At 42.1% G+C, this 60,948-nt stretch overlaps 1 long non-coding RNA gene across 2 annotated transcripts; it reads left to right on the forward strand.

Moving 5' to 3' along the window:
- The first annotated feature begins 28,647 nt into the window (after positions 1-28,647).
- LOC146894618 (uncharacterized) lies at positions 28,648-57,983 on the forward strand. Of its 2 annotated transcripts, XR_015737618.1 has the most exons (3): positions 28,648-28,866; positions 29,251-29,372; positions 57,173-57,983. It is a non-coding gene; the product is annotated as an uncharacterized LOC146894618 (long non-coding RNA). The 2 variants fall into 2 exon arrangements; XR_015001542.2 differs by having other exon boundaries at positions 28,648-29,372.
- The last annotated feature ends 2,965 nt before the right edge of the window (positions 57,984-60,948 follow it).

A 60,948-nucleotide genomic window follows, 5' to 3' on the forward strand; every position in this document is an offset into this window, starting at 1 on the left:
TTGGGAGATCATTTCTTCCATAACTTCTGTTTGTAATTCACTGACAAAGTCATTCTCTAGGGGAAATTCCTGCCTCTATAGTCCTCTAAAGCAGGAATTATAGGCCAGTAGTTTTTACATTTATCAACTTTTTAGTAGAGTATGCTTACTTTTCTTACAATGTGGAAAATAAACATTTTAAATTTTTGATTGTTTCTTCTTCCTGCAGTCTATTTTATTTCTTAATTTTTATTAAAATGTACCTTTGTTGAGATACAACTGAATAAATCCATTGGCTTAAGTCTCTAGATACAGAAGCCAGAAGATTGTAAATTTAAGACTAGCATAGGCTGTATATATCCAGCCTACCTCATGAAAGAAGCAGGTGTCTATTCCAGGTGTTTATTCCTGAAGACTGGAAATCTCCCTGGGGCAAAACTGCTCTAGAAGAGCATTAAGTGTTTGATGATGATCTGTATGAAGCAGTGGTGTGGGGTGCAGCCCCTCTGGACTGGATTGTTAATGTCCCTCCCATGATGCAACTGCAGCTCTGTTAGCTGCAGTCTTGGGAAACAGACCAAAGAGAAACGGCACAGCTACTTCTGGATGTTTATGACGGCATTTCCTCCTGGCTTCACTGAGAGCACTCACGCCCCGGGCTCCCTAGGACTAGCTGAGGGCATTCAGTTCTGGTGAGCGGGCTCTTAAGTGGATCACAGAATTCCCCCACCTCCCCTTTTCTGGTCACAGCCGTTTCAGGGCCTAAGATTGAATCTGATAATTCAGAGAGCTACCTGATGGAGGTTTGGCTACACATGAATGAAAGGGATGCTTATGTTACCTGTTTTTAAGTTGTTTGTGAGTTTGCTGCCTCAAAAAAAGCTAGCCCTTTCTTATCTTTTTTGAAACAATAGTTTGGCTAGAACCATACATCGGATGAAGATGGGACACTGGTATAGGAGGGTCTTCTTTATATGTGTTGCTTTCATTGATCAAATAAAGAAACTGCCTTGGCTTTTTGATAGGGCAGAATTTAGATAGGTGGAGTAGACCAAACAGAATGCTGGGAGAAAGAAAGCAGAGTCAGACAGACACCATGGCTCTCCTCTCCAAGATGGATGCTGGTTAGACTTGGTTAGGCATGCCAGTAAGCCACAGTCAAGTGGCAATACACATTAATGGAGATGGGTTAATCTCATATGTGAGAGTGAGCCAATAAAAGGCTAGATATAATGGGCCAAGCAGTGTTTAAATGAATACAGTTTCCATGTAATTATTTTGGGTAAAGCTAGCTAGGAGCCAGGTGGCGGGAAGTGGCCCACTGCTCCTTTTACAACAGGACATAGAGTTTCCTCAAAAGGAATCCATGCCCCTACTGTCAGTCTTCTTAGACAATTGTTGATTTTAGGATTTTAAAAATAATAACTAAAGAATTTGATGAACCATTTGAGAGAGAAAGCATTTTCCTTATATCCGGTGTGTCAAGAGGATAGGATAGGGAGATTCCTAGGGTGCATTTGTTGCTGGGAGGCATGTGGAGGGTGGTGGGTATGGCACTGGTACAGAGTGTTCATCTTGCCAGGAAAGGCGGGAAGAACTGAAAGCCTCTGGTGAAGACATGCACCCTGTCCACGTCACCCAGAAGCCTCAGTGCTATCTTCGGCTTCTGCTCCTCTGTGCTCTTCGATAGGCTGTTTCAAGGTACAACGTGGTTTCTGCCGCACTAAGAATGATTCAAGAAAGACCTGCCCTCTCTCCCAGCACATCAGTAAAGAAGAGACTGGTGTCCCTGCCCCCAAGCTCACTAGTGAAGGACAGGAAGTGAGACGAGGGGCTTGCAGGGAGCCCCATGATTGATTTGATGTCACTGTTCCTGTCTGACACTGATGACAGCGGAGATGTTTAGCATCTGAAACGTTCTCTATTGCCAGCCCACCTTCCCGATCTCAGTGAGCTGAAGCTGCAGTTTGGAAATTCTCCACGGGGTTATTCAATGAGAAGCATGTCATTCTCTCCACCTTACTCTAACCAGTACCTGTGCTGTCACCATAAAACAAATAAAAGAAAAAATGTGACTTGAGGCTACAAGCAGCTTCCAGGGGTTTTGGATAAGATGAGTCATTTTGTATTTGTGCTGCGTGCCTAACCCAGGTGGGCTGTACTCTCTGCTTAAAGTCACCCTCTTTCTTGCATCCAGGCTGCAGCGGCAGCCACCGTCTGAAGTGTAGCCAGTAACTGTGGCTAAGGGAAAGAGAACACGCCACAAACTTCCTTCAAGTTTCCACTCCCCAGGAGGCATGCATATGACTTTCATTTCCCAAGGATAAGCCCCACACATGGAGAAAGAAAGGAATGTCCCCATGTGGCCTGTTGGTTTCCACACAGTCACACGCTTCCCACAGGACCTACAGTCCTTTGAAGAAGAGAATATTGTTTCATTGAATAAGCCATCATCAAACTTAAAATATCCGAAGAGCTATTAACTTTTGTAATTGCCCTAAAGAAAGCTCGAGCAGAGGTAAAGAAGATGAGAAGAATGAATATCTTGCATATCATCATGGAACCTTCATCTGGCGATGGATGAAGATAGAGACAGAGACCCACAATGGAGCACTGGACTGAGCTCCCAAGGTCCAAATGAGGAGCAGAAGGAGGGAGAACATGAGCAAGGAAGTCAGGACCGCGAGGGGTGCACCCACCCACTGAGATGGTGGGGCTGTTCTAATGGGAGCTCACCAAGGCCAGCAGGACTGGGACTGATGGAGCATGTGATCAAACCGGACTCTCTGAATGTGGCTGACAATGAGGGCTGACTGAGAAGCCAAGGACAATGGCACTGGGTTTTGATACTACTGCATGTACTGGCTTTGTGGGAGCCTAGTCTGTTTGGATGCACACCTTCCTAGACCTGGATGGAGGGAGGAGGACCTTGGACTTCCCACAGAAACAGGGTTCCCAAGAACCCTGACTGCTCTTTGGACTGGAGAGGGAGGGGAGGGAGAGTGAGGGGAGGGGGAGGGAAATGGGAGGAGGTGGAAATTTTCAATAAAAAAAAAAGATGAGAAGAGACAGACAGAAGAGGCATATGTGGTGAATAGGTAATGAGGAGACAGAAGGAATTTCCCCCATGAAACAGAGAAAGATGAAAAAGAAAAAGAGACTCCAGCCTGGGTGTGCCTATGAGTTTTCTGTCCCTCTCATTCCCTATCGGGGCTCATAGGTGTGGATCAGCAATCCTCAACCTTCCTACATTGCGACCCTTTAGTACAGTTTCTCAAGTTTGTGGTAACCTCCAACCACAAAAATATCTTTGTTGCTACTTCAGAACTTATTTTGCTGCTGTTTATGAATCATAATGTAAATATCATGGTTTTCCGATGGTCAATGGTTGACCCCTGTGAAAGTGATGTTTGCCCACAAAGGGTTTGTGTCCCACAAGTTGAGAACCACCACTCTAGATCCTGAGAAGCTCACTGGACAGAGAAAAAACCCAGGGTTAAAATAAGATGCAGTAGCCTGGACAGGAGAAGAGAAGTGAACCCTGTAAGGAAGGTAACAGTGAAGGTCACCCATGGATAGTCCAAAATTCAACAATGTTGGTACCTCAGAAAGCTGCCCAGCTAAGGGAAACTGTTTAGAGTCATTGAGATGCTGATTTCCCCCTTACCATCCTGTCCCAGTCTCAGGGGGTTTGCAAGGATCATCCTTTGAGATGTGTGTGTGTGGCCCCGGATAGACCATTTACTTACCTTTGGGAAGTGGGTAACTCAGGATAAATACCAGGGTCCTTTGCAGCAGGGAATGAGCATTGGTCTGCATTGTCACGAGGTCCGCTGGCCAAGCCCTGGCTCCGGCCTATTTCCAATCATTTCTAAACGTGCTCACTCTGACCACCTCCAGAGAGCCCCTCCCTGGACAATATTCTGGGATTGCATTGGTATTAGAGCAGGAATCAGGGTAGCTAAGGAAGGTGTGAGTTCCAGCTAGGTGTCTGTCTATGGAGAATATACCTCAGCTGAGTAAATTAGTAAGACTTCACTCAGAGCAAACCCGGGAGGAATTCCACAAATTAGTTGTAAGAAGAAAGGAAAGAAAATCTTGATGATGTCACAAATCTGGTACTAAATGCATTGTGTTTTATAACAAGAGTGTTTTCCATGCTGCATTTCCTGTGAGGACTAACAGACAGCACCATCAAATGCCAGACTGTCATTTCACATTAAAACCATAAAATTGCCTAATTGCCAGACAGCGTCTCTGTAGTGTAGCTGGGAGGGTGCAAGCTGTTTGTGAAGGCCTTGCTTAGATCGTGAGGTAGCAGTGGGCATGCTCACACTGTACCCCTGTGCACCAGCTTTCCGTATCACTAGTGGGCTGTTTTCAAATGCTGTGTGGGACGAGGAGAGTATTTCTGAAAGAGAATGGACCCGTGTTGCTAGGTTCTTCTTCAGCCTGATTATGCTCAGCCTGTGACTTCCGCCATGGGCAGCAGGACTTCAGCTTGACGGGCACTAACAGGCACCACAATGGATGTGACAGTCTCAGATGATCCCTTGCTCCATCGCTGGCATTCCATGACCTCAGAGGAGTCACTTTGTCCTTCAGAAACTCATTTTGTTCATCTATAAATGGGAGTAATCCTATTTTTAATAGATGTGTGAAAATTTTTTCTTGGCACTCTAGAATCCTACTAAGATACAAAATAGAAAAAAAAAGATTGCAAAAATGAGTCAAGGTTTTCCAAGGTCCGGAAAGATGGCTCAGTGGTTAAACACTTACTGCCCGGTTTAATTCCCAGCACCTACATGATGTCATAGCCATCTGTGACTCCAGTTCCAGGGATCTGATGTCCTCTTTTGACCTCCATGGGTTCATGGAGGTGCACAGACCCATACTCAGCACACACACACATCCACATAAGATAAGCAATAAGTAATTAAATAACACTATATTAACATCATTTTATTCTTATTATTATCTAAATCAAATTTATTAATTTAACTTTATTTTAATATTAATGTTTAAATGATACATAGGAACTGTACTTATGTGTGGGATGTCCTATGTTTTGAAGTGTGTACAAGCTGTGCAGTGACCGAAGAACAACAAGCTTATCTCCTCAAACCTTTATCGCTTGGTCCTCGTGAGTACATTCAAAATCCACATTTTATTTACCTTCCAGAATGGCTAGCATTGAAAAGGCAAAAAATGAAAGTAAATGAATATCAAAGGCCAGCAAAGGTGTCAGAACAAGACCAAAAGAATGACCCATGTCCCGAGTCAGTGAGCTCCCACTAGCTTGGGTCAGTTGTCTTTGTCAGCTGTCTCTGTGGGTTTCCCTATCGTGATCTTGACTCTCTTGTTCATATAATCCCTCCTCCCCCTCTTTGACTGAACTCGGCCCAATGCTTAGCTGTGGATCTCTTCTTCTGCTTCCATCAGTTACTGGATGAAGGCTCTATGATGTTAATTAGGGTGGTCATCAATCTGAATAAAGGGGAAGGCCAGTTCAGGCACCCTCTCCATTATTGCTAGGAATCTTAGCTGGGGTCATCATTGTGGCTTCCTGGGAGATTCCCTAGCACCAGACAATTCTCTAACGCTACAATGACTCCCTCCATCAAGATATCTCTCTCCTTGCTCCCTCTCTTTGTCCCTCTCCCAACTCAATCATCCTGTTCCCTCACGCTCTCTTCCCTTCCCTCTCCCCTTCATCTCCCTCTGATGTGGGTAGTCCTTCTGTATATGTTGCTTTTGTTGGTTAATGAATTTTAAAAAAACTGCTTTGGCCTGTGATAGTGCAGAGTAGAGATAGGCGGGAAAACTAAACTGAATGCTGGGAGAAAGTAAGCAGAGTCAGGGAGAAGCCATGTCTCTGTCACCAGGACAGACACCTCTGCTGGAGCCCACTGAAACTTTGCCGGTAGGTACAACCTTGTGGTGATGCACAGATTAATAGAAATGGATTAATTTAAGATGCTAAGAATACACTAGAGTCATTGTCCAAATAGTATTGCAAATAAGATAGTTTCTGAGTGATAATTTTGGTTTTGGGTAGCCGGAAATGAACAAATGAACTTCTCCAACAGCCCTCCCAAGTTAGTGAGAGCTCACTGACTCTGGACTGATAGCTGGGGAACCTGCATAGGACCAAACTAGAACCTCTGAGTGTGGTGATAATTCTGAAGCTTGGGCAGTCTATGGGGCAGTGGGACCAGGATTTATCTCCAGTGCATGAACTGGCTTTTTGGAGCCCATTCCCTATGGAGGGTTACCTTACTTAACTGAGATACAGGAGGGAGGCACTTGGTCCTACCTCAATCTTATATGCCAGATTTTGTAGACTCCCCGTGGGAGGCCCTATGCTTTCTGGAAAGTGGATGGGGGATTGGATGTGGGGGAAGGTATCGAAGTGGGAGGAGGGTAGGAAGGGGGAACTGTGGTTGGTATGTAAAATGAAAAAAAAAATCCTTTTAAATAAAAAATATTAGAAAACAAATAAATGAAAATAAAAAGAATGAGCAGTGATGAGCAATGCCTTAGGGACCTGTGAGAGAGACTCCAGGGGAAAAGGCGGAGGGCCTTTCCTCTCAGGTGCATTTTGTTTCCTGTATTGTTCTTGCATGCGATTTCGTGCCTCATGTGACAAACATTTACACTCAATTTCTAAGATTTGTTTATTCTTGTTGGAGGCAGAGCATAGCTATAGAATCCAACCTAGTGAACGGATATGCTGAGTGCTATCCTCAGTGTACCTGAGTCTGGATATGGCCTTCTGCCTTGCTTTCCTGCTTTCCCAGACAGAATCTACAATATTATCTCAGGCATTGGGTTTAAATTGGTCTGTCCCGAGAAAGGTCTGGGAAAGGGCCACTCTGTTAATATTTAGTATGTGCTTACTTATTTCCATGTTTTCCTGATCATGTTTTTCAGAACTCAGACAAGGTTCCTAGGATCCCGGTTTTCTTTGTGGCAGTTGTGTATAAAAGTGCACTGAAACTGAAGTAAGCCTTAGACTCTAGTCTTCCCCATTCTTTAAGGTCTTCAAACCTCAGGTCTCGAAGACCGTAAGTTGGCAAAAGTCGAGAGCAATATAAGTTGGGAGAATCATGAAGCACAGTACGGAGCCTCCTTAAAAAACATTAGTAACTTTTGCCATTTGGTCTCAGTATCCCGTATCCCACAAAGTAAGTGAAAGCAGTGTCAGAGAGAAGCTTCCACTTCCATGTTAGAGCGCTGTTGAGGACAGCTAATGTGAAATAAAGCCAGGTATCTAACAACCATTGAATGGATAAAGAACATGTGGGATGCACACCTTCTATATTCTCAGCTATTGAAAATGAAGTCCTTATCATCTGCAGAGATAAGGATGAAACCGAAGGACATTATACTGAAATAAATGTCAGCACAGAATGACAGATACCCTAGGTCCTCTCATACCTGAAAGCTAAAAGAAATTTGACCTTAACAAGAAACAGCAATTACTAGAAACCGAGAGTTGAGTGAAGAGTGCAGTAGGGGGAGATTGGACAGTGGACACCAAACACACTAAGATGGCAGGACTGAGCTGTAGTGTTCCACAGCGCAGTAGAATGACTGAACTCCACAAAGATCTTGAGACGCAAGCATCTTCAGTGGTAGAGGATTTCCAACATGAATACATAAGGAAATAAAGATGTTAACTGCCTTGATGTAACCAACACACAGTCTGCACAAGTGTTGAAATACCATGCTGTACACAATTAATATGTATAATCATTGTATAATAACCACAACTCTATATTAATACTTCAGAAGCATAGAAAGAAGTGAAACGTTTTGAACCAGCATTCTTTTTAAAAATTATTTATTTACTTTTATTTTAAGAAAGTTGGTGTTTTCCCTGCATGCGTGTTTGCATGAGGGCATCGGATCCCCTGGAACAGGAGTTACAGAAAGTTATGAGCTGTCACGTAGTGCTGGGAACAGAACCCAAGTCCTCTAGAAGAGCAGCCAGTGCTCTTAACCACTAAGCCATTTCTCCAGCCCTTCAAACCAGCATTCTTACATTGTATGTAGCAGGTACTCTGTGCCCTGAAAGTAGAGGATTCTTTCGTTCATAAAGATCAGTAAAATTATTCTTATCTTGATTTTTTAAAAAAGCATGTCCTTCAAACATTTATACTTTTTGTGTACTAGTTCTCGTGTAGAGGTTTTGTTTTCCCCTGATGAAAACTGAGAAATTTGATGGTGCTCCATGGCCAGCCTAGGAAAATAGCAATTTTAAAATTACAAATCAAATCTCGAAATGATGTTTAAAACATTAGCTCGCACGCAATAAAAGAAGCCTCCTGTCAAATTGTGTGTTTTCTCAGCATGCTAGCATTTGATAAGTGAAAGTTTTGAATTAATAAATAAATCTGAATACTATCGTCGTTGGGCCATTTCTTTGCAAGGGTTATACTAACCCATGCCTGCCCCCCCCAAAAAAATCTAATGCATTTTCTAGTAAGTTTGTTGATACAATTAAAGAAGACATACAGCAGACTGAAATCAATGAACCGAAATGTGAGACAATGTATGAGAACAGAACGCTGGAACACTGAGCTACGGCATCCTACTGTGGGGTGGAACACCACCCCTCCGTAACACACTTCTCTCCTGTGTGCAGTCGGGTTTGCAAGGAAGGACACAGCACAGAGATTCTGGAGAGTATGGTTGTTCTCAAGTTTGGCTACAGATCTGCTCACAGTAGCTCCCGGCGATGCAGTTCTCAGGTTGATGCAGATGTTATTGACTATTTCCGGCACCACTTTCCCTTACTTCCCTGCCAATAAAACTTCCACATTGTTCAGATCTCAAGGTGCCTGAGAGACTGGATCACTGCTAATTTCTGTACACTCTCTACTGGAGGTACCTAAATGACTGAGTATGTACAGTGTGTTGTCAGTGGAGTTTGCTGGGATGCTCTAAGAGTGTTGGTCTGTGTAAAAGGCCCGGGAGCCTACTCCCTTTTCTCCTTTGAACTTTGTGATAGAAGAATATTCGCAAACCTTTGGATTTCCATGATGGGAAGAAGAGCCAGTCCTGGAAGTACTCAACAGAGAGACACCATGGAGATGCTGACTCACGTCCTAAGCTTCCTACCACTAGGTGACTCATTAATGGATTTATTGGATACACTACTATTGGGTATTTTTGTTTTTATAATGAGAATCGCCCCAATAGAAGGGTCTTCCATAGAGAATTTTCTCCCCTCATTTTCATTTTCTCCCCCATAATACATGATGCCACATATGTAGGACATAAAATGCCACAGCTGAGAGTCCCTCTATGTCTTCACTTCACAGCTGATAGGCAAAGGAATTTAGGAGCAGTTTCCTTGTTGGATGCATTGGCCATATATGGTGTAAATGTTGGTAGGAAAGAGAAAAGGCTGCTGAACCGAGTTGTGGATCACTCTCAAGGTTGCTTCCTAGTAATTTTTTCTTAGACAGAGAACATGATAAATTTAGGAACCTGGTGTGGTGGTTTGAGGAAAAAAAAAAGGCCTCCAAAGGGAGTGCCACTATTAGAAGATGTGGCTTTGTTGGAGTGAGTGTGGCCTTGTTTGAGGAAGTGTGTCACTATGGGGGTGGGCTTTAAGGTATTCTTTGCTCAAGCTTCACTCAGTGGGACACTCAGACCACTTCCTGTTGCCTGTAAATCAACATGTAGGACACTAGGCTACTTCTCCAGCACCATATCTGCCTGCACACTACCATATTACACCATGATGATAATGGATTAAATCTCTGAAAATGTAAGCCACCCCAATTAAATGTTTTTGCAACCTTCTTCTTGGACATACACAATGAGTCTTCCTAAAAGCCTAAATGAGCTGACCTCACTACACCAGGAAGGTCCCTCTCTGATTTTCAGGGCCTGAGAGATGATAAAAGAAAGTCATAGAGATCTCTCCATGAAAGAGATTTTAAGGGAACAGAGTTGAAATAAATAATATCCAGGGTATCAGAGGCCAGTTTCAAAGCCACAGACATTTCCTGAACTTCTTTCAATACAACTCTCCCATGGCCATTGTGGTGGTTTGATAGGAATGGTTCCCATGGACTCATAGGTTGGTCATTAGAGAATGGTGCTATTTGACAGGGATAAGGAAGTGTGTCCTTGTTGGAGTAGGTGGTGTGTCACTGGGGGAAGGCTTTGGGGTCTCTCTCTTCCTACTGCCTACCAAATTCAAATCTCAGCTACCTTTCTAACATCATGTCTGCCTATATGCTGCCATGCTACCCGCCATGACAATAATGGACTAAACCTTTGAATGTGAGCTAGCCCAGTTAAATTCTTTCCTTTATAGAAGTTGCTGTGGTCATGGTGTCTCTTCACAGCAATAGACCACTGACTAAGACAGGAGTTTGTACAAGGGATAGCTATATCATGTTAGGCATAATTATGACCTAGTTAAATGTTTAATGTTTTTATGACTGTACTTGGGGTAGTTATATTATGTCTTAGGTATTAATTATTATGGCCTGGCTATTGTTTTCATTTGAAATTAATTGTGGCATCAGGAGATATGTTTATGGATCAAGTTTACAGTAAGGGGTGAACTTGTCATAGCTATTCTTGGTGGTCAACTTGACTACATTTGGAAATAAAACCCCAAAATTAAGGGCACACCTATGAGGGTGTTTTTTGTGTTTTGTTTTGAAGTTGATGGTCGACTTCTAGTCTGGACCTTTGAAGCAGGAAGACACACACCTTTGATCCTGATCATGAGGCAAGAAGATACACCTTTAATCTGGGTCACTCCTTCTGTTGTAAGCCTATATAAGGAAATGGAAGATGGAAACTTTTGTTCTTTGCGTTCTTGCCCTCACCCTGCTAGCACATCCGTTCCTTCAATGGTATTAGAAATTCCAGAATATACTGACTATACTGAAGACCAGCTGAGACTTCCAGTCTGGTAGACTGAGAAACTACTGAATTCTTGGACTTTACATTAACAGCCAACCATTGTTGGATTAGCTGTACTGAAGCCTGCAAATCATTCTAATAAGTCCGTATACATACACGTGTGTGTGTGTGTGTGTGTGTGTGTGTGTGTGTGTGTGTATAGAGAGAGAGAATTAGTCTAAAAGTTCTCTTACTCTAAAGGACCCTATTATTGTCATAGATGCAACAAAACCTCTACTCATATAAGTTGCTGGTTTACAAAATGTATACATATCTGTGTACCTTCACATATGTGCATGTATGTTGTATGCAGGTCTGCATACCTGTGCATGTGCATGTGTGTGAAGTCCTGAGGTTTATGTTGGGTATCTTCCTCTGAAGCTCTCCATCTTATTTTTGAGGCAGATTCTCTCACCAAATATGGAGCTTACTGATTCAGACTATCTGGCCAGCAAGAGTAAAAGGTTACCTCTGAGCAAGGAAATGGCAGATCGTGTTCTTCATTACCATTTGTCTCTGTGTAGCAGCAGTTCATCACAGTCCCAATGCCATGGCCTTCACACTCTTCTGAGGGGCTGTGTAGGTCCCCTCTAGGTAATAAACAACTTGGAGTGTGTGCGAGCTGAGTTATTTCCAGTGTGGCACACAGATTCAGTTCTCAATATGAAGTACAAATGTGCCCATCTTCTTTCTCCCTATTGTTAGGTCTCAAAGAAACAAGTCCAACTCAGTACTTTTGGCTCTTCCCAGTACTTCTCAACCCACCCCGATCCTGTATGTCTCCCTCTCAGGGTCGGGCTTCTGCTTCCCTTCCCCCAGTCTCTGATCCTATATAACTCACCCATCTTGGCAACATGCCTGCTTGACTCCTGGTTTCTCCATTGGTCTTTTGGTCCTTGGTTCCTCTCTCCCCTGCCTCTTCACTTCCTCTCTCTTTCCATCTCCCTCTCTCTTCTCATGGCCCAGATCAGTCTACTGGTCCTATTCAATCTGGACCCTTCCTGATGCTCTCCTCATATCTACAACCAACCTTCTCAGCCAGACCTAAGATCAGTCATTGAAGGGAGGAGGCAAAAGCACCTTGTTACGAGCACTGCCATTTTCACTTCAGACTCCATACATACAGGGTAAAATAAAGTTCAGGTTTCCAAGCCCTAGGGGCACTGAGAACTTTCCGATGGCTGATCAACCTCCTCCCTAAACCATAGAAATAGTTATTATGCATTTTTAGCTATTTAGAAATATGCTTGTTCCTAACAAAAGAAGGAACAAATGAATCTGATTGGTTGAACTAAAAGGCTTGTGTTGTATATCAATTGACAACGATGGAACAGTCAAGGAAGCCCCTAATCTCTAAATCCTGATTGGTGAAAACTGCAGCTGTAACTTGGCAACAAATGTTTGTGAATTTTGTGCTTACAAACCCCACTCCTGCCCCTATTCAGGACCGCCAGGAGCAACAGGGCTCCCGAGTCCTTGTCCTGTATCCCTGATCAATCAGTGACACATTTCTGTGGTAATTTAATAAAATCTTTGGAACCCATAATTGTTTTCCCTCTCCTTCCTCACGGCACTTGGTGGGCTAGGTGTAATATCCTGTCCTCACTGTTTTTCATTCACCTAGAAGTATCTTCAGAGACAGGCCCATCCCCTCCACCACCAAGGACACCAAGCTTGATAGACTGTGTTTAGAGTTGCCTTCCTGTTGGCTCCTGTCAACTCCTCATTGTGTGTCTGTTTCTTTGTTCTCCCGGTAGTCCCGGAATCTACTCATCCACTTCTTTTTTTCAAGGCCAGACATACAGTAGCTGGTCTTCTACCACTCTCAACTATGAAATGATAATATTAGCTGGAGAAAAAAATGCATCTCAAACGGCATCCTTCAAAGCAAGTAACTGTTATTCTCATTGCAATTTTGGAGGGAGGAATTGCTTGCTTGTTTGTTTGTGAGACAGTCTCACCATGTAGCGCTGACTGTCCTGGAGTATGTAATCAGGTTGGCCTTCAGGTTACAGTGATCTGTCTGACTCTTTAGCCCTCGCGCTGGGATTGAAGGTGTGGATCACCATGCCCTGCTTGAAATGTTTATAGCTGTGCTAGGTAAGCTCTACCTGCTGGGGAGACATCCTAAGACTCCAGAAGAAAGTCCAAGAACATAGAACACTGCTACTGTACCACGATCGCTGTTTGTAACATGAGAGGCTGGCGGCCAGCCTGCAGCCTAGCGTCTGATGGTCTGTGTCTAATCGGAGAATTTGTGTCATAAATGTCATCACCCCACTCCACCGCTCTGATGGATGCCCTCCTTAAGGTCGAGGGGAAGAATTTAAATACCATGTCTGCGCTTCTGCACAATCGTGCCATTTCTATTGATTACAAAATGAAAATTTACAGCGTTTAGTAGAGAATCGATTCCTTCACACGCACACACATGCGGACTTCCACCGCATGACTAGGTTCCCGCATGACTAGGAACACTCACAAACCACGAGCCATGAGCTCTCTCCGCGTTTATAATCCTTCTGTTCACAGCGAGAACCTGCGTAGTTCTGTCCTGTCATTTCATCGCTAAATGACAAAAACAGAATCAAGACAACGGTTAACAATGCGAGAAACAAGACGGTTGAGCTGCAGGGAGCAAAGCCAAGGGGGAAGTGAAACAGTCACATGGTCTTTTGGGCAGGTTATATCTGTGGGCCTTTCTGGGGACCCTACAGATGTGATGGTTAATAGTAATTCTTGTTATTCTTAATTATAAAAAAAATCCAAGCAGGATTAATATGAGCCTAGAAACAGTCACCGTGTGATAAACGCTGCACACCTTCATAACAGGCAGAACATTATCTCATATTTGGAAGGGGCATGAATTACGTCACCCGCAGAAGTTAGTTTATTGTCACCATAGTTAAGCAAAATTCCTGAGAAACCACACAGCTGTTCTTGTCAGGGAGGAGCCTGTGGCTACTGCTCCCGACCTGTCCCATAGCTAAAGGAATTTAATGTTGTTTGCCAAGTAAGAGACTTCCTGTTTCTTTTTAAATTAACGTGAAAACCGGAGAAGGAAAGACCCTCCCCTCTATCCCACAGAGTCCTTCACAATCTTAAGCACACTAAGAATCCTGTAGGTGTGCAACCTTTCCAGAAAAGCTGTTGGTGACCTGTTTATCTAAAGTAAAACATGGGCAGATGGGATGGTTCAGTCCGGGAAGGTACTTACGACCAGGCCCGACGGCCTGAGTTCAAGCCTCAAACCCCACGTGATGGGAGAAGATAACTGAGTCCTACGCCTTGTTCCCTAGCCTCCGAATAAGGAGATAAATGTACACAGACAAAAAGTTAAGTGGAGCATGACCCCGCGACTATCCACTCCTCTGCTTTGCTGTTCCCAAGGAGCCCACTCCGCCAGGTAGCCTCACGGGCAGCCGGCCTGTGGTCTGTCTTAGTGGCTGGATGGTGTGTCGGGCAGTGCTGGGCTTTCAGTGAGTTACTGTATCAAGTCTTTGGAGAATATTTCAGATCACAGTCCAGCTCTGTATTCAAGAAACAAAACAGGGAAGTAGAATGCCCTAGGAGGTGGGGGCTTTGTTCTGACTCTGGTGCCCTGGGTGCTAAGAACAGTGCCTGGGCACGGTGTGACCTCACATCCAGAAGGTTTGGCTGTGGCCACCCCAAGCTCCCTTGGTGCCACTTTTTCAGTTTCTCTCTATTGTTTCTTGCCTTATTAGCCAAACCGCCTTCTTAGGCAATCTGGTTTCTCTGTTTAATTAATGACTCACTGAAAACTTTTATGCCAACGAATTCTCTAGGAATATCACCTCGTGAATACAGGTTTTTGTTTATCTACACAGTTTAAGGATGACAGCTCTTCCAGATGTTGCTGTGAGGTCTAGAAATAGCACTCAGCCTGCATCTAACCGTAAGACAATGAGATGCTGTGTGGGCTGGCACTCCAAGTTGGGCCATGGGGTACCTGGCTGGTAACTAGAGTTCTAGGGAGAGCCCTAAAGCTGGGGTTCCAAGGGACTCAGCTTGTGGACTTGGACTGTCACTTTAGGTTCGTGCCTCACCTTCTCTACCTCCTCGACTTGTTATCACTACACCTCTTCCTTCCTTGGGAATCTTAGATGCTAGTTATTTCTAGAAAATTCTAAAGTTCCAAGTTTATAAATTGGACCTTATGAACATTGTTCACAATCCTCTTTTGAGGCTAAAAGTTATACAAAGCTTGGCCACTGAAGAGTTTGACCGTGCAGTTGGCATGTCTGCAGGCACACAGGGCCCTTCGTAGCACAGGACTGGGATAGGGACATAACCCATGGGGTGGGCCATTTGTGTTAATTCACCCCCCCAGTAAAATGAAAGGTCTAAAATGTGGAATGCAGATCAAAGATACCTAGTCCATTCCACCCGACTTTCTCTTGTGCATAATTGAACTCTGAGCTTCAAAAGAAGCCAGGCTATTTCTGTGAGAGATACTAGATTGCATTTTATCCATCTCAATTTCATGCCCGTGAAAAGCATAAAATACGGTTGTCAAAAATTCTATGACATTCAATCACATTAAAGTGATTGACATAAATATTTAAATCCGAAGTAGTTGTGATACCGCCCACTTGGTGTGATTAAGGGTGACAATCGAACAAGCTGTGGAACTTCTGATTCACGTTCACAGTTTTCTGAGCCTTTTTCTTTCTTGGCTGCAAAGGCTGTGAAATGATTTAAGGTCTGTTACTACTGGAATTTTACATTGCAAAATCTGCATAAAATGGATTTAAGAAATAGCCCAAGACAAGCCCTCTGGTGGCTGGGGATTACATGCATGGCTTCCAAAGGGCAGCGACAGAGGTGTGCTGGCATGCCACACAGGGGGCTTTGAGGTGAGCCTGCTATTTTCTGAGAACACACAGGATGCGTGTGTTGACACATGCCTCCCTGCAAGAGTGCATGACCTTTGTGTTTGTCCTTGCCAGTGTCTGGGCATGCCCTTCAATGCTGCCTTTGTTTGCAGGGAAACACCCTTGCAATCAGGCTCCAGAGATACTGAGAAATATTTCAGCAAAACCAGAAGATATACACAGAGTACATCATTCCTCTGAAAACCTTTTGTCCTTCAACAAACCTAAGCCCCTTCCCCCATGCCACCTTGGAACCTTGTCAGTTGGGTGTTGGACATGCATGACTGTTCCATGACACCTGACATGCCTGCATGTCTCTGAACAGGGCAAGAAGGTAAAGTCTGGGTACAGTCTGACTTGTCTTGGAGGCAGTTCCACGGGTGGGGGAGGTAGACTGTCCCCCAGGGGCCATCCCGCCTTGCAGGAGGTTGTCTGCTTCTGTCCACTGAAATGAAGCCTGGGCTTTCCCATCTGGGCCCCTCTTTCTAGAATAGTTGCTAGGAATGAAACCACTCCTCTGGAGCCTTGGGTTTTTCCTCTGCAACAGATTCACCAACCGCTTTGATCTCATCTTGTGCCCCTGATGTCCTGATGTCCTGTGAGCCCATGTGTGCAGCTCGCTGACTCCATGCTGATTTTGTTTATATAATGGTCTGTGTAAGTCATGGGGAAGCTGAGTGTACTTGAGTTTTTCCTTTACCAACTAAATCTCTGGAAATGTGGAAAGCCAGCTAAATGCTGCTGCTGATGTCCAGTAGCTTGAGAAAGGAGAAATCATTGCTTTCCTGGTCTACTAAGAATATGCTAAACGAAGTAGCATCATGAGGTCAGAGCTAATGGCATTACAAAAACCCTATGGTCTTTTTGGACAATATGGTTACTGCGGTTCCAGGTACCACTTCAGGCCACCACGAAGCAGTGAAGGCTAGTGGTGAGAGCATAGCACTAAGATCCTTGAACCCACAGATCTCCAGAGAAACAAGGAATGTTAAGCACAAAGGATTGTCTTGACTGGGAAAGATGAAAAACCTGTTCTTCCTTCCAGAAAGCTGAGAATTGGAAATGATGGGCTTCCTGGTCACCTTCATTATCTGTTGGGCCAGGCCACATCAAGCTCTTACAACCAAGACAGGAGGTAGCTGGCAATCTAAATGAACCTTGTAGCCAGAGACACCCCCCTCCTCAAACCCCACAACCAGGACTACAGGTACTTAATAGCCCAAATGACCTCTATGCTGTTTGTATGACCAAGACCAGGCCAGACCCTTAGGCCCTTAAGCTAGTGCAGTAGCCTATCTCTAGAACCCATCTTGGAAAAAAAGGTATATCCCCTGAATTTTAATGTAATTATACTTACTTGTGCAATGAAAATTGTATTACACCAGGAAACTTTTTCCAAATTATATTGGGCTAAATACACTGGGAACAAGCCACCTGTTATTAGACTTCCAAAGTCTGATCCAAGTTGATGAAGTCAGTCTGCACTGGGTTTCATTCTTATTGCTTCATGTGGCTTGCTTCCCTGTATGACACCTGCAGGGACCCCCTCAGGTTAGACATCACCTCCATATTTATTTATTAAGAAAACAAAATCTCTCTCGGAAATGCCCCAACTGACTTCCTCATGTATATGATTGAACTCTTGAGCTTCAAACAAAACCAGACAAGTTCTATAAGAGATTCTAGATGCTGTGATTGGCTCGGACCAGACCAGACAAGTCACAGCACACCCCTTGGCTGATCTCGTTGTCGCTGAAAAACAAACAGGAGTTCATTTGATGGAACGAAAGAGGAGGAGGGGTTGTGCAACCAGCAGACTTATCTACTCAACCCTGCTTTGCCAGCTGCGTGGGGAGCACCATGAATGCTTGCTCATTTTCTGTCCTTGCTTGCACCTCGCCTCCGTTCTACCCCATACTTGAACTGACTGATGAATGATTGGAGCATCTCAGAGATAATTTACAGTTCTGTTGAAACCAAAAGACCACAATAGAAATGAATAGAACTGGCACCATCAGGGGCTAAGAAGGCACCTTGAACTCTTGTTTCTTTCACTTTGGAGTTGAAACATAAGACTTAGCACCAAGTGTTTAGAAGAGAAGGGCAGTAAATGAGTGCAGTGCCTGCAAGGGACTGACTTCTGTGGCGTTATAGTCACTGCTGTGGGAGGTCCTTCTGTATGTGTGTTGCTTTTATTGGTTAATGAATATAGCTGCTTTGGCCTACAATAGGGCAGAACAGAGTAAGACGAAATTCCAAGGAGAGATAAGAGGAGAAAAGAAGGCGGAGTCAGAGAGATTCACATAGCTGCCAAAGGAGACAGACAGAAAGAATCTTACCGGTAGGCCACAGCCATGTGGGTGATACACAGATTAGTAGAAATGGGTTAATTTAAAGTGTAAGAGCTAGCTAGAAATACGCTAAAGCTATTGACCAAATAGTATTGTAATTAATATAGTTTCTGAGTGGCCAGGAAATGAACAAGCAGTCTCTGCCTACAAGCCATAGTATGTTTCCTGTGGGTAAGAGAACTTCGTCCCCTCGCATGTGACAACAGGCTGTGCTTGGCAGATGACCTCGTTGGTTAGAGAGAAGCTGCTAAGACACAAGGAGTGAACCTAGTCACTCAGAAATGAGACTGTAAGGGCTTGACTTTCCATCTGTTCTTTACCTCTTCACTGCTCATGGCCCCTCGAAAGAATGTTTTAAAATAACCCTCTTTAGGAAATCTTTTGCAATTTTCTGTAAGTAGACCGATCATGTAGGATTTTACAGTCTCTTTTCCAGTCTCTGCAGTGTTCTTGTTCTTGGTGCACTGAAGCTGTATTGAACTGTATTGAATTATCTCATCCACTATGTCAGGAAATGTTCAGCAGGAATAGTTTTTCCCAAGAACTTGGCACATAGTAGGATACTGAGTAGTAAGCACTCAACATGCTTTTGTGAATAAAACCTATTCAAATCATGAAAAATTAACTATACAACCTTTGGTCTTACATTTTAATTCAAGCATATAGAAACTGAAAAATGGACTCATAGTTGAAAAAAGATATAAAGGAAGAAGAAGTAAATTCAAGCTCAGAAGGCCACAGCCTCTTCCATTATAAGACTATGGCTTATTGCCTCACAACATAAACTCTGAGAAAGGGAGATGCAAAAGACCAACAAGCTGAAAAATAAACGAACTAAGGCATGAACAGACAGCTCACATAAAAAAAGGATATTTGAACAGAGGCTGGAGATTGTGTCTCAGTGGTAGAGGGCTTGCCTAGTGCTGGCATGATCTCCAGCAACACACACACACACACACACACACACACACACACACACACACACACACACTTTTACATGAAAAGACATTTATTTGATTTTTGCCAATTTTTATTTTTATTTTATTGATTTTTTTTGAGACAGGGTTTCTCTGGTAGTCTTGGCTGTCCTAGATCTCACTCTGTAGACCAGGCTGGTCTCAAACTTACAGATATTTACCTTCCTTTTGCCTCCCAAGTGCTAGGATTAAAGGTATTTGCCACCACTGCCTCGCTGTCAATGATTTTTTAGATGCAAATTGAAATATGCAGAGATGTTGTCATTCTCAGTTTTCCTACTGGCACACATCCCAAAATTCAACAATATATTTTGTCAGAGTAACTGGGAAACAGGCTCTTCAAGCATTCTCAAGGGAATGAAAATATACAATTCCTAGAGAGGATTATACGGTGGCGTCCACCCTTTAACATCTAGGAAGAGGATGTTACCCTATAGGCAGCTTCACACATTTACAGGATGGCACACAGGTGATGTGATATACCTGTAATAGCATGACAGAAGAGACCACTAGGTCCCTGGACACAGGGTAGGTCAGTAACACCTGTGCTGAAAAAGGGCAATACCTAATATTTTGTGCTCTGGGAAGGTGTTTAGAGCAAATAGCTCTGTAGAAAAAGAAACTCCAGAATGACAAATGAATATTCTGTGTGTTGAATCATAAAGAAGAGTGTAGAATATGCCCTTGTTCAGGTTCGTAACTTGTTTGTTAATAACCTTCATTGTCCCACCCTAAAGGTGGTGGAACATGAGAGAACAGAGCCAATATATGTGGTGGACTGAAGTCTTCTGAAATAGCCAACTTTTTTTTCAGAACACCAGATGATATAGCCTGAGGATTAAAAAGAGTCACATAAGTAAAGTGTTCAATCACAAGGGCAAGTTGACAGAAACATGTTTTTCCATAGTGGCACATAAACAAATAACAATAGTCAGTTGTACTGAATAATCTGAAGCAAACCCACTTCTGTCTGCTGCACCTGGGAGGGGCACAAGAGCACATTCCAGCAACAATTCTGTGTTTTGAAGAAACCGAGGTCACAAGACTCTTGTTTTCTTGGAGTTTTCTCACGAGCACTCAGAATTCTGTTCTTGGGCCATGTTCTGACAACTGATCAGGTGAGAATCCTTTTATGGGAAAGCCAGGGATGCTGAAGAAGGGGTGGGTGGAACCAAAGCAAATCACATGCAATTGCTACCTTAAAATCCATAAATGAGAAGTCTCATCCAGAGAGATCATGTGAGAGAAAGACACAACAGCTTCCGAATTGTAAAGGATCAAAGCAAATGACCCTTTGTGGATGCTGAATCATAGAAATGATAAAATCCAAGACTTCATTAAAAAATCATTAGAACAAAAAGTTACAAAATACAAGATGAGGATGCAAAAGCCAATGGGATTTTTATGCATCAATAATGAACTAGCTATAAAAGAAATCAAGAAAGCAATTCCCTACAAAGAGATGAAATACCTGGGACTACTTGGAACAAGGATGGAAATGTGTTCTAGTAGGAAAACTACAAAACATTAGTGAAATACATTGAACAAGATGCCTAAATAATTAAGGTGTCACATTAAAATTAGAATGAATATTATTTAAGTGTCCATCCCCACACATTTATATGGGGACTTCACTGAATCTGTTAATTAACACAGCAATTAACAGATTCAGTGAAGTCCCCATATAAATATGCCTGTAACATCCCTCAAGAAGTAGAAAAGGAGAAGAAGAGATTCTTTTTTGTTTGTTTGTTTATAAAAATTTCCACTTCCTCCCCTCCTCCCCATACCCTCCCATTCCCCCCACTCCCTCTCCCCCCCCACTCCCTCTCCTCCTCCCTCTCCAGTCCAAAGAGCAGTCAGGGTTTCCTGCCCTGTGGGAAGTTCAAGTTCCTCCCCGCTCCCTCCAGGCCTAGGAAGGTGAGCATCCAAACAGACTACAGGGAAAACGTGAGCAAGATAGGCAGGACCAGAGGGAACCTTCATCCAATGATGGATGGCGATACAGACGGAGACCCACATTGGAGCACCGGACTGAGCCCCCCAAGGTCCAAATGAGGAGCAGAAGGAGGGAGAACATGGAAAAGGAAATCAGGACCGCGAGGGGTGTGTTCACCCACTGATACAAGAAGAAGAGATTCTTAAAATTAATATGGAACCACAATAGCTCCTAAATCACAACAAAAAATTCAGAGCAAAAAGAACAAAACCTAGACATCACAACACCTGACTTTAAAATATACAGCAAAGCTCTAGTAGCTAAAATAACACGGCATTGGCACCAAAGCAAACAGCATAGCGAATAAATCTACCTATCTATAGACAGCTGGAGAAAGGGCAGCTCTTCAGTAAACAGTATCAGGGAAAATGGATGTCCATAGGTCGAGGAGATAATCTAGACTGCTATCTCTCCTCAAACAAAAGGAATCAACCCCAAAGCTAACACTTAAGACTCCAAACTATGAATCTCTTAAAAGAGCATAGGAGAAATGCTTCCGGAACTCTTTCTCTGAGAAAGATTTGCAAGCCCAAAGATAAATGATCAAAGATCTATCCAGAATAGAATTTTAAAAAAAGATTCCCCAGACCAACGAAAGCAAAACTGAAAAACTGAAGAGCTTCTGTACAGCATAGGGCTAGAGAGAAGATTTCAGTGGCGTGTGAGGAGGCATTGAGGCACTGAGGTAGACGCTGGCAATCTGGGCTTGATCCTGAGACCAACAAGCAGGGGGAGAGCCAAGCCCTGCCAGTTGTCTACCGATTCCCACACATGTGCCACTGTGGCACGTACCCACAACCACACACCCACACACAATAAATAAGTAGTAAGAATAACAGAAAATTTTAATGCATTTCTGTATATCAAAGGCCAAAACGGTTAAGAAGTAATTTGTAGACTAGAAGGTGTTTGTAAACTATTTGTCTGACAAGGAAAGACTATCCATAACATACAGGAACTCAAGCAACCCCACCAATAAACACACAAGGCCCAGATAATCTTGGTGAGGTGGGCAAATAATCTGAATATTATTCTTTTGTTTTGTTTTGTTTTTTGTTTTTCGAGACAAGGTTTCTCTGTAGCTTTGGAGCCAGTCTGGAACTATCTCTTGTAGACCAGGCTGGCCTCGAACTCACAGAGATCCACCTGCCTCTGCCTCCTGAGTGTTGGGATTAAAGTCATGTGCCACCACTGCCCAGCTCTGAACATTATTCTTAAAGGAAGGTTTACAGGTGGCAACAAGTATATGAAAAATGTCCAGCAACCTTAAACATCAGGGAAATAAAATTCAAAGCCACTGTGAAGTTTATTCCTACCCTACTTAGAACGGCTATAGTCAAAAAGACAAACACTTGGGGGCTCGAGAGATGGCTCAGTGGCTAAGAGCACTTGATAATCTTGCAGAGGACCTAGGTTCAGTTCTAAGCACCCACATGGTGGCTCACGATGGTCTATACCTCCAGTTCCAATTTTCAGTGGTTCTATATACACATGCTACAGACATACATGTAAGCAAACTACTCGTACATTTTTTTAAAAAAGACAAAGAGTAACAAATGCAGGCTAAGATGTAAAGAAAAGAACTCTCACAGGATGTTGATGGGAACAAAATTAGTGGAAGAAAGGGGTAAGAAGGTCAGTCAGAAAATGAAAATAATACTTCTACATAATCCAGCACTTCTGACTTGGAATCAATGGGAGGCTTGACTGGCGGGTACTGGATAGAGGAAATGAAGCCTGTATTCACAACAGGATGTAGTCACACCCAGAGAAGAAAGTGGGCTTGAAGTTCCTGCTGTTGTTTGGATTAACCCGGAGGATATAGTGCTAAGGAAAGCAAGTTGGGCACAGAAAGGCGAATACTACATGTTCTGATTCGTGTGGAATCTATAAACGTAAACCTCCTTAGACGTAGAGGGTAGAACAAGAGTTGCCAACATCCAGAAAGAATAGGGAGCATGGAGACGGAATAGTAATAAGCATAGGGTTGTAGTTGGGTAGGATGAATAACTTACTATTCTGGACTGCACAGTGTAACATGACGGCCGGCTTGTTGGGGTATCTGTTCCCGCTCAGTATCCCACAGTCGGAAAACCCAGAGAAAATCAATCACACAGAGATCTCTATAAGTTATAAAGCTGATTGACCCTTAGCTCAGGCTTCTTGTTAACTCTTATAGCTTATATTAACCCATTATTCTTATCTATGTTAGTCACACAGCTCAGTACCTTTCTCAGTCTGACAGCTTACATGTTGCCTCTTCAGTGGTCAGCGCAGGAGTGGCTAGGGAGTTTCCTACTTCCCAGAATACTCCCAGTCTCTTTGCTCCACCCCTACTTCCTGTCTGGCTTTCCCGCCTATACTGCCTGCCTGGTCAATCAGCGTTTTATTAAAATACATGATTGACAGAATACAGACAATTCTCCCACACCATTTCCCTCTTTTTTTTTAAACAAAGGAAAATACCCATAATCCATTTGTTAGGAATGTGGGTGTAGTGTTTCAGGCTACTTCCTGCTGGTTGGGGATGTTGATGATCTTATGGGGACCTAAAGAAAATTTAGAGTTATAATCAAGTCCTGACTGGAGTATCCTGTGAGTCTCGATCATCTCAGGCAGGAGTCTTGAATAAGTTCTGGATGTAGGACTCAGACATCTGGGCCATCTGTTCCTGTTGGAGATTTCTCAGGTGGCCTTCCTTTTTCGAACCTGATTTTTCTTAACTCGGAATGAATCCACAGCTTCTTATTTTCTGTGGAAACAAAAGCAAAATCTCTTCTCCAAAGTAACATACCTTTTGACTTTAGTTTTGAAGCCAAGGTATTTTCAAAATTCCTATCTTGGGTTAGTTCAGCAGCATTTATAAACAAAAGTCTTTTAGCAGTTGTTGCTCCTTCTTCAGCAATCAAACAATTCAAAGAGAGCATAATAGCATACAGTATGAAGATTCTCTGTGCATTTTCCATCTTTATGTGGCTTTATTTTAACCTCTATTTCTTTTATTTTTACTTTTACTTTTTGAGACAGGTTCTCTGTACATCTTTGTCCTGGAATAACTCTGTAGACCAGGCTGTCCTTGAACTCACAGAGATCTTTCTGTCTCTGCCTCCCCAGTTCTGGGATTAAAGGTATGTGCTACAACACCTTGAACTCACAGAAATCTGTCTCTGCCTCCCAGGCATAGGGATTAAAGGCGTGTACTACCACACCTTGAGGTCACAGAGGTCAATATGCCTCTGCCTCCCAGGCATTGGGATTAAAGGTGTGTACCACCACACCCTATTTCTCCCTTTCTTTCTTTACTTTAAGAACTTTAACTTTTAGCCTGCATATATTTTTAACACACTGTAAATCATTTAGAGGTTTTTTTGTCTTTGAATTTCTTTTTACTGTATATCTCTCTTTTTCTGACCACATGAGTCTTTAATTTACCAAGCAATATTGGTAGGACTAAAGCCGTGGCTTTGACAGCTAGATCCAGCCCATTCCTTAGCTTTCCAGACTCATGGCAGAGGTACTGCCAGAGCCAATTTTACTGCCACAATTCTGTGGCGTTTCAAGGTCCCTGCCAGCAAGCAAGCTGGAGCACTCTGCTCACAGACCACACTCAGTCAGACTGCCTGCCTGAAAGAGTCAGAGATTGCCCTGGCAGGACAGTCCAGAAAGCCGGCATTTTAAAACAGCGCAGCTTTTTTCCTCCTACTGCTGAAAACCTGAAAAGCATGCATTCAGCTTTTCATCAACATCGTTTAACTGCTTCGCGGCAGGACCTCTTAAAAGAGCTGTAAGGTTTTTGCAGCTAAAGCTGAGTCACGAAACCTCTCTTAGATGAGAGCGTTTGCTTGCCTCTAGCAAGCAGAGCAGACCCGAGAAATTGCTGCTACCAAGAAAACATGCTGTACTCTATTCTTTTTCAAGCTTTCTCAAGCTTTTTGTGGATTCAGTTATCCACGTGGACGCCATATGTAACATGACGGCCAACTTGTTGGGGTATCTGTTCCCGCTCAGTATCCCACAGCCGGAAAACCCAGAGAAAATCAATCACACAGAGATCTCTATAAGTTATAAAGCTGATTGACCCTTAGCTCAGGCTTCTTGTTAACTCTTATAGCATATATTAACCCATTATTCTTATCTATGTTAGTCACACAGCTCAGTACCTTTCTCAGTCTGACAGCTTACATGTTGCCTCTTCAGTGGTCAGCGCAGGAGTGGCTAGGGAGTTTCCTACTTCCCAGAATACTCCCAGTCTCTTTGCTCCACCCCTACTTCCTGTCTGGCTTTCCCGCCTATACTGCCTGCCTGGCCAATCAGCGTTTTATTAAAATACATGATTGACAGAATACAGGCAATTCTCCCACACCAGCACAGATCATGGTTGACAAACAATTAAGTGGATACTTCAAAAGTAGCTAACGGCCCAGCTGCAAGTGGGGTCTGTGTTGAAGTTTGTGACCCAGGTTGCCACTAAGGCTCACACAGAGGCCCGGGATCTGGACAGCAACCTGTGGCCTGTTGGAGTCTGGTGACCATGCTACAGCAGGGGCCATATAGATCTGGGTGGTCCGTGCTGCCACACGGGGCATGGTGGCCATGTCTGGGTCCATGACCCCATACTGGTCAGAGTCTATATTGATGGAAGTGACTCCTGCCGCCAGTGCGGGCCATGAGGATGCCCAGGGTCAGATCAGTCCAGGTTGGTGCCCGAGGGCCAAGATGCATGCTGGTCTGCGTGGTCTGTGTTGCTACTCAGTGCCACAGTGATGTCCGGGTCAGAGCTGCAACTGAGGGCAATGTCAGGGTCCATGACCCTACTTCAGCCAGGGTCTGTGCTGATGTTCAAGGATCCTGCTGCATGGAAGGCTGTGTAGACACCTGAGACCAGGGATCATGTTGGTATCTGAGGGCCACACTACCACTGGGACCTGTACTGATCTGAGTGGCCTGCACTCCCACCTGAGGCAGTGGTGACATCCAGACCCAGCTGCTGCCGAGGACCATGCCTGGGTCTTTGGTCCTACTGAGGCTGGGGTCTGTGCTGAAGTCTAAATCATGTACCTTGACTAAAGGTCACACAGAAGCCCAGGGTTGGGGCTGCAACCAACCCTGGTGGTGTCCATTGACCATGTGGCCACCAGAACCATCCTGACCTGAGTGACCAGGGCTTCCACCCAGAGCTAGGATGTTGTCAGGGCACAAACTGCTGTCAAGGGCAATGTCTGGGTCTGTGGTCTAGCTGCAGCTGAGGTCTATGCTGATGTCTGTGGCCCGTGTCACCTTAGGGGTCCTTAGGAACCATGCGAGATGAAATCAAAGGCTCATGCTGAGCCAGTACCACCCTTCGCTGGCCCAGGAAAGCTGCCCTTGCCTCTCACTGAATGATATAGCAAGAGAGCTGATCCTGATCCTCACTGGAGAGCTGGTCCCTGCACTCCGGAGAACTGGCCTAACGCTCACCACAGGCGAGGGCATGGACTGGCCAGCTCATCTACCACCTAGACCCACAGCTGGGTCTTTGGTTGGCTAACCCTAATATCTACCCCATCTAGGACCTGCTGGAGCTTGTGAAGGGATTGGTCCTGTGGAACAGTACCCATAGGATCTCAATGACTCAGGGCAGACACAGGATAACCCAGAGGAGTTCCGGTGAGGATCCAGTGATGATGGTGTACAAGAAACCAGAGGCCTTGAACCAGAACTGTGACTCATTGCAATGAGCATTTGCTAGTAAAGTCAGTAGGACAAAAGGGTATTACTATATGACACAGTGAGGCCCACAATGCCACCAGAAAAAAAAAGAAAAGGCTGGAGAGGCAGGAAAGAAGGAGAAGCGAAGAGATTTTGTTGTTATCTTGTTCTTGTTCTTTCTGTTGTTATTTTTGTTGTGTTCTTATTTTTGTTTGTCTGCTTGTTTACTTTGTTTTGTTTTCTTTTGTGGTTGTGGGGTGCTTCAGGAATGAGGGGAACATATTTGGGGAACTGGGAGGTGAGCGGAACTGGGGTGCATGATATGGTAAAACTCCCAAAGAATCAATAAAGAAGTTAAATTAAAAAAAAAAACAAGCAAAAATAGCTAGTGGATAAAATTGTTGATCTTTCCACCACACAGGATGATGGGTGCTAGAGATGAGAGAGATACTGGTTGCCCGGATTGGATGCTCACACTGTATGCAGTTATTGATACAGCATACTGTATCCCAGAAATATGTGCAATTGTATGCCAACTGAGAATGAAAGCAAGGGGGTTGAAAACTATTGCTTATTTAAAGTTACATTAAAATTATAGTCTTGTTTCTTCTAGGAAGCTACTAGAGCCAGACTGCAAGTTTGGAGTTTCTTTCTTTCTCCTTTACTGTCTCTGTGAATTTAGACAAATTGATTTCTTATTTGTTTACTTAAATATTTGGAAATAGGTTCTTTTAGTGATGGCCAGATGGGGCTGTGCCTGTCAGTGGTCCTGGAACCCCCGCCCAATGCTGGGGTTACAGGCTAGAGCCGGAACATATGTTTTAAGTATGTGCCTTTCTTTATGCAAGGAATTCAGTGAGTTAAGACATACAAAGGAGCTAGCCTGAACAAGATCCAGTCTACATTGTTCTATGCTGCAGCTAAATAATAATTTAAAGAACTATTAGCTACATTCCAGTTAGAAAATTTCCTGAATCTTTTTAATACTCGTAAACTGTTTTGGTTTTGGAGATAATACAATAAATTCAAGAGAAATGGAGTTAATGATTCCAGTAGTCCCGCTGAGCACCAACTCATACTATGCAGAAAAGCTAGCTGCAAGGTCATGCAGAGAACGTAATCACTAAACTGTGAGGTAGAGGGAGCATGCAAACTCTCCTAAGATGCCGAAGACAGCAGGAATCACAGACCCTGAAGCATTGGTGGATGCAGTATTTCCACGTATTTTCTAGATGCTCAGAAAATGGGAGCCACCATCAGGCTGGGAGGCCTAGGGAGAAATTCTAAGTAAACAAGGGAGATAAGTCTCACCATTGTGCTTTGATTTACACCTACCTCATGATATTTTTTAAAAAGAAAACTCATCATTGCAGAAATTATATAATTAGCTGGGCACTCCCAGTAAATTTGCCAGCCTCCTTTTGGATGGCTTGCATTGCCATTTTCTGAGGGAAATGAATTCGTGAGTGACACTTTGATATCTGGATTATCAGGAAAAAACAAAAACAAAAGCAAAAACCAATTCAAAATAGCACAAAGAAACAAGCTTAGGTGTTTTTCTTCTAATCAAAAGGAACCGTGAAGAAACTGTGCCCCCTGCTGATTTAATTTAATATTAACATCGTCAACAAGCCAGAGCTGAAGGAGAGAGCAGTGTCCTCAAGGTCACAATTGAAATTCACCCTCAGCAGCGAGACAGCCTAAGCTAGAGACTGGGAAGAGAGAGAGAGAGAGAGAGAGAGAGAGAGGGAGGGAGGGAGGGAGGGAGGGAGGGAGGGAGGGAAGGAGGGAGGGAGGGAGGGAGGGAGGGGGAGGGAGAGAGAGAGAGCCTCCTTCTGTGAGGTTCGTGGAATATTCCTCCTAAGGACTTCTCTGCATTGCATGTACCTTTGGTGACAGCTGAGCACAGGTCCCTGGGATTACTAACTGCCATCTTTACAGCTACCAAAGGGTATTAGAACCCTGGCCTGAACACCAGGGCAAAAAAAAGCCCCTGATGCTGGAAGAGCAGTCAGAGACAGGCAGCCTGGAAACCATTTACTGTGAGTCAATGACCCTTACACACCTTCCCAGAGGCTCCAGATTGGGACAATAACGATGCTCAGATGCCAGGGATGCACCCATGGAATCCCTTCCTTTTTGTCCTGTGGTCCTTGCTTCTGTCTTGATGCCTCTCTGCATCTTCTATCGTCTCTCAACCTTGACTTTTTCTTTATTTTATATGTATCTCTGTGTGCCTAGTGTACTAACTGCAGGCAGGTGGCAGGGGGAGGCAAAACAGGCAGTTTAATCCCCTGAAACTGAAGTTATAAGTGGTTGTGAGCGGCTAGCTGTGGGTCCGTGGGAACAGAACGCGGATCCTCTTTACGAACAGGAAAAGGTCCTAACTTAAGGGCCATTTCTCCATGCCTCAACCGGCATTCTAGTCTCTGTTTCTAGTTTGTAACTCATGGCCAACACGCTGCCACACAATCGCGCTGGCGAAGTTAACTGCAAGAATAAGCGTGCTTCTGGTCTTCCCTTCTGCGGAGGGAACCCTTGGACACAGGTAGGTGCAATGTGACCTTGGAGGCAATAATGGGGAAAGTGGTTCAAAGAGGAGGGCTTTCTATCCTGCTTGTGGCAGAGGACACACGAGGGGCACAGCCCTTCCCCTCTGGAAAGAGAATGGTCTCCTCCTCGGGTATACAGCACATGCAAATATTTTATTCTAGTTTCTCAGAACTTTGTAACAGAGTAACAGGTTTAAATGCCGCCTTTCCTCCTCTAACAGTGTTTTCATGCTGCCAGGGTCGCTTGATCTGTGATTATGGTCGCCAGATTTGCCCCCCCACCTCGCAAAAAAAAAAAAGTGCAGCACTCTTAACTTGAATTTTACTTAAATATAAATTTGGGGGGGGGAACACAACTACCCTAGTCTTGATATTTGTTGGTTTTCTGAAATTCGCTTTCAATTGAACCTCCGTATTTTATGAGACAGACTTGTTGATTTATGGTGTTTCGCCAGTTTGTTGTTGAGAGCGTTCTAAATGTGCCCTCCACAGTTGCTGAGCTAGGGCTGGAAGGCACCACAGGGCGCAGCAGTCACTCATCTCGGGCTCTCGTCTCCCTCTAGCGGTTGCCGAGAATATCTCACTGAGCAGTCCCGCAGTCCCGCACTTCGACAAGGGATAGAGAGAAGGATTGAAAATGGGACTTGCTGAAATTAAAGTCACCTAAACGTATGTCTCTTCTCTGCAGAAGGAAGTGGTGCTGTCCAAAATCAGTTAAAAATGCAGTGGAGAGGAACTGAGGGGATGGCTCAGCTGTTAAGAGCATGCCCCAGGAGGTCCGGAGTTGGGTTCCCAGCTCCCACACCCGGGGTAACTCCAGTTCCAGGAGATCTAACTGCCCCCACCAGGCAGCGGCCTGCAGTCACATGCATGTGCCCACACCCACACATGCATAAATACAAATAAATGCTTCTCTGGCAGACTGATACAGCTCACCAGTGAAAACTGGTAAGCATTGGCTTTCATGCTGAGGGGAAGCCAGAGCCTTTCCTCCAGCTGACTCCTGATGATTTACCAAGAATTAATTCAGGGGTAGGCCTAAGGTAGGAAGCCAGTTGAAAGCTAGTCGGCTCAACTTTATTTTAAGATGGGGCAGGAGACAAGGCCTGGTGTTAGAGCAATCGCCTGGCTTGCATAAGGCACTGGGTTTGATCTCCAGTACTGGGAAAAGAAAAGAGGAATGAACGCAGCTATCAAGTTCAGGACGGGTGGAGATGCTTATCTGTCATCGGAAAGGTATCTGACTGTCAATAAACAAATGTTGAAATGAATTAGCATTGGAATGTACTAGCGGTTGAAATTCCACAGTCATCAAGACGAAGTCTATATCTACCCACCTTGCCAGGCGAGGAGATGGTGACTGCGGGGTGTGGTGTTGGACTGAATTGTGGAATTGGACCTTGTAATTGCAATTCTGTTCTCAGTCCTTTGATGACGAGAACCAAGGGAGCAGAGCCAGCACTGAAGAAGTGATACTTTTATAATACACTGCTTTCCGTGTATAATAACAAGGGTACTGTCTAGACTCATGGGATAAACCAGAACGTGGTGCTTAGAGCCCAGAGGGGACCAGATTATATCTGAGTTCCTTGAAAGATGGTTTCTGCAATATGTGTTTCGAGATTGCTTATTGGATGGATGGGCAGATGGATGAATAGATCTACATCTGCCACAGCCATCTCCACACATCAAAGGGCAGTCATCAAATGGAGCACATTCATTAGCTCAGAAAGATCAAAGAAAGCAGAGAATTCGATAGAACTCTAGAGAAAACACTTCCATCATCAGTGATGGCTGGGAGCAAGGATAGCCTCTGCTCTCCCCCGGCTCTTCTAGGTCACTTCCAAAATACAAAATCTAACTGAGAACAATTGTCTCACTTTGTGCCTTTAACCTACTTCAAGTTATGTTCCCTAGAAGTTATTCCTTCTCTCTCTAAGCCTTCACACACACACACACACACACACTCACACTCACACAAAGAGAGAGAGGTTGATAGAAAATAGAGATAGATATGGCAGGATTGCACAGGAAGCTGGAACACTGGATACTTAAGACTTGTAACATACTTTTAGAATAAATCATAAGGAAAAATAATAATTACTGGACATCTAATATGCACTAGACACTATCTTTTGTTATGCAATATGAGGTTCTTACTACTGTCCACATTTTTACAAATGTGGCAAATGCCAGATTATAGGCATGAAGTAACCTGACCAAGGTCACACAGAGAACTAAGATGCAAATTCACATGTGCTTTCTTCCTTTTTGTCTGACTTCCAACCTTGGCACTTTGATGACCTGATGAGGTCATTTCTAGATTATGAAGAATCACTTAATTATAACTATGCTGAACATAAACGGTAGAATAAAGGGGGCATTCCGAGAATATGCTCCACCCTCTCCCTACTGGAGCTCTGAGTATTGTGGCTTGCTTTCATCAGCTTGTCCCTGCCACCCCACACCACTTCAGATAGCAAAGGAGAGGGCTGTGAGTCAGAGCCCTTCCCCAGCTGCCAAACTGCATGCTTTCAGGCCTCATGCTCTGAAGTGCAGTAGTTCAGGGAGGTGCCCTGGGATCTACATCTTCAGCCAGCGCAGCACATTTGAAACTCAGAGGATTTAATGTCATCTAATGTTCTAAATTCTGTAAATCAAATCAATTCAAAGAAGTTTCTAGAAAGGATATTTGTCATTACCCGTTTTTGTTGTATTGGGAAAGGAAAAGCATTTCTGTGTTAATGAATCAAAATTCCAAGAGTGTTTCCTAAGCTGACTGGTGGTCATAAGGCTGCTTCCCACAGGGCTAAACTCCCCAAACACTGCAGTTCTTCGAATTCAGTTATGAAAAGCTTATGCAGAGTAAGAACCTGCAAATTTTCCAAGGAACATTTATTTAATCTTGTATTTTGGAACTAAAATATATTAATGGGTGTCTACGACAGATTTTCTTTCCATCATTTAGATCCTTTGCCTGTTCTTTCAAAAACCCATTTAATTTTTTTTTTAAAGGGCTCGTTATGCTTCACACCAAACTGGAAACTGTGGATAAGAATGGCTTGGTTTCATTCACCTTAGTGTGCCATTCACTCTTTCAAATTTTGTGGGAAAGGAGTCAAGATAACTGAAAACCAGCAAGGAAAAATAAAAGAGAGTGCAGATGTTCCCTTCATAAAAAGGCTCATAGTACGCATGGCTGTTTCAAGAACTTGTGGGTAAGGACGATGTCAGCAGCGCTGCTCTTTGAGCCTCACCTGTTATGGGAAGTCCAAAGCTTTGAAAGGAGACGGGAAGACTGTGACACCTTCATTTGGAAGCAGCGGTTGTACCCCATCTTGTTGAATCGAATAGTCACCTGAATGGGCTTAGCAGTAGGACGAGGAAATGAGTGTAATACTTTGTGTAAATGTCTTTTCTTAAAACTCATTTTCTTTTTCCTATTTATTTAACTTCTGGGACTCTTCATTCTCTCTTTTCTTGGCTATTTACGACATCCACGCTCCCTTAGATAATTACTATTTCCTTCTTTTCTCCCACCCACAGCACATATATCACATTATCCTTATCTTATCTCCCTGTGAGAAACTCATCAAATACGCCTCCGCACTTCCTTTCGAAGATGGTATCATACGGTTTGTGATTTGTCCCCCCTGGTACTTAAACAAGTTTCTTATACAATGTTACGAGTTCTTTTCGTTTCTTTCCTTAAGAATCCACATCAATATCACAATGCTCAAATACCTGCAGGTGAATCTTTGCTGCTTGGGCCAGGGAGAAGTTGACGTCTGACTCACGGGCAATTCTCCTTCAGGAAGCTGGGCATTGTGTAACATGCCTGAGTCATAGCTACTGCAACTAAACTGTGAAATAATAGAGCAGCAACAAAGAGGGAGATGACGAAAGTCTAGACGCAACAACTGTTTCTCTAGCTGTCCACACCAACAGAGAAATTACGACCTCGGCTAATCAAGTGGCTCTCATAACCATTCCACTCATACCAAGAGAGAGAGGAGTTTCCCTAACATGCCCATGGTGGAGAGACCATTATGTAACCGATGCCTTTGTTCATGGTGTGTGTCCTTTGAATCTGCCCTTCCCTTATAAGGTGCTCTGTGTTGGGCATTATAACTCATACTTAACAAAGACTTGGGAGCATCTCCCACACGATAGGCACTGTGCTTAAAGTCAGTGAGCATCTCCTACACACTAGATGCTGTGCTAAGAGTCAGAAATACAGAATCACCAGGTACATACAGACATACCTGTCTCCTGGCATATTCTTCTGTTTATTTCATTGGATTAAAATATTTAAATATTTTTGATGAGTCAAAATATAGGAGTATGAACTGATGAGGTGGCTAGATGGCACAGTGGGCACAGGCACTTGTCACCCATCCCGATGACCTCAGTTCAATCTCTAGGACTCTCATGGTGGAAGGCGAGAACCAACTCCTGTAACCTGTCCTCTGATCTCACACACGTGTGTGTGGGCAGGCATTTGCATAATGCACGCAAACATTAAACAGATAAATGCATAAATGATGCAATACAAAACTTTTAAGAAACAATAAGATATAGGCACATAAGGCTAAGATTGTGGGCTGTGGGAATGAACCTTAAGCCTGTGCCTGTCACCTATGCGACCATGAACTTGCAGGTATGAACGAGACATTATTTTGCACTTCTAAAGCAGAGTTCACACCACATCCATACCTAGTTTCCTGGACAGCTTTGAGGATTAAATAACACCCATTTGAGTTCTTGTCCCAGAAGCTTGAATTAACATGGGCCTAAGAGGTAGAAACTCTTATTAATTAAATCATTCCTCTCCTTCAAGCATACCCACAGGTTTGGTTGGTTCTCTGCCAAGTGTGGGAGAGCCCTCTTGGGGCCAGATGCTGGGCTGAGCTTAAGAAAAATGTTGAAAATGATGTGTGGCTCAAGTTATAATAAGCTGTTGATTGACTGGCGAGTCCGGGAATGCCAAAGTGAAGGTTCCTCTTGGCAAACGGAATGAAGAGAATAATGCATTGCTGTGACCTAAATCTTACCGTCTTAGAATCAGAAGGGGCTGTAAAATGATGGCCAAATGCCATTAGAAAGTACCAAGATACACTGTGCATTACATATTCACAATGGACAGAGACTTGTTCAAATCAAAAAACAGTAGCACAAAAGAAACCAATTTTAACTTTCTGTCATTTCCCAAAATCGTTTCTCTACAGAATTCTTCTTTAATGGTATTAGGTGGCCAATTGCCAACTTTTCACATCCACTAGATAAAGAAGCAAACTAAGGAGAAAAATCACGGCCTTCTTCATTTTCCCTTCATTTCCAGGCCTCAGGATTGTGCTGTAAGAGTCTGAGAATTGCTTAAGGAAGACCCCAGACTCAAATAATATCAGTGTTTATTCCAGTACGTGGGGTCACCACTTGTACAAAATGGTGTCCTGGAACAAGGGCCCCCTCAATGGGAGTGGTACTATTAGGAGGTGTGGCCTTGTCAGAGGAAGTGTGTCACTGTGGGGGTGGGTTTTGAGGTCTCTTTTGTTCAAGCTTCTGTCAGTGTGACAATCAGTTAACTTCCTGCTTCCTTCTGATCAAGATCAAGATGTAGCCAGCACCACATCTGCTCGCATGCCACCATGCTCCCTGTCATGATAATTGACTGAACCTCTGAAACTGTAACCCACCACCTCAATTACATGTTTTCTTTATAAGAGTCACCATGGTCATGGTGTCTCCTCACAGCTATTAAAAAAACACTAAGACATATACAGCCAAAGGCACTTCAGTGTTGTCCCAAGTGCTTTCTGTGAATTAAAATCAATAAAATTGATGATGAAGATAAACTGTCACAATGGGCAAGTTACCCAGTTCCTGTACACATAAAAAATGAAATGATAGTACTACACAGAAAAATGATAGTACTTCATTTTTGTCACAAAATGAAGGAAAGGACAGAAACTGGTGATGGAAGTTACTATTTCTTCAAGGTGTACCTTGTGGCACAGGAAATTCAATGAGGTAGCCCTTAAGAGTCAAGTGTTTAAATTATCAACTATCAGAAGAGGTTGAGTTTGTTCAAGTCACAGCCGTCGACTGACATGTAAAAAATATACAAGGAGAGAGTAGGCGTGAAGGCAAGGGAGAGGAAGAAATGAAAGTATTTCTCTGCACAGGTATGAGGCTACCAACAGAAAAGACAATGCGGTGTGGAGAAGGGTGGCTGATTAGTGAAATGGGACTTCTTGCTTAACACCCTAGTCCAAAGTGCTAACCAGCCACCCCGATGACAACCTTGTTCTCTTGATCTTAGGAAAGAAATCATAGCTTAAGAAATAAGTGAGGAAATGTTACTGGATTATTGTGAAATTTTTGAGAAGTGTCTTGTCTTGATGTAGAAAGTGAAGAAAAATTGAGTGAGTGAATGTGTGTTATTGATATGAGCACAGCCATGGCAAGCACCAAGGCCTCTGACCCACGGGAAACTGGCTTTCCCTTTATAGTCAAACTTGAAGTTAGCAAAGCCTCTGTTCTCTGGTCCAAGTACAAGTGTTTATAATTGACCAATATGTACACAAAAATAGCGACTGTATCTTCCTCCTCCAGGATGGGTACAGCCTGAAACTGCTAATCTATAGAGATCTCCTATGGAGACCAGCTGCCCCTCCCCTTGTTCTGTACATAATAAACATGCTAAAGATATGGATGTTGAGGGTAAGTGGGTGCTCCATCAGCATGTTCTTTTCTGTACATGTGTCTGTGCGTCTGTCCTTTCTTCATCTCCTCACTGATCCAGTTAGGTTTCCAGATTTAAGCTGCATAGACCAGGGCATCTTATTCAGCTTCTACCATCTATGTTCAACTGGGCATAATAAAAGGTTTACAATGTTTGGATTGCTAGTTAATAAATGAACAATATCCTGAAAGCCTAACAAGTCAAAGTAGAGTCATATAGTCAAAGCAGAGTAAAAATAACTGGATGAATGAATCATAATTGAAACCATGGAATCACAAAAAAAAAGTGATGGAAGAGAAGATGCACAGACAAAAAGAAAGGACTGGGGACAAAATCAGCAGTCACCACTGACAGAGAGCTGTAGTACTAGAGCAAGCAGGGAGTCAGGGAGATTGATGGAGAGATGTTTTTCCTTGAGGCAGGGAAGATAGGGAAAGTGAAAGTCAGTGATAGTAAATGACTCTGGTAATTCAAGAAGGATGGGATGCATCCTCAGTAAACAACCCTCCTGTCAGCATGCGCTGAAGCATCTGGCGTCCAGTGTGGGTCTTGAACCCATGACCCTGAGATTGAATCTCATACTCTACTGACGAGTTAACTGGTAGAAGTAGGAAAGAAAACAAGTAGGAAAAAGAAGTAGGAAACAAAACAGATGTAGCACAGATTCTAATTGGTCTTAATAAAAACCTGGAGTCTGATATAAGGGCTAATGCTGAGAGATCAGAGAAGCAGAACAGCCAGTCATTAGTTCTTACCTCTACTGAATCCTCAGATGCTGTCACTACAAATCCTCAGACTAAATGCCCCGTGTTCCTGCCTCCTCCCACCTTATATTCCTCTCCCCGCCACAGCCATATCCCTTCCTGTCTCCACCTCCCTAGTGTTGGGATTAATGGTGTTTGACTCCCAAATACTGGGATTAAAGGTGTAAACTACCACCACTTGGCTCTGTTTCTCTTTGAGACTGGATCAATCTAGTGTAGCCCAGGGTGGCCTTGAACTCACAGAAATCTGTCTGTCTTTGCCTTTTGAGTGCTGGGATTAAAGGTATGTGCCACTACTACCTGGCCTCTATGACTAATTAGTGTCTAGCTCTGCAAATTGATCTTTGAGTAAGCTTTATTTGTTAAAGCATAAACATTTCCCTGTTTTTATGTAAAATAAAAAGGTTATAACTAATATAAGAAAAACTATGTACAGTAAGTACAATAAATATATACAATATATACAGTCAATAAATACATCAACAAAGTCTAATTCATTTGCATTTGACAAATTCAGAATAATTCTCTATTATCTATCCTATCTTGGTGAGTGCAAAGTCTTGTAATTCACTTTCTATCCTTACTTGAATTACCATCCCAAACTATCTTTTCATGTCTCTCAACCTTATATAATTTACACCTCTTTAGTGAGTTTCTTTTCTGAGTCTGGTAAACAAGGAAAACTATAGCTTTAGCTACCTAGTCTTCAATTCCCTCAAAGACACAAGAAAAAAACTGAGTAAACAGGAAGTACAAGCAAGCTACTTTTCCCCCACCCCCAAAAAATGTGAGAAATGACAGAAACAGCTGGCTGCCTGGACAGTCACTCAAGTTTCCTCAGTAATGTTGGGGTATCCATCTTCAGCCTATAGGCCTAGAATATTTGACAGACTTTTCTATGCAGCAGAATTTTTGAAGAGGTGTCCCACCTGATCTTGGCAAGGTTTGGTAGTCACTCTCTTTTTTGTCCTGTTTTTCCAATTTGAACAGCATACCACCAGCAATTGAGTCAAGAACACTTGCTTGCCCAGTGGCTTACTTCTGCTACAAAGAAAGTAAACTCCATGTGGAGTTTCTTCAATGTCCATCATCTTTTCTGAAGTAAATTGGTGCTGCCATGAGCAAACATATCTCATCATCATTAAAAAAAATCTATATTATTAAAACATCTTAAATGACATATTCTGTATATCTCTGAAGTGTTTGAAGATGACTTGTCTATCTAAAATATATCTGTTTGACCTTGAAAACATACCTAATGTGACTACAAGTTTAATTGTGAGAGGTGACTAATTACTAACCTGCATTTATTTATTATACTAAATAGTTGGTAATAAAACTTTCAAGGACTATAAATTTGCATTACAATGTTAAATGAACTGTATAGGTACAAAACCTTGAATAAGAATAGAAATGTATGTATTGTATGTTCTAATCAAAATAACCATAAATTTATATCAATATATAAAAATTCATATCAATGTAAATATTTAAAACTACTAGTTGCTCTTTTGGTTTAAAAGTAGATCCAATAATCTACCCTTATCCCATCATATCTATATCCTTTTTTCATTTTCAAACCATGACCTCTGAATCTAATCTACCTCATTCAATTTTTTTCCTGACCATTACCAATAATAACTTGTAACCAACCACCCTAAACAATGATAACTACCTTTAACACATTGAACAACCTAAAACCACCAATCTCACCTCTCGGAAATATGAGCATTATGTTCTTAAATTTACTTCCTGCTGTCTGGGATTGATGGCAACTTTAGGGAATCCTAAAAAGAAAAATTTAGGTTGTCAAGTCCTGGGATAGGTAACTGTATCATTTGTTGTCTAGTCTCGGTGTAATGGGAAAGCAGGGCTTGCCTCAAGTCCTGGCTAGGGTAGTCTGTGAGGCTGGCCATCTCAAAATTGTCCTGAGCAGTTTGTAGTCCAAAGCTGATCTTTAGGTGGTATTTGTCAGTTTAGTGGTGTTATTATAGTCTTGGAGGAATTGTAATGGGATCTCATCATCTTTTTGGAGATTTAAGAGATTGCATTAGGTCAAATTATTCCTTTTCTTGGTAATTTTTTTCTGGGTAATTCATCCTTCTTCTTTGGATGCTTATTTATCCAAAGGTCTTAAATTCCTCAAGATGGTTGTTTTAATTTTCCTGAAAAGATAAAAACAAAACCCTGCCCTGTCTCTAACTCTGGGGAGATTCTTAATCTAACCTTTATCAATTTTGTTTCCTCCTGAAAATCTTGGTTTTTTTTTTTTTCTAAAGCTCTTCTATCATCCAGAGCAGTTTCGGCTTTTTGTTTTGTTTTTTACAATAGGCATTAGGTTTTTTAATTGCTCTGGGAAGGAGTTTCCTCCAAGATGGCAGGAAACAACTGAACCAAATTTGATATAGGGATCTGTGAGAGGCCCCTCAAGGTGTTTCCAGACTACAAAGAATTACCTTGACTGTCCCTTGTTGATCTATATTCATTAGTACAATGCCTGCCTTTGCCACACCCTCTGAGTAATGCATAAGGGAGTGGTGCTTTGTATGGATTATGCTTGGAAAAAACATTGTTTCTAGGAATTCCCTGTTTATAATTCCCTTTTAGGTGACCTTGTTTACCTCAACTGAAACATTTGACATTTTGATTTTTCCTCAATCATCTGGAAATCACCTCTCCTATTCAAGCATCACCATGGTCATGAGATTCAATATTGATTATATCTCAGATCCATTCCTCCAAGGGTGCTGATCTTGCCTTTAACAGCCTAATTACTCTTTTGCATCGTTCATTAGCATTTTCAGAAGTCAGAGATTCAATTATTATTTGCCTAACTTCTGAATTTGGCATCAATCTATTTACTGTTGAAGTCAGTCTTTGTAAGAAATCTGTGAAAGTTTCCTTTGGGCTCTGTATAATTTCCATAAATGACTCAATTTTCTTTTCTATTTCTCTAATTCTGTCCCAAGCCTTCAAAGCTGCTGTATGGCATAAAGTCAATGTGTATTCATCATATAGAGATTGCTTTTGTACATTAGCATAATCTCCCTTTCCAAGAAGTTGATCTTGGGAGATTTCATACATCTACTTCATTGTTCAATGGTCTTACCTCATCTTTCTATAAGTTCCTCTATTGTAATTGTGGACCAGGTTCCCAAACTACTGTAACTAAGTCTATCCAGTCTTTATGGATAGTTTTATTACAAGTTGACCACTAGTTTAAGATCTGTTTCACAAAAGATGAATGCATGTCATATGAGAATATCGCTTCCTTGAGTCTCCTTATATATAATATTGTCACAGGATTCCAGTGAGTGCTTGAAAAGGCTTGGGGAGTTTAAGTCATTTGGTGGTTCCTGTAAGGTGACTGGATAAATTATGGTTGGTTGGTTGAAAATCTCAGGCTGTTTCTCTCTAACCTAATAATGCAATGCTGAAATTGGTCCTCCTTCAAATTCCTCTGTCTGTATTTGAATATCTCTATGATCTATTTAATAAGTTTCTCTAAGGCCTCTATCTTGGCACTCACATCAACTAACTTTTTTAGCAATAAGGCAAGAATTATCAAGGTGATAATTAACATTCTGTCTATCCCAGTTAAGTTGATTATCCCCTCATTTAGTTGTTCCATTTTTAAATCATGCATTGTGTAATCATGCAAAGGCCCAATTCTCTCCATTGTAATAGTATTTCCCATTTTTTAACTTGACAAAATTCTCTCTCTTTTAACTAATTCCTCCCTTTAAGAATTCCCAATTTTCCCACCAAATCTGCTGCTGCTGCTGCTGCTCCTGATGATGATGATGATGATGATGATGATGATGATAATGAAGAAGAAGAAGATGTGAGGCTGACTATGTAGAACAGTAGAAGCCTGGGTGGGTTTCAAGGCAGCTTCCTAGTTTGTCAACAACCTGAGAAGGGGATCCAAGAGACAGCCAACAACCCAATGGGAGAAAAGGGGGGAAAACCTACCTGGCTGGTCAGTGAACCCTGTCGTGCGTAGCTCCAGCCTATGCCAGGGGTTGCAAAGCCACAAGTACTGAACCCTTATTAACTTTGTTAGTTGTGCTTTGTTTGTACCTCCTCCCACTGCCTCCTACCCACACACAATGGATTGTTATGGTGTGGCTACCAGACACCATTTCATTTCACTCAGAAATAGTTCTGTATCTGTCTCTGGAAGATGAGAGATCCGTCTAAAAAATCCAGCCACAGTATCATTTCAAAATGAGAGCAGCCATCCTTTATTAATATCGCAAACAGATAATTTTTAAATACTCCCTATCATCTCATGCAAGTTCACCTTGCTATTTCTATAGTCTGTGTACTTATTTGAGAATCCACAAAAGTATATAGGATGCAATGGGTTGATCCATCTTTATGATATATTGGTATCATATATAGGATTACCTAAGGTAGACTCATGCAGAAGTCTATGGCTGTCTTTGGAGTAAATCAGCAATATTTTCTTTAAATATATATATTTATATATTACATATAAATATATATAATGACATATATAATTTTTATACAATTTTTATAACAATTAGCTTTAGTAAAAGCATTATATTGCTTAAAACCATTCTGAATTACTTTTTTCTAAAAACAGTTCTATGTATAATAGTCACACAAATAAGTGACTCATTGACATTTTAATGATTTGATGTTTAAATATTTTTAAAGATAGTATTTAATAAAGACATTATTACACTGCACGGGCAAGTTCTCTAGGAGGGGAGGAGGAGAGTCTTCTAGGTGGCTAGGTCTCTGCTTACAGTCAGCACAAGCTATAGTCAGACCTAGAGAAGACAGGGAAGAGAATTAGAAAGCAACAAAGCATTTAAAAACCCACGGTGCAGGAGCTGGAGACATGCCTCAGCAGTTAAGAGCACTTACTGTTCTTGCAGAAGGACCCAGGTTCAATTTTCAGCATCTATACTGAGCAGCAGCTCACAACTGCCTATTCTAGTTCTAGGGACTCCAGTGTTTTACTCTGACCTCTGTAGAAACCTGTACACAGATACTGAATGTACCAATAAGCACACACACACACCACATGACACAGCAAAAACACAAACATAAAACACCTCACAGTGGAGCAAGAAAAAGAAAAGAAAAGCAGGGGCTGTGGAGCCTGAAACAAAAGGGACCAAAATAAGTGGCGATGCAGGCCAGAATAGGTGGATGGACGTGGTGCCGGAGTCAATTCACTCCTCCCAGTAACTGCCCAAGGTCATTAACATTATTTTAGAGATTTGGGAACAGAGGAATGCAAAGGTTACATATTTCCATCCCAGAGGTATAGAGAAGTATTCTTGTAAACTGGAGAGAATGGCGATGCCACTAGAATCTTTTCCTTTGAGCAGTAAAGGGCTCCTGAGATCAGGCAGCTGGGGAGTCTCCCTTTGAGACCGAACTCTAGGGGACTATGCAGATCTGGGACCTGAAGCACCGCATTTGAGCATTGGGTACATCTGGTGCCCTCTGAGGAAAGTGAAACAACGATGTCACACCCATTCCCAGAGCTTTTCATGCCGGGTTTGTTATATACGCACTTATATGCATTACTGGATTTCATACGGACAGCACTTTTCAAGTATGGAATTGACTTTGGCGGTATTTATCCTCCATACTATCTTCCTCCCCCTCCTCTCTCCGGTAGTCTCCTTCCTTTCCCATGTCTCCCTCATACTTTTATATATGCATATGTGCTGTTTTATATAGCTCCACAGATTCTAAGATTCACAAATGGGACAAAACATATGATATTTGCCTTTCTACGTTTGGTTTGTTTGATTGGATATGATAATCCCACATTGCTTTCAATTCCCAGTGAAAAAAACAATTTCCTTATTCTTTATGGCTAAATAAATTCCATTTTCTGCATCCATTCATCTGTTGACAGATTTCTTGACTGATTTTGTAACTTTCTCATAAGCAGTGCTGTAATAAACATGAATGTGTAAATATCTCTGGGACTTCTTCACCTGGAGTCCTTCAAGAATATAGGCTCAAGTTGTATCTGGTGGGTCATATAGCAGCTTTTTTGAGGAACTTCTATACTGATTCCCATAAGGATTGGACTAACAAATTTCCACAAGGAGCTAATGCAATATGGAAAGCTGCTTTAAGGCATTTTAGAAAGAAAGATGACCTCTCTGATCATATTTGGATTTGTTCAGACGTGAGCCCCTCGTAGGCACAAGGACTAGTTTTTGTTGTTGCTTTACAGGGAAAGACAGTTAAAGATGTTCTCTCCCAACAGAGAAATCGAGGTTATGGTTCACTCACCTAATGGATTTTCTGTGGTAAAGACAGGCCAGAGGCTTGCACAATTAATCTTACTTCCTAAAGTGTAAATTAGAAATCAAGTTAAGGGAGGTAAAAAAGGAAAGGCTGTATTTGGTTCATCTGATGCCTACTGTCTACAGGTCATGGGTCCAGAGCAACCAGAACCCACCTTGTTTATAAATGGAAAAAGGTTTTCTGGTCTTCTGGATACTGGTGCGGGTATTTCTGTTATAACTGCCAGTCAATGACCTTCCAAGTGACCTAAAACGGAGACTATTCCACAATTACAAGGTATTGGTCAAACTCAAAGTCCTGAACTAAGAAGCAATGAACTTTACTGGGGAGATGGACAGGGTCATGAAGGAACTTCCCAGCCATGTATTGTTCCTCATTTACCTGTAAATTTGTGGAGCAACAACAGATGTCACCCCAACATGTGACTAAGACAGGTTTTTTTCTCATACACCCTCACATGTATTTATTCTTATTTGTTTTCGCTATGAATACTATCCTGTCTTGGGCAAGAAGAAATCCCAATGTAGCTGTAGTTTTCGTTTCCTTGATGGCTAAAGACACTAAACATTTTTTCACATGATTACAGGCCATTGATTCTTTGTCTTTTGATAACTCTATGTTTATTTCTCTCACTCATTTATTGACATGGAGTATCGAGGTTTATAGTTTTTCACGTGTTATTCATAGTGCTATGACAATCCTTTTGCAGAGGTATAAACAGTTTCTCTGTCGATTACCTTTTCATTCAGTTCCCTTTCTGCGTGTATATATGTAAGGGGCATGCGCTCTCGTGTAGAGACCTGAGGTTGACATCAAGTGTCTTCTTGAACCACTGTCCACTGAGCCCAGAGCTTGCCACTTCAGCGAGTGTGGCTAGCAGACTTGCTCTGGAGACAAGCATTTTGACTTTATCTTCTTTTGGTGTGAAAGTAATTCTGACTTCATTGAATGGGTTCTGAAGAGCTTTCTGTCTTTGGAGTATTTTGGAGAATTTCAGTAAAAGTTGGTGTTGATTCTTCTTAAATGTTTCATAAAATCTGTCAGTCAAGTCAATCAGTTCTGGACTTTTATTTTGGGGAGATGATGATGATGATGATAATGATGATTATCTCATTACCCATTATTGTCTGTGTAGGCTTTCATTTCCTTCAAGTTCAATTTTAATTGGTTCAATGTTTAAAAGTGTATTTATTTCTTCTTTTCTACTTTAATATATAGTTGTTCATAATAGTTTCTTATATTTTATGATATAAACTATAATGTCTTCTTCACATACTGATTATATTTATGTCATTTTTTGCTTTATTAAGCACAAAATGTTGATTAAGTTTATCTTTTTTCACAAGAAAACACTTTATTTCTTAATCTTTTGATCATTGTTTAGAAATATTTCTTTCATCTTTAATTTTTGCTATTTTTCCTTTACTAATTGAGGATTTGAAGGTTTTTTCCTTTTCCTTTTCTGTTTTCTTGAGTTAAGTTGCTTATTTGAAACCACCTCTCCATAAAGGTGGGCATTTAGTGCCATCCTTGGTGCCCTCTTATCCTTGGTGCTTTTGCTAGACCTCATTGGTATTGATAAGCTGTGTTTCAATGTTGGTTTGTCTTTGTAAACCTTAGTGCTCCCCCAGGTTTCTTCACTGATCCATTGGACATTCAAGAGCACACTGTTTAATTTTCCTTTGTTTATAAAATTTCTAAAGTCATTCTTGCTGAACTCTGGATTTTATTCCATCTAACCAAAGAATATATGTGATACAGTTCCTATATTTTTCCTGAAGCAGTCAAGACTTACTGTGCAGCCTAACATACAGTACTGCCTAAGAGAAGATTTTCTGTGTTGGTACAAAGAATGAATACTCAGAAGCTGTTGGGTGAAGTGTTCTGTAAATATCTATGAGGTCCATTTTGTCTGTAGTAGATTTTAGCTCTGATGTTTATTGACCTTTTTGTCTTAGAGCTATGTCCAGGAGTGAAACTGAGATTGATGGAGCCTGTCTTGTTCCAGAGTCATCAGGGCACCAGCAGTAACTTCAGGAAGCATACAGGTGCCACAGGCAATCAAGCCACGGTCCTAGAAAATAGACAGGCAGCCAGTCCTGGTTAGCTAGCCCAGCTAGTGGTTCAACTCACTAAAGTTTCAAAGAAGTGGTTAGATCGCCCTACAAGCACAAGAAGCAGACACATAGTCCATCCTGTGAAGGATGGCTCATTTAGGACCCAAGACAGAGCTTGGGAACCTTGGTTGTCCTTTAACAGTTCCAAGGAACCAGCAAGCAGTCTGTTTGGAAAGAATGACCTACTGATAGCCCAGAAACTAGATGGGCAGATAGGCTTATTCACTGTTACCCAGGATTGTAGATTAGAAGTGAAACCTGAGCAGGTTGGCCTTTGGACACCCTACATGCCCAGCTCCCAGACAAAGTAGATCCTTTCCCAGGACCACTAGGTCCCAATGAAATCTTTAGACACTGACATGTTCCCCACATCCACTACCAAGATACATTCCACCGAGCCTACAAATTCAGCCTAAGAAAGCCTAAGAAAGAATACCAAACAAATAGTATTGTAACTAAGTAGTCTAATAACTAAGGGAGGAGATGGAGTCCAAAACCTTTAGTTTGGATCAGAACACTAACTTGAGAAACTTCAATGACAACAAAAAAGATGTCTTAAGATTATCTAGGCTGGGCAGTGGTGGCACACTCCTTTAATCCCAGGAGGCAGAAGTAGGTGGGCCTGGCCTACAGAGCAAGTTCCAAGACAACCAGGGATATACAGAGAAACCCTGTCTTGAAAAACCAAAAGAAAAAAAACAAAAGAAAAGAAAATTCATTTTCCATAGAAACATACACAAAAACCTGTAATACTTAAACAGGAAAACTTAAGGGAAAAAAGATGAAATGAAGCTACCAGAGGCAAAATAGAATTTAACAGGAACTACAAGTATGATATAGGAAAGTATGAGATATGCAAGAATTTTGAAAAATTGAATAATATAGCTAAAGGACTAGTTGTAGAATTGTTCAGTTTATGTTTTGTAAAGAAATTAATGATTTTGAAACATAACCATTTGACAAAATTTTATATTCATATAGAAATTCCTCAGGCTGGTTTCTCTTAATCACTCCAATTTAAAAATCATAAATTAAACAGCAGTAGAGAAACACCCAAACATTGAAATATAAATATACTCCAGGGAATTTGGGGTCAGCAAAAAAATTGTCATTGCAGCTTTTCCTGCTTATGAAGTGCATGCCATGAAAAGCCCTGAACACTAACACCACAAGACGATGATCAAGGAGAATATGCACTTTTAGTGGCATTAGCAAAACAGGGGCTGAGGTGACTGCAGTTAAAACACTGGCCACAAAAGCACAAGCCATAGGGAGCACAGGTGATCCTGTCTTCCTGTGCAGAAGACATGGCGGCCATCCCCAAAGCAATTGACTGGTTAGCTTATCCATATAGGTGAGTTCTTGGTTCAACGGAGAGATCCTTCCTCAATGAATAAGGTACACACCCATTCAAGGAGACTCCTGATGTTGTCTTCAGGCACAAGAACAGACACACACACACACACACACACACACACACACACACACATATCACATATCATACACAGATATACACGAAAAAGGAAAAAAGTTATTGGGAAGAACTTGCATGGCACTAGATACTACAAATCCATAATTAAGTCAGCATCCCTCCAACTCTCCTGCACACAGTGCCTGGGAAGGATGCACCTCGCCTAGCTGTCATTTCGTCTTTTCTTCAGAGCCTCTGTGACAGTTCAACACTCGCCAATAAAATCTTGATCAATCTGGATGACTTGAAAGGTTATCACAGGGTGATGACGAGGGAAACCACACACAAGTCTCCAAGTCACACGTCACTCTCTAACCCACTCCTACTTAGTGTCTTTTGCTGACTGACAGTACCCATATCACCTTGTTCAAAATATATGGTTACAACCCCCGCTTAGCCCAGCTGACTCCAATCTCAGGGAATGGAACCCACCATCCACGTTCAACACTTCCGCCTGGTGATTTCACAGTATGCCAGAGTTTGAGAACCATTCTCTCCTCTGCTTCCCCCTTGTTAGCTCAGCTTCTCAGGTAACCAGGCAGGTTTGCTGTCATTAACTGAGTAATTTTTTTTTTTTAGATAAACCATGAGGGTGGGGAGCTTGAAATTGGGAAACCAGGTACCTGTAATGGGAGATGCACAGGGAAGGAAGGATGAGGCCACAGGACTGAGTTCATACTCTTTCGGAGGCAGTGGTTCTCAGCCTTCCTAAGGTTGCGAAACTTTAATGCAGTTCTTCATGTTCTGGTGACCCCCAACCATAAAATTAGTTCCACTGCTGCTTCATAACTATAATTTTGCTACTGTTATGAATCATATGTAAATATCCGATACGCAGGATAGCTGATATATGACTCCTCTGTGAAAGGGTCGCGACCCACAGGTTGAGAACCACTGTTCTGAGGGGTGTCATATTTTCAAAACCATGTGACCCAAGGAGGTAAGCAATTCCCTTAGACAGAATTTAAAACTGTCCTTGGGATGGATGGCTGGGCTCAGAAGATTCCCTAATAGCAGTGTGTTGGGTCTCATTCCCTTCCTCATCTGGCATCCCAAGATTTCTCATGTCCATAATAACCTATGAATTGTAGTTCGAACTGCTGTGATTATATTTTACTTTAGATCTCCACAAACTGAGGAACTGGGTATCCTTTGCCAACCTTTTTTTTGGGGGGGGGGTTTCGAGACAGGGTTTCTCTGTAGCTTTTAGAGGCTGTCCTGGAACTAGTTCTTGTAGACCAGACTGACCTTGAACTCACCTACCTCTGCCTCCTGAGAGCTGGGATTAAAGCATGTGCCACCACTGCCCGGCCCTTCTTCAACATTTTATTTGTTTTTCTGTCTGTCTGTCTATATGTCCTGGTGTTAGTGATGCTGTTTCTTTTTAATTTGTTTATAGTTAGTATAAAAATTAATAAATTTCATTGTGATTTTCACAGATTTTTACCAATGCACTTTGCTCATAATCATGTTCCCCCCATGACCAGCTCTTGTCCTTTCTCCTGCCTCCTGCTGGTTCTCTTCCTCACCTCAAATGGTACACATTCTGTTTTCATCTTAGCCACATTTTATGTAGCATCACAGCAACCACATGTTCTTGAAAGCGTATATTGTTATACGTTGGTGGGGGGGCCGATTTAAGGACATCCCCCTGCCTACCACTGATATCAACATTTTCAAGTGCTCCAGTACTTATATTAAACAACGTATTTACATATAGCCTACACATATCCTTCTGTGTACTTTGCCTCATCTCTAGATTATGAGAGATACCTAATATAGTATAATTGCTATGTAAACAGCTATTATATGTATTATTTCGGGGGATGATAACAAGACAGAGGCCCATACACATTCAGCACAGAGCACTTCTCCTTCTTCAAAATGCAGTAAACTTTCTAATTTGCAATTTTGTTGACTCCACAAATGCAGATCCTGCTGGTACAGAAGGCCAACTGTACTGCCAAAGTCCTGTGTACGTGTGCATGTGTGCGTAGGCACGCATGTGCGTGTGTGCTCTCTGTGCTAATACCACCTATTCCAACCCCTCTATTATACTGGACATGATGCGTGAGCTCTTCTTTCGGAACTCTGTTCACACAGGAGCCATTGAGCACAAGCAGTAGGTCACGACACTTCCCTTCCTAGGAATGAAGAGGGGTGACTGCCGGTGTGAGATACAATTCAAGGAAGAGTCCTAGTGTTTCCACAAGGAGTCACCAGACTTTAGGAAAACTGACTGTATCGAGGTGTTCTATAATACTTTTGCTGGAGGCTGTACGTAATTCTACCAGTCACTAGGATTTCTTGTTGAAGTTTAGCGGAAATACGTTAGGTCCTTAACACCAGCTACAAAGTATTGTGATTTCAGCAATGTTTTAAATACCTGTAAGGAACAGTGAGATCTCTCGGACTGACCGGGAGAAGGCACAGAGAACGCCAATCTTCCAGACCTTGCTTACCCTACAGATGTGGGTGTCACGTGTCTTTACTGTCTGTGCCGCTCTTTGTGGGCTGTGAGGAATGACGACATTACTAGTTTGTGAGTCTCTGACTCTTAGTACTCATTTTTTTCCCCTCATTTACGAATAATGCCTTATATTTTTGGCTGGGAGCCCAGCCTTTAATGACTGAGCCATCTCTCTGAACTGGTCTTCCCCTGTTATCAGATTGGTGACTACCCTAATTGTCATCATAGAGCCTTCATCCAGTAACAGATGGAAGTAGGTGCAGAGATCCATAGCCAAGCACCAGGCTGAACTCTTGGAGTACATTTGAAGAGAGGGAAAGGGTTTATATGAGTAATGGGGGAGGGGGTGTGGTCAAGATCATGATTGGGAAAACCATAGGGACAGCTGACTTGAGCTTATGGGAGTTCACTGACTCTGGATGGAGCTGGCATGGGACTGACCTAGTCCCTTTGAGTCTGGGTGACGGTTGTGTACCTTGGTCTTATGTGGGGCCCCTAGCAGTGGGACCAGGACCTGTCCCTGAAGCATGAGCTGGCTCTTTGAAACCTATTCCCTATGGTGGGATGCCTTGCCCTGCCTTGATGTAAGGGGGAGGAGCTTGGTCCTGTCTCAACTTGTTATACATGCTTTGTTGCATCCAATGGGAGGCCTTACCCCTTCTGAATGGAGACAGAGAAGGAGTGGATGGTGGGGGAGGTAGAAAGAAGGTGGGGGGAGGGAATGGGAGGGGGAACTGTGGCTGATAGGTAAAATTAATTAATTGACAGAATAATGTCAAGAAAGCTCCCTTATTGGCCACTGCTGGGTAAGTTGTTCTACATAAAAAGTAATAATTAGGGATGAGTCAAACACCACAAGGAGGAACTGGGTGGAGCTTAACAAAATCTTAGTTTCCTGAGAGCCTAAGAAGGCACTTTTTATTTTATTTACTTTTAAAGGGCTGGACGGGTTTTCATTTCTAAAATGAAGGCTTTAGTTTCCAAACTAAGTAGCAATCCTATAACTTCAATGTGAAAAATTTTCCCATAAATATGTATTTCAGAGTTTATTTGTAAATATTAATGACTAATTCTTACATCATCGCTTTCCTCCTCGCCCCTTCATTAAACCAGTCTGTATACCGCAGGCAAAAACACCTGGAATGAACAACTCCGGTCTCTCTGTCTCGTAAGAGTCACCTATATGGCCACACCTAACCGCGGGAGCCTGGAAACCCAGTTTTACTAGTCTCAGTACAAATTACCCACACCTGAGACTTAGCGTCTCAATGTGTTATTGCTTGCCTCTCTCCCTGTGCACCTAGTATTGCTCCTCTCTCACAAACAAATTCACTCCCTCCTTCTGACCCCTGCACCCTAGGCACACTCTTCTAGAACCTGTTCCGACTGTACCCCAAATGTGGAGTTCTGGAGGTCCCAACTGCAGTGAGCAAGCTAGTCCTGCTTTGAAAGAGTGGGCACAGAAAAGACCTACGGTCACCTATCGCTCTCTCTCTGCTACTCCCCTGTCTGAGTGAACCATAGCCTTCCTGTCTCACTTCAGAGGCGGCAGGGTGGCAAGGCTGGTCTGGACTGTGGCTAACGTTCAGAGGCTGGTCCTCTGCTCGTTCCCTTTCCATTCTGTCCCCAGATGAACTTCTCAAGGAATGTTCTACAGTTTACAAAGCTCCTCACAGCATCATGGATCAGAAAGTCTTTCACACTCATCAGATCTTTTTAGCATCTCAAGGGTTACCAGGGAAGACTTATTAACTTCATTTCAGAAGTGAAGATGTTTAAGATTAACTGCTTGGCTCTTGACTCTAGCGAGTGAAAACAGCACCAAGAACCGAGATGTGGCATGGGATCCCCTTCTTCCAAGCCGTCAAGTCACAGGTCTACGGCTTAAAAGAAGACTGGGTCCTTCTTCTGTTTCCAAGAGCTGAAAGCACAAAACATTTTGGCTTTTTTTTTTTCAGATATATCTTTCCTCCTTGTGAAGCTTCAGAGCACCGAAAAGCCATTCTAAGAATTGATTCAGAAACTGAACAATGCGCATGCGTTTAACACACAAACACACACACACACATACACACACACACACACACACACACACACACACACACACACACACACTGCTCCAGTCAATGGGAGATAAGGGGAAGGGAAAGAATGGGGGAGCTGCCTCGCGCATGACATTTAGAGACACCAAAAACAACAATCAGTGACCAAGTTGGATATTTTAATGGAATAATGTAAAAACAAAAGCTGATATAAAACTTCCACGGCAAACAACCATAAGGAAGGAACACTGGGGAAATGATAAAAATTGTTTGAAAAATTATATTATTGACATTTCCAATCTGTCAAAAATAAGCACTATATACCAAGCTGGCACTCTCTGGTTCCATACTTCTGATTATACACCGAAGAAAACAAAAGCATTCATTTATTAATGTTACTATGAGCTATGTTTTCTGTTACTTGCAGCCAAACACTTCCGTAAAAATCAATAATTTTGAGTCTTGGTGGCTGAATATACTTACTTCCTAGGATTAAATCATATACCAAAGAGGTATGCAATAAACATTTATCATTCTGAAGAAAGTCTTTATTAATTGGAGATACTCAGAAAATGAAATGTTCGTAAATTACAGAGATTATTCAAAATTTCTGAAGATAATGAGGCAGGTAATCAATCAATAAAAGGAAGAATGGTAACTCATGTTTGGCAGCTATCATTATAGTTCAGAGGATGTCCATTTTACTTGTGGTATTAGAAACACTTTGAAGCATTTCTCCAACATACTGTCCGTTTTTCTTTTAGTTCCTGAATGCTGTCCACACCACCAATTTATTCACTGGATGAACTGCGCATTAATGACTTTACTGGGCAATTCACAGTAGCCACTTAAAAACTATCATTTTTGCAAAACTTTGAATACTTATACATAATACGTTGTCTTGTCTCCAAAGAGCTCACTGCCCAGGGGGGCTGTTTTAAGAGGGTTTTTCTCCCACCACATTACCATGACATCTACCCTAAGATCTGGTGGCCCTGCTCCAAGCTGCTGGAGTTACATCATGGCCTGGAGCGGAGCAGGTTCCTGTTACCAGTTCGATATCAGCTAAGGAACTAGTAACTAGCACATCAGCTTAGGACTCTGATAGGCTTTTCTTAGTAAAACACGATAGACTGTATTTGGTAGCTAACTTTTTATTTCTCTTTCCTCGGTCCGTTGAACCAAAAATTCACCATGTTGTGGGATAAAGCAGAGTTTGAACCCACACGTGACATGACGTCAGCCAGAAGGCCAAACAAATAAAAGAGCAACAAAATTTTGGAACACAGTCTAACAACAACTGAAGACTCCCCATGTTGCTCTTAGATGGCTTGTATGATATCACAAGCTGCCTTAGGAGCATTTCCACAGTATCAGTCTAACCCAGGAGAGATGAACCCAAACTTGCTTAGCAGGGCTGCTCTGTCATCATTCTCTGTGAGTAACAAACACTTAATCAGTTACTATTCCAGAAGTTAATAATAGCCTGCATATTTTGGTTTTATTTGGTCAAAATCAGCTCTGACTTTTCATAGATCAAAACTTTTCTTAATTAGTCACATGCTCTCATCTCATGATCTGTTTGCCATTTGACTATTTTCACCACAACAGCACTATTAAAAGGCAGTTTAAAACTTAGTGCACTCTCAAGCATCCTATCAGAAGGCTCAGATACACAGACTTACTATTAAATATTTACTACTGGCTAGAAAGTTATTAGCTACTTAATATGAACTTTGTAACTAACAGTAAGCATTCCCTCTTTGTGTTTTAAATAGTCTTTAAAGATCACACCCTGTTCCTACAATAATTACAGCTACATTTCTTACTTATTATTTTGTCTACTTCATTGATATAGGCCATTGGATTCTAATCATTAAAGGAAACAGTACAGACTACAGGAGGAAGTGTGGAGTCTAGTTCAGACTCTGACTGTTTCTTTCCTGATCATTTTTGGATATATATACCCAAAATAAGGCATATAAATTTATATAAATTGAATGTTCCCATGAACACACTTTTTAGTCAATGGACTATTTAATATGTTTACCTGGAAGAAACACATTCCACTAACAGTTAATGCCAATCTCAAACAGATTTGATTATATAAACATCATGTACAAATCTGTGTTTGCCAACAGAAAACTCTACTATGACCATATAATATATTAATATTAATATAAATTCATATACAATATACTGTGAATGTATGTATATTTATAAAAGCTGTTTATAAGGAGATGAAAAATTTTATGAAGTGGTTCTAACTCTCATATTTGTCTAGGTTTCAATTACATTCTTTTGTAATATAATTATTAGTGCCTTTGCCCAACTCTATAGTCAACGACTTCTTCAAAGGTTTGGGTATATCATTATCTTCTAGAGGCTAGCACAATAATTGGCACATAAAGAAATCCATTAAATGTTTGTTGACTGCATGTGTTCAACAGTAACTGGAGAGCACAAAGTATAATTGCCGCCATAATTATAGAACAGGATTTTTACTGTCTAGGGTCTGGAATAGGTATACTACTTCTTAACAAAACTGTCATATTTCCCAGACTGTACCTCTGGCCCCTAAATGTCTCTATGAATTTGAGCTACAATGAATAAAGCTCTGACTGATGATCTGAATGTGAAATGGCAGATACTGCATCACTGACACTATCCAAAAATAAATCTTTGAGAGATGCCTAATTTCAGGTGTTGGCAGAATTCCACAGCCCACTGTGTCCAAGTGGCCTAAGAGTGCTGACTCAAGTAAAAATGTTTCATTAAATTATACTAAATATTTAGTAAGACTATAAGAAAAATGCTAAATAATCCCTATCTGCATTTTTTTTAAAAAAGAAAACAAACTATCATTTTTCATCTTACATTTCAATCCCAGTTCCCACTCCTTCCCCTCCTCCCATTCTCTCCACATACCCTCCCACCCCACACCCATCTGCTTCTCAGAGAGGGTAAGGCACATTGCTTTGGGGGAAGGTCCAATCCCCTCCCTGCAAAGAGAATAGGTTCCAAAATAGACAGTACAAACAACATGGATAAATCCTGGTGCCACTACCAATGGCCCCATAATCTTCCTCAGTCATACAACTGTCACCCACATTCAGAGGGACTAATTGGGACCTAAGCTATTTCCTTCCCTGTCCAGCTGGAGTTGGTGAGCTCCCATTAGCTCAAGTAAACTGTTTCAGTGGGTGTACCATCATGGTCTTGACTTCTTTGCTCATATTCTCACACCTCCTACTCTTAAACTGGACTTTGGGAGCTCAGTCCACTGCTCCAATGCAGGTCTCTGTTTCTGTTTCCATCAGTTGCTGGATCAGGGAAATGCAAATCAAAACAACTCAGAGATACCATCTTATACCAGTCATAATGACTAAGATCAAAAACACCAATGATAGCTTATGCTGGAGAGGATGTGGAGTAAGGGGGACACTCCTCCATTGCTGGTGGGAATGCAAATTTATACAACCACTTTGGAAATCAATATGGCAGTTTCTCAGAAAACTGGGAATCAACCTACCTCAGGATCCAGCCCAAGGACCACTTGGACATATACCCAAAAGATGCTCAATCATACTACAAGGACACTTGTTCAATTATGTTCATAGCTGGTGTAGGATGTCCTTCTGTCTATGTGTTTCCTTCATTGGTTAATAAAGAAATTGCCTTTAGGGCAGAACTTAGGTAGGCGGGGAAGACAAAACTAAATGCTGGGAGAAAGAGAGGCAGAAGAGGAGAGAGACACCATGGAGCCACCAGAGACAGACATGCTGAATCTTTCCCAGTAAGCCACTGCCATGTGGTGATATACAGATTTCTATTGAAATGGGTTAAATCAAGATATGAGAGTTAGCCAATAAGAGGCTAGAGATAATGAGCCAAGCAGTGATTTAATTAGTATAAATATCTGTGTGGTTATTTTGAGGCTAAGGTAGTTGGGTGGCTGGGACAAACAAGTGGGCCCTCTGCAACACATAGAAGCATTACTTGTAATAGCTACAACCTGTAAACAATCTAGATGTCCCTCAATTTAAGAATGGATAGTGAAAATGTGACACATTTACACATTAGAGTACTACTCGATGGTAAAAAACAATGACATCTTGAAATTTGCATGCAAACAGATCGAACTAAAAAAAAATCATCCTGAGTGAGGTAACCTAGACCCAGAAAGATGAACATGGTATGTACTCACTCATAAGTGGATATACTAGCTGTAAAATAAAGCATATTGGGCCTATAGTTCATGATCCTAGAGAAGCTAAGTAACTAGGTGAACCCTAAGAAAAACATGCATAGATCTACCTGGAAAGGGGAAATAGACAAGATGGCCTGACAAAATTGGGAGCATGAGGGTAGGGGAGGTAGGAAGGGAAGAAGCAAAAGAGGAGGGAAGAAGGGGAAGAGGAGGGAATGGAATTGTCGAGATGGAGGACGTACAGAGATGAGAGCAAGGAAAGAGATATTTTTATTGAGGAAACCATTATGAGGCTAGCAAGAAGCCTGGCACTAGAGAAATCCTCAGGAATCCACAAGGATGACTCCAGCTAAGACCCTAAGCAATAGAGGAGAGGATGCTTGAACTGGCCTTGCCCTATAGTCAGATTGATGAATAACTTAAATATCACCATAGAACCTTCAACCTGTGTTATTTTTTACTTCTTACCATGCTGCTATTGTATATTTCCCTATACTAGAAAATAGTATTCCACACCCACATGGACAGGGAATCTTACTAGATCATTTTCTATAACTCCTGAATCAGAAGACCAGACCTTTCTTCTAGTTGTATATGTTATGCTTATTAATTTTGTCTTGGCTACTACCTAAACTGAGCTCCAAGACCAGTATAAAATGAAAGTAAGTCTTGTCCTGACCTGAACTGACTGTGTGGTACTATGGATGTCAAAGCACCTAAATATTGCTTCCTGTGGATATTGGTGAATGTGGATGAAAACTAGATAATTTACAAATCAAAATAATTATTATGTGACAGTCATACTGTGGTATGGGAAGTCCTTCTGTCTATGTGTTGCTTTTATTGGTTAATTGATAATCAATAGCTTGGGCCTATAGCAGGGTAGAACAGAGCTAGGCGGGGAAAAGTGAACTGAATGCTGGGAGAAAGAAGGTGGAGTCAGAGAGATGCCATGTAGCCACCCCTGGGAACAGACGAGTCAGAACCTTGCCAGTAAGCCACAGCCACGTGGTGATACACAGATTAATAGAAATGGGTTAAATTAAGATGTAAGAGCTAACCAATAAGAAGCTAGAGCTAATAGGCCAAGCAGTGATTTAACGAATACAGTTTCTGTGTGATTATTTCAGAGCTGAGCAGCTGGGAACAAACAAGCAGCCTCTAACAACAAGACTGTGTATTACTACTGTGGTAATGAACGTTCATGATAAATAACATTTAGTATTTGGTACCTTGGGGGATAACTCAGTGTGTGAAGTGCCTGCCACGCAAACATGAGGATCTGAGTTTGAATCTCCAGAGAACGCTAAAAGACAGGCACAAAGGTACTCACTTGGAACCCCAGTGCTGGGGAGACACAAGAGAGAGGCAGATTCTTGGAACTCACCAGCAAATCAACCTGGCCCAAGTGACCCTGAGGTTCAGCGACAAACCCTGTCTCCAAAAGTAAAAGTTGAGAGGGACTCAGGGAGACACCTGGTGCCTACCTCCACATGCACCTACATACATGTATATACACATCCACATGACCACACACATACAGTACTCATACACGTGTGAATACACACACACATGGATTTAGTAATTATTGAATGTTTCATATTGACTAAGCCCAAGGTTGAGTACTTTTCAGGCAATTTCTCACTGACTCTTCACCATATCTTTCAGAACTGAAGCCCGTGTGGGTGATATTGCGCAGTTGACACAGCCCACGGGTGTCAGAGCCTGTCACACACCTCAACAGTTGGCCCTGGAACCCACACCTTTTGGCTCACCACACAGATAAGAGGAAAGCGTTCACTCAGCACTGACGCGTGTTCTAAGAGTTCTGTAAATGCATCGCTCACCACTCAGCAGTCAACTCCAAGAGTGTTCAGGGGCATCCTGTACACTGCCATCCTGTGCCCTTTCTCCCAGCCCACACAGGGAGCACTAGATGACAGCAGGTTCAGAGTCACCGAGCAGCTGGGCAGAGAGTGTGACATCATCTAACTGATTGCTACAGGAAACATTCCACGACGGATCATTTTCTCCTGACCGATAAAAAGTCTGCATGTGGTTAGCTTCTCACCAATGGAGGAAAAAAACATAGCATGCAGCTCACCTATTCCAGAGGAAACCCAAGCACGTGGCTGGGAGAGTGGGGTTGCTGCCACCAAGACCATAAGAAGCCCCGCAGGTGGCCTTCCATAGTTTAGTTTTACATCTGTATTTTTGAAATCAGTCTAATTTTGAATACTGTTTTATGTGTTTGAACATTGGTCTGTATTTCATATGCTTTGATTCATTCAGGAAAATCATTGTCTTCATAAGCAAAAAACTGCCACCTTTGCCAAAAGGCACACCAGCCTATGACATGCTTGCTTTATATCTGAGGTGAATCCCCATGTTGTAGTCTTCTACAAGAAGGACTTGTTTTTGCCTGAAACACTAAAAATATCATTCTGTCTACTACTCAATATTACAAGACTAGTCATTATGTTGCGCCTGTTTGTCATTTTTTAAAGCACAGTGTACCTTTCTTCCCCACTCTTATCTCCAGTATAATTTGCCTTTTATACAAACTGTTGTAAAAGTCAATCTCAACTCTTAGCAAGTTTTACAATAAATTTTTTTTGTCATGGTCTAATCACAGTTCAATTCAGGAACACAGCCAACTTTTTCCCAAAGATGATGACACAGAAACCAGATCCACCCTTATACACATACCAACATTCTTTTTTTTTTAAATTTATTTATTTATTATGTATACAGCATTCCTTCTATGGCCAGAAGAGGGCACCAGACCCCATTACAGATGGTTGCGAGCCACCATATGGTTGCTGGGAATTGAACTCAGGACCTTTGGAAGAGCAGGCAATGCTCTTAACCTCTGAGCCATCTCTCCAGCCCCCATACCAACATTCTTAATCATGGAATATTGACTTGCATGAATAAGCTAGCCTCTTCCTCTTACACTTCCAGGTCAGCCTCAGTCAATACAGGATGATGGGGAATGCACAACCAGACAGAGGAGGGACAGTGAAAACCAATGAGCATCAAGATTTGTCACATACACATGTAGGAAGGAAAGACTTTTCTTGGTTTAAGGTTCTAGCAATTAGTCATTCAGTAATTCACTTACAACAATTACTAATGAAGATGATAGCTAAAATATTAACATTTATGATTAACTTTTTCATGGTCTGTAGTAAAAATGAGTTAGATGCATACTCACAAAACAATAGTTACCTTGCCTTTGACCATTCAATTAAAAAAGAAAAGTAAACAAATTGACATGATTATAAATGCAAAAATGAAATACCTGAGTTTTCTCAAGTGAGAAACCTTCTTATCTTCCCCTCCCAACTTACAACACACTAATTGCATAAATAAATAAATATTTGCTCAACAATGTTTAGAGTAAACATTATGAAAATCATAAAAACTGTAGTGGTTCTCTTGGGCATATACCCAAAAGATGCTAAATCATACTACAAGGACACTTGTTCAACTATGTTCATAGCAGCATTATTTGTAATAGCACAATCTGGAAACAACCTAGATGTCCCTCAACTGAAGAATAGATAAAGAAAATGTGGCACATTTACACATTAGAATACTACTCAGTGGGAAAAAATGATATCTTGAAATTTGCATGCAAATGGATGGAGCTAGAAAAAAACCATCTTGAGTGAGGTAACCCAGACCCAGAAAGATGACCATGGTATGTACTCACTCATAAGTGGATACTAGCTGTAAAGCAAAAGATATTGAGCCTATAGTTCATGATTCTAGGGTGACCGAGGGGCAGGGTGAACCTTAATGAAAGCATGCATGGATCCACCTGGAAAGGGGAAACAGATGAGATCATCTGGCAAAATTGGGAGCATGGGGGTGGGGGGAGTAGGGCTGACAGAAGGGGAGGATGGAAGGGGGGAAGTAGGAGGGGAGTGGTGAGGAGAACTTGAGGAAGCAGGACAGTTGAGATGGAGGAGGGACAGAGATGAGAACAAGAAAAGAGATATGTTTATTGAGGGAGCCATTATGGGGCTAGCAAGAAACCTGGCACTAGAGAAATTCCCAGGAATTCACAAGAATGACCCCAGTTGAGACTCTAAACAATAGCGGAGGGGATGCTTGAATTGACCTTGCCTTGTAGTCAGATTGATGAATATCTTGAATATCACCATGGAACCTTCATCCAACAATTGATGGAAACAGAGGCAGAGATCTGCATTGAAGAACTGGACTGAGCTCCCAAAGTTCAGCTGAAGAGTGGGAGGAGTTAGCATATGAGCAAAGAGGCCAAGACCATGATGGGAACACTCACTGAAACAGTCTACCTGAGCTAATGGGCGCTCACCAACTCCAGCCAGAGAGGGAAGGAAACAGCTTAGGTCCACACTAGTCCCTCTGAATGTGGGTGACAGTTTTATGGCTGGGGCAGACTGTGGGGCCACTAGCAGTGGCACCAGAATGTATCCCTACTGCATGTACTGGCTTTTTTGGAACCTATTCTTTTAGGATGGATACTTTGCTTGGCCTAGATATGTTTGAGAGGGCCTTGGACCTTCCCCATAGTGATGTGCCTTATCCTCCCTGGGGAGTGGATAGGGGGTGGGGAGGGGGCTAGGTGGAGAAAAGGGGTGGAGGAGAGGGAGTGGGAACTGGAATTAGTATATAAAATGAAAAAAGATTGTTTTCTTTTTAAAATAAATGAGTAAATTAATTTTAAAATGTAGCAGTTAATTCTAAATGTCTATTACGTCTATGACTGATCTTTCTAAGAAGCAGAGGCCATAGCTTTGATAAAAATGTATCATTATTATTGTAACTTAATATATTTACAAGGTCATAACTTACCTCCAACATTTAAGGATACAATAATTTAAAAATACAATCTGTCCAGTTTGTAGATCCTAAAGAATAATATATAACTTAACTAAAAAAATCCGACATATCAAATGGCAACTTGCAGAGGAGAACAAAACACTTTTTTTAAAAAAATTTAATTTTTGCCAGGTGGTGCTGGCGCATGCCTATTCCAGCACTCAGGAGGCAGAGGCAGACGGAGCTCTGTGAGTTCAAGGCCAGCCTGGTCTACAAGAGCTAGTTCCAGGACAGGCTCCAAAGCTACAGAGAAACCCTGTCTCAAAAAAACACAAAAAAGTGGAAAATTTAGAAAAATTTTTAATTATCTAATCAATTAATTAGTTTTTTATCCTGATCAGAGTTTCCCCTCCTTCATCTCCCTCCAGTCCCTCTCCCCAATCGCCTGCTTCCCTCACATCCACTCCCTTTCTCTTCCCTTCAGAGAAGTGCAGGCCTTCCATGTATGTCAACCATCCACAGGATATCAAGTTGCAGCGAGATTAGATATCTCCTCTCCTATTAAGGCTGAATGAGGCAACCCAGCAGGAGGAAAGTGTCCCAAGACCAGACAACAGAGTCAGAGATGGCCC

Source organism: Myodes glareolus, chromosome 4, assembly GCF_982192425.1.
Source record: "Myodes glareolus chromosome 4, mMyoGla1.1, whole genome shotgun sequence".
Lineage (NCBI taxonomy): Eukaryota > Metazoa > Chordata > Mammalia > Rodentia > Cricetidae > Myodes > Myodes glareolus.